Source organism: Nicotiana tabacum, chromosome 15, assembly GCF_000715075.1.
Source record: "Nicotiana tabacum cultivar K326 chromosome 15, ASM71507v2, whole genome shotgun sequence".
Taxonomy (NCBI): domain Eukaryota; kingdom Viridiplantae; phylum Streptophyta; class Magnoliopsida; order Solanales; family Solanaceae; genus Nicotiana; species Nicotiana tabacum.
The window spans coordinates 125,123,939-125,192,208 of NC_134094.1; the positions used below are offsets into that span (position 1 = coordinate 125,123,939).

At 38.3% G+C, this 68,270-nt stretch overlaps 1 protein-coding gene across 3 annotated transcripts; it reads right to left on the minus strand.

Annotated features, from left to right (window-relative positions):
• Positions 1-38,339: 38,339 nt before the first annotated feature.
• LOC107765441 (uncharacterized) lies at positions 38,340-51,599 on the minus strand. Of its 3 annotated transcripts, none has more exons than XM_075231244.1 (6): positions 50,953-51,599; positions 48,891-48,961; positions 48,208-48,305; positions 40,587-40,792; positions 39,390-39,437; positions 38,340-38,798 (listed from the first exon to the last, which is right to left on the minus strand). In XM_075231244.1, the coding sequence occupies exons 1-5, from the start codon at positions 51,452-51,454 to the stop codon at positions 39,394-39,396; spliced, it is 921 nt and encodes a 306-aa protein (XP_075087345.1). In that variant the 5' UTR covers positions 51,455-51,599; the 3' UTR covers positions 38,340-38,798; positions 39,390-39,393. The 3 variants fall into 3 exon arrangements, with proteins under 3 accessions (XP_075087345.1, XP_075087343.1, XP_075087344.1); XM_075231242.1 differs by having other exon boundaries at positions 48,891-48,991; XM_075231243.1 differs by having other exon boundaries at positions 38,340-38,806; positions 48,891-48,991.
• Between the last annotated feature and the right edge of the window lie 16,671 nt (positions 51,600-68,270).

Below are 68,270 nucleotides of genomic sequence, written 5' to 3' on the forward strand. Positions count from 1 at the left end.
GGTTGAAATAGTGACCGGATGTCGACTTATATGTAAATGACTCCGGAATAGACTTTTGATAATTTCAATAGCTCCGTATGATGATTCTGGACTTAGGAACATGTCCGAATTTTTTTTTGAAAGTCCGTAGTGGAATTTGGCTTGAAATAGCCAAAAGTTGAATTTTTGGAAAGTTTGACCGGGGAGTTGACTTTTTGATATCGGGGTCGGAATCCAGTTCTGAAAATTTTTATAGCTCCGTTATGTTATTTATGACTTGTGTGCAAAATTTGAGGTCAATCAGACTTGATTTGATAGATTTCGGCATCGAATATAGAAGTTGGAAATTCTTAAGTTCCTTAAGCTTGAATTGGGGTATGATTCGTGGTTTTAGCATTGTTTTATGTGATTTGAGGTTTCAACTAAGTTCGTATGATGTTTAGGACTTGTTGGTATATTTGGTTGATGTCCCAAGGGCCTCGGGTGAGTTTCGGATGGTTAACAGATCAAAATTTGGACTTAAGCAACTGCTGGAATTTGTTTTGCTGGAAAATCGAGGCTGGAAAAAAATCGAGGCTAGAAAAATCGAAGCTGGAAAATCGAGGCTGGAAAAAACGAGGCTAGAAAATCGAAGGCTAGAAATCGAGGTCAGGAAATGGATAGAAACTTTAAGTTATAAAACGGGGGCTTCATCCCATTTTCCATTTTTGACAAATTGGAGCTTGGAGAGAGGCAATTTTTGAGAGATTTTCAAGGAAAAATATTGGGATAAGTGATTCTAACTCGGATTTGGTCAATATACACGAATATATCATTATTTTCATCATTTAATCAGTGTTTTGAGATGAAAACTTGGGGAAGATTGTAGAAATTTCATAAAACAAATTTTTGAGATTTCGATGTCGATTCGGAGTCGGATTTGAGTGAAACTAGTATTGTTAGACTCGTAATTAAATGCGTTATCAGATTTTGTGAGTTTTGTCAGATTTCGAGACGTGGGCCCCACAAGCGATTTTGGGTTAATTTTCGAATTTTTGTTAAAAATTTATATTTTCTTATGGAATTTATTCCTATAATTTGTATTGATTGAATCGAATTAATTATGATTAGATTCGAGCCGATCGAAGTCGGAAAATCGAGAAAAAGGCATACTACTTGACTGATTGAGCGTGGTTTGAGGTAAGTGACTTGTCTAACCTTGTGTGGGGGAAATTTCCCTTAGGATTGGTATCGATATAAAAATGTTGAGGTATTGAAAGTCATGTACACGAGGTGACGAGTATATACACTGGCTAAATGTGAAAGATTATGTCTTTAAATTGTGTAGAGCACTGTTGCATATTAATTAAATTATTTTATTATGTTATATTCATCATCATTAATATATTTTTGTATTTTAAATTTGTCTGACCTGTTCCTGCTAATTGTTTTACCTGTTTAGTTGAAACTCTATTTCTTTGTTCCGTGTATTACTTAAAGGTTGGATTTCTTAATTTAAATATTATTAAAAATAAAGTATTTTACATTTAAAAATTTTGATGTTAAGTCAAGATATTAAATTGTGAAATATTATTTTTGCTGAATATTTTGTGAAGATTTTTGTATTCATTGTGATTGAGCCGTGAGCTTCGTATTGTAGAAATAATGGATATTATTTTGCTGAATATTTTGTGAGACTTTGCATTCATTGTGATTGAGCCGTGAGCTTCTTATTGTAGAAATTATTCTTGTTGTTGATTTATTTTAGCAAGTTGATATATTTGGGCACTTGATGTGCAAATTATGATATATTGTGATATTGATACGCATGCGGTGGTATAAGGTCTGGGTGTTGAAACGCATGCGGTGAGATAATGGTGGTTTGACACGCGTGGCTAGTAGGGGAACTACTAGAAACCATGCGGTGTGATAAGGGTGGCTAAAACGCGAGATGCTATTTCAGAAAAAATATTTTCTTTAAATTTTAATGTGAAGGCTCCCGCGGTGATATAAGAAAATGAGATATTGTGAATTTATTTATGATTTGGGACTACGAGGCGGTATCTCGAGAGTGTCCTTGTTGATAATTCTTTATGGCTGCATTGCCTTTGGTTATTTTGGTGAATTTTCTTAAAGTTGTAAATTTCTATTTTCCTTCCGCAAGGTATTGTTTGCCCTTATTCTGTGTAGTTAAATTGTGACATACTACTTACTTGATTCATCTCCATTGTCATTATTATTATTATATTGTTAAACTGTTCGCCCTGTCTTTTATTATTTCCAGTAGGGCCCTGATCTGACCTCGTCACTACTCTAAAGAGGTTAGGCTTGGCACTTACTGGGTACCGCTGTGGTGTACTCATACTATACTTCTGTATATCTTTTTGTGCAGATCCAGGTACTTTTTATCAGACCAGGCATCAGTGAATTAGAATGTACACGAAGACTTCAAGGTACATCTGCCAGCGTCCGCAGACCCCGGAGTCCCCTTCTATCCTTACTATGTCATTTTTCTTATTTTCTTTAGACTCTGATGTATCAAGACACAGAGGATAAATTCTTAGAAGCTTGTTACTTATTCCTACCGGGTTTTGGAATTTGAAATTGTTAAATTGCAGTTCTTATTTATTCGACTGTTAAGGATTAAATTTCAGTTTTTATTCAGTTATATTCCGCATTAATATGCTTACCTAGTCTTAGATACTAGGTGCCATCACGGCATCTTACAGATAGAATTTGGGGTCGTGACAAGTGGGTATCAGAGCTCTACGTTCATAGGCGTCTCAGTTGGAGAGTAGGCACCTGAGATGCCTGTTACTACTCCTGCACTTCAGGAGACTCTTGCCCAGTTTCTGAGCATGTTTGGCACTCTAGTTCAGGCAGGGTTAATTCCACTAGCTCCTGCCACATCTCAGGCTGGGGGAGGAGCACAGACTCCTGCTGCCCGTACCCCAGAGCCGCGATCCCAAGTTGACCATGCCCCAGAGGTTATACCAGTGCATCTAGTTGTCCCAGTTCAGACCGAGCCTAGGACATCAGTTTCGGAGGAGGAGCAACTCAGGATCGAGAGGTACAAGAGGTACCACCCTCCCACTTTTAGCGGTGTGGTATCAGAGGATACTCAAGGTTTTATTGAGGAATGTCACCGTATCCTCAATACTATGGGTATTGTGGATTCTAGTGGGGTTTCTTTCACGGCATTCCAACTTAAAGGAGCGGCCTATCAGTGGTGGCTGGCATACGAGTTGGATAGTCCGGCTCAGGCAGCTTCACTCACTTGGACTCAATTTGCAGATATGTTCTTGAGGGAGTATGTTCCTCAAAGTCTTAGGAATGCATGGCGCACAGAGTTTGAGCAGCTGCGCCAGGGTTCTATGACCGTGTCAGAGTATGCAGTCTGATTCAGTGATTTGGCTAGGCATGCACCAGCCTTAGTTGCTACTGTTCGAGAGCGGGTTCGCCGATTTATTGAGGGGCTCCACCCTAGTATCAAATTCAGTATAGCCCGAGAGCTAGAGATGGACCTTGCATACCAACAAGTGGTGTCAATTGCTAGGAGATTGGAGGGTATGCAGATCCGGGAGAGAGAAGAGAGGGAAACTAAGAGACCCCGAGATTCTGGCACATATAATAGTTCTCATGCCCCAGCTGTAGCCCATCATGGTAGTGGCTATGTGAGTCGTCTTATTCATTCAGTACTTCCAGCTTACAACGATATTCCGGCTACTCCCAGACCTCAGGTTCCATATTATGCACATCCAGTGTCTACTGTACCTCCTGTACGGGGTGCTTTTAGCGGGCAGTCCAGTCGATTAGGTCCGAGCCAGTCCCAGCAGTCACGTCCTCCGAGGGCTTATTTTGAGTGTGGTGACACTCGTCATATCATGAGGGATTGCCCCAAATTTAGGAGGGGTGCACCTCCACAGATTTCTCAGGCCCCACCTAATTCCACAGGGCCCTCAGGCTTCTCAGGCCATGATTACTGCACCAGTTGCTACTCCACTGGCACAACCAGCTAGAGTGGAGATCGAACAGGTAGAGGTCGCCCTAGAGGGGGAGGCCAGGCCAGATATTATGCCCTTCCTATTAGGATGGAGGCAGTTGCATCTGATTCTGTTATCACAGGCATTGTTCCGGTCTGTCATAGAGATACATCAGTCTTATTTGATCCCTCCACTTATTCTTATGTGTCATCTTATTTTGCCCCGTATTTGGGCGTATCCCGTAATTCTTTGAGTTCTTCTGTTTATGTATCTACATCCGTGGGTGATTCTATTATTGTTGACCACGTGTATCGGTCGTGTTTGATTATTATCAGTGGTTTTAAGACCAGAGCTGATTTATTATTGCTCAGTATGGTAGATTTTGATGTTATTTTGGGCATGGACTGGTTGTCGCACTATCACGCTAGCCTTAATTGTCACGCCAAGAAAGTGATGTTGGCTATGCCAGGTCTACCGCGTCTAGAGTGGAGAGGTACCTTGGATCATATTCCTAATAGGGTTATTTCATTTCTTAAGGCTTAACGAATGGTTGAGAATAGGTGTGATGCGTAACTGGCCTATGTAAGAGATGTTAGTGTTAATACTCCTACCGTGGAGTCAGTCCCTGTAGTAAGGGATTTTCCTAGATGTATTTCCAGCGGATCTTTCGGGTATGCCACCCGACAAAGATATTGACTTTGGCATTAATTTGTTACCGGGCACCCAACCCATTTCTATTCTACCATATCGTATGGCCCCAGCATAATTGAAGGAATTAAAAGAGCAGTTATAGGAGCTGCTTGATAAGGGTTTTGTTCGGCCCAGTGTATCGCCTTGGGGTGCTCCTGTCGTTTTTGTGAAGAAGAAAGATGGTTCTATGCGGATGTGTATTGATTATCGCCAGTTGAACAAGGTTACAACAAAGAACAGGTATTAATTGCCACGTATTGATGACATATTTGTTCAACTTCAGGGTGCCAAAGTATTCTCTAAAATTTACTTGCATTCAGGCTATCACTAGCTGAAGATTCGGGAGCCAGATATCCCGAAGACTACTTTCAGGATTCGGTATGGTCATTACGAGTTCCTTGTGATATCTTTTGGGCTGACCAACGCCCCAACAATATTTATACATTTGATGAATAGTGTATTTTAGCCCTATCTTGACTCATTCATCATTGTGTTTATTTACGACATTCTGGTGTACTCCTGGAGCCGGGAGGATCATGAGCAGCACCTGAGGATTGTGCTTCAGATTTTGAGAGAAAAGAAGTTATATGCAAAAATTTTAAAGTGTGAATTCTGGCTTGATTCAGTGGGATTTTTAGGTCATGTAATTTCGTGCGAGGGGATCCAGGTAGATTTGAAGAAAGTTGAAGCAATGCAAAGTTGGCCCAGACCGTCATCAACTACTGAGATTCGAAGTTTTCTTGGCCTGGCGGGGTATTATCGCCGATTTGTAGAGGGTTTCTCTTCTATTGCTGCACCTATGACCAAATTGACCCAAAATGGTGCTTCGTTCAGGTGGACTGAGGAATGTGAGGAGAGCTTTCAAAAGCTCAAGACAGCTTTGTCTATAACCCAGTATTGGTATTACCTACAGGTTCAGGGTCTTATACTGTGTATTGTGATGCGTCACGTATTGGTCTTGGTGTAGTATTGATACACGACGGTAGGGTGATTGCCTATGCGTCCAGACAGTTAAAGTACATGAGAAGAATTATCCGATCCACGACCTTGAGTTAGCAGCTATTGTTCATGCCTTAAAGATTTGGCTGCATTATTTGTACGGTGTCCATTGTGAGGTTATACCAATCACCGGAGTCTACAACATCTGTTTAAATAGAAGGATCTTAATTTGCGACAGCGGAGGTGGTTGGAGTTGCTTAAGGATTATGACATCACCATTCTTTATCATTCCGGGAAGGCCAATGTAGTGGTCGATGCCTTGAGTCGTAAGGCAGAGAGTTTGGGTGGCTTAGCATATTTACCGGTAGCAGAAAGGCCATTAACCTTGGATGTTCAGGCCTTGGCCAACCAGTTTGTTAGGTTTGTTATTTCCGAGCCGAGCTGAGTTTAGGCTTGTGTGGTTTCTCAGTCTTCTCTTTATGATCGTATCAGAGAGCGTCAGTATGATGACCCCCATCTGCTTGTCCTTAAAGACACAGTTCAGCATGGTGATACCAAAAAAGTCATTATTGGAGATGACGGTGTATTACGGATGCATGGCAAGCTATGTGTGCCTAATGTAGATGGTTTGTGTGAGTTGATTCTCAAGGAGGCTCACAGCTCGATGTACTCCATTCATCCAGGCGCCGCGAAGATGTATCAGGATTTAAGGCAACACTATTGGTGGAGGCGGATGAAGAAAGACATAGTAGAATATGTAGCTCAGTGCCTAAATTATCAGCAGGTGAAGTATGAGCATCAACGACCGGGTGGATTGCTTCAAAAGTTAGAGATTCCAAAATGGAAATGGGAGCGGATCACTATGGATTTTGTTGTTGGAATATCACGGACTTAGAGGAAGTTCGATGCAGTTTGGGTGATTGTGGATAGATTGACCTATTCAGCTCATTTCATTCATGTGGTTACTACTTACTCTTCGGAGCAGCTGGCTCAGGTTTACACTCGCGAGATTGTTTGGCTTCATGGCGTACCGGTATCTATCATCTCTGACCGGGGTACGCAGTTTACATCACGGTTCTGTAGAGCCGTACAACGAGAGTTAGGTACTTGGGTAGAGTTGAGTACAACATTTCACCCTCAAACGGACGGGCAGTCCGAGCACACTATTCAGATACTAGAGGATATGCTTCGTGCTTGTGTGATAGATTTTGGGGGTGCTTGGGATGAGTTCTTGCCACTTGCTGTCACGACCCCAAATTCCCTCCATAGGATGTCGTGATAGCACCTAGTCTCTAAGACTAGGTAAGCCTATCAATGCGGAATATAACTAAATACAAAACTGAAATTTAATCCTTAACAGTGGAATAAATAAAAACTGCAATTTAACAATTTTAACTCCCCAAACCCGGTAGGAATAAGTCACAAGCTTCTAAGAATTTATTCTCTATGTCTCTATACATCAGAGTCTAAAGCAAATACGGAAGACAACATAATAGGATAGAAGGGGACTCCGGAGTCTGCGGACGCTAGTAGATATACCTCGAAGTCTCCGTACACCGGTGGCTCACTGATATCTGGGCTGGTAAGAAGTATCTGGGTCTGCACAAAAAGATGTACAGAAGCGTAGTATGAGTACACCACAACGATACCCAGTAAGTGCCAAGCCTAACCTCGGTAGAGTAATGACGAGGTCAGGTCAGGTTCTACGGGAATAATAAAAGACATGGTGACATGTTTAACAATATAATAACAATAAATGATAATGAAAATAAATCAAGTAAGTAGTATGTCACAATTTAACTACACAGAATAAGGGCAACTAACACCTCGCGGAAGGAAAACAGAAATTTACAACTTTAAAGAAATTACCAAAATAACCAAAGGCAAATATAGCCATAAAGAAATATCAACAAGGGCACTCCCGAGGTACCACCTCGTAGTCCCAAATCATAAATAAATTCACAATATCTCATTTGTTATATCACCGCGGGAGCCTTCACATTTAATTTTAAAGAAAATATTTTTTCTGAAATAGCATCCCGTGTTTTAGCCACCCTTATCACACCGCATGACTTCTGGTAATTTTTCTACTAGCCACGCGTATCAAGCCACCCTTATCTCACCGCATGCATTTCAACACCCTGACCTTATACCACCGCATGCGTATCAATATCACAATATATCACAATTTGTACCTCAAGTGCCCAAATATTTCAACTTGCCAAAATAAATCAAAATCAGAATATTTTTCCACAATACGGAGCTCACGGCTCAATCACAATAAATACAAAAATCTTCACAAAATATTCAGCAGAAATAATATTTCCACAAATTTAACATATTGACTTAACATCCAATTATTAAATGTAAAATACTTCATATTTAATAATAGTTAATTTAAGAAAATTCAACCTTCAAATAATGCACAGAATAAAAGAAAACAATGTTTCAACTAAATAGGTAAAAACAATTAGTAGGAAAAAATGTCAGGCAAATTTAGGAATATGAAATAGATCTATGGTGAATATAATCGGATAAAATAATTTAATTAATGTGTGACAAAGATATACACAATTTAAAAAATAAATCAGAGTTTTCCACATTTAGCCCGTGTACACACTCGTCACCTTGTATACACGACTTTTAACATATTACAATTATCATATCAATACCAATCCTAGGAAAATTTTTCCTATACAAAATTAGACAAGTCACTTACCTCGACTTGCTCCAATTTAATCCACTAGTAGGCCTTTTCCTCGATTATCCAACTCTGAATGGCTCAAATCTAGCCAAAATAATTCGATACAGTCAACAAAAATTATAGGAATCAATTTCATAAGAAAATATTACATTTTTCAATAAAATTCGAAATTAACTCAAAAATCGTCCGTGGGGCCCACGTCTCGGAATCCGGCAAAAGTTACGAAATATGAACGCACATTCAACCACGAGTCTAACCATACCAAAATTACTAAATTCCAATAACAATCCGGCCCTCAAATCCTCAAATTTATCCAAGAGAGTTTTCAAACTTTTCCAATTAATTCACTAATTAAATGATAAAAACAACCATGTATTCGAGTAATCTAACCAAAATTGAGTTAAGAACACTTAGCCCGATATTTTCTCTGAAAATCTCCCAAAAATCGCCTCTCCCCAAGCTCCTATTTGTCAAAAATGGAAAATGGGATGAAGTCCCCTGCTTTATAACTTAAAGTTCTGTCCAGGCTGCCCTCGATCCTGCCTCGATCCTGGCCCTCGATCCTGGCCCTCGACCATGGGCTCGATCATGGCTTCGATTTCTGCCCCCGAATTTCCAGCAGAAAAATTGCAGCAGCTGTTTAAGTCCAACTTTTGATCCGTTAACCATCCGAAACTCATCCGAGCCCCTCGGGACCTCAACCAAATACACCAACAAGTCCTAAAACATCATACGAACTTATTTGAAACCTCAAATCACATAAAACAACGCTAAAACCACAAATCATACCCCAATTCAAGCTTAAGGAACTTAGAAATTTCCAATTTCTACATTCGATGTCGAAACCTATCAAATCAAGTCCGATTGACCTCAAATTTTGCACACAAGTCATAAATAACATAACAGAACTATGAAAAATTTTGGAACTGGATTCCGACCCCGATATCAAAAAGTCAACTCCCCGGTCAAACTTCTAAACTTAAATTCCTATTTTAGCCATTTCAAGCCTAATTTAACTACGGGCTTCCAAATAAAATTCCGAACACGCTCCTAACTCCAAAATCACCATACGGAGCTGTTGAAAACATCAAAATTCTATTCCGCGGTCATTTATACATAAGTCGACATCCAGTCACTATTTTAACTTAAGCTTTAAACCTTGGAACTAAGTGTTCCAATTCATTCCAAAACCTCACCGGACCTGAACCAACTACCCCGACAAGTCACATAACAGTTATAAAGCACAAAATAAGCAGTAAATATTGGAATGGGGCTACAACTTTTAAAACGACTGATCGGGTCGTTACATCCTCCCCCTCTTAAATAATCGTTCGTCCTTGAACGAGCATAGAGACATACCTGAAGTGGTGAAAAGATGAGGATAATAGCTGCGCATATCCTGCTCGGTCTCCCAAGTCACCTCCTCGACCAGATGACCCCTCCACTGAACCTTCATGGAAGCAATGTTCTTTGACCTCAGCTTTCGAACCTGCCTATCCAAATTAGCCACTGGTTCCTCAACATAAGATAGATCCTTGTCCAACTGAACTGAACTAAAGTCTAGCACATGAGACGGATCGACGTGATACTTCCGTAGCATAGAAACACGGAATACCAGATGAACTGCAGAGAGAGTAGGTGGTAGTGCAAGTATGTAAGCCACCTCTCCAACTCTTTCAAGAATCTCAAAAGGCCCAATATACCTAGGGCTCAACATGCCCTTCTTCTCGAACTTCATAACATCCTTCATAGGCGAAACCCGGAGCAAGACCCGCTCACCAACCATGAATGCAACATCACGAACCTTCCGATCCGCATAACTCTTCTGTCTAGATTGGGTTGTACGAAGTCGATCCTGAATCAATTTAACCTTTTCCAAGACATCCTGAACCAAGTCTGTACCCAATAGCCTAGCCTCGCCCGGTTTGAACCAACCCATTGGAGACCGGCACCGCCTACCATACAGGGCCTCATAAAGAGCCATTTGAATGCTCGACTGGTAGTTGTTGTTGTAAGCGAACTCCGCAAGTGGTAAGAACTGATCCCAAGTACCCCTAAAATCTATCACACACGCATGCGCATATCATGCTCGGTCTCCCAAGTCGCCTCCTCGACCGGATGACCCCTCCACTGAACCTTCATGGAAGTAATGTTCTTTGACCTCAACTTTCGAACTTGCCTGTCCAGAATAGCCACTAGTTCCTCCACATAAGATAGATCCTTGTCCAACCGAATCGAACTAAAGTCTAACACATGAGACAGATCGCCGTGATACTTCCGGAGCATAGAAACATGGAATACCGGATGAACTGCATAGAGGCTAGGTGGTAGTGTAAGTCTGTAAGCCACCTCTCCAACTCTTTCAAGAATCTCAAAAGGCCCAATATACATAGGGCTCAACTTGCCCTTCTTCCCAAACCTCATAACACCCTTCATAGGCGAAACCCGGAGCAAGACCCGCTCACCAACCATGAATGCAACATCACGAACCTTCCAATACGCATAACTCTTCTGTCTAGATTGGGCTGTACTAAGTTGATCCTGAATCAATTTAACCTTTTTCAAGGCATCCCGAACCAAGTCTGTACACAATAGCCTAGCCTCGCCTGGTTCGAACCAACCCACTATAGACCGGCACCGCCTACCATACAGGGCCTCATACGGAGCCATCTGAATACTCTACTGGTAGCTGTTGTTGTAAGCAAACTCCGCAAGTGGCAAGAACTAATCCCAAGCACCCCCAAAATCTATCACACACGCACGAAGCATATCCTCCAGTATATGGATAGTGCGCTCGGACTGTCCGTCCGTATGAAGGTAAAATGTTGTACTCAACTCCACATGAGTAACCAACTCTCGCTGTACAGCCCTCCAAAACCGTGATGTAAACTGTGTACCTCGGTCAGAGATGATAGATACTGGTATGCCATGAAGTCTGACAATCTCGCGAATATAGACCTGAGCCAGCTATTCCGAAGAGTAAGTAGTAACTACAAGAATGAAATGGGTTGACTTGGTCAACCTATCCACAATCACCAAACTACATCGAACTTTCTCTGAGTCCGTGGGAGCCCAACAACGAAATCCATAGTGATCCGCTCCCATTTCCATTTTGGAATCTCTAACTTCTGAAGCAATCCACCCGGTCGTTGATGCTCATATTTCACCTACTTGCAATTTAGGCACCGAGCTACATATTCCACTATGTGTTTCTTCATCCACCCAATAGTGTTATCTCAAGTCCTGATACATCTTTGTATCACCCGAATGAATGAAGTACCGCGAACTGTGAGCCTCCTAGAGAATCAACTCATGCAAGCCATCTACATTGGGTATACATATCCTACCCTGCATCCGTAATATACCGTCATCTCCAATAGTGACTTTCTTGGTATCACCGTGCTGAACTGTATCCTTAAGGACAAGCAGATGGGGGTCATCATACTGACACTCCCTGATACAATCATAAAGAGAAGACTGAGAAATCACACAAGCCAAAACTCGGCTCGGCTCGGAAATATCCAATCTAACAAATTGGTTGGCCAAGGCCTGGACATCCAAGGCTAAAGGCCTCTCTGCTACCGGTAAATATGCTAAGATGCCCAAACTCTCTACCTTATGACTCAAGGCATCGACCACTATATTGGCCTTCCCGGGATGATAGAGAATGGTGATATCATAATACTTAAGAAACTCCAACCATATCCGCTGCAGCAAATTAAGATCCTTCTATTTAAACAGATGTTGTAGACTCCGGTGATCGGTGTAGACCTCACAATGGACACCGTACAAATAATGTCACCAAATTTTCAAGGCATGAACAATAACTGCTAACTCAAGGTCGTGGACCGGATAATTCTTCTCATGTACCTTTAACTGTCTAGATGCGTAGGCAATCACCCTACCGTCTTGCATCAACACTGCGCCAAGACCAATACGTGACGCATCGCAATACACAGTATAAGACCCTAAACTTGTAGGTAATACCAATACCGGGGATGTAGTCAAAGCTGTCTTGAGCTTTTGGAAGCTCTTCTCACATTCCTTGGTCCACCTGAATGGAGCACTCTTCTGGGTCAATTTTGTCATAGGTGTAACAATAGAAGAGAAACCGTCTACAAATCGGCAATAATACCCCACCAAACCAAGAAAACTCTGGATCTCAATAGCTGAAAATGGTCTGGACCAACTCTGCACTGCTTCAATCTTCTTTGGATCTACCTTGATTCCTTCGCACGAAACTATATGACCCAAAAATCCCACTGAATCAAGCCAGAATTCACACTTTGAAAATTTTGCATATAACTTCTTTTCTCTCAAAGTCTGAAACACAGTCCTCAGGTGCTGCTCATGATGTTCCTAACTCCGGGAATACACTAGAATGTCGTCAATAAACACAATGACAAAAGAATCAAGATAGGGATGAAATACACTATTCATTAAGTGCATAAATGATGCTGAGGTATTGGTTAGACCAAATGACATTACAAGGAACTCATAATGACCATACCGAGTCCTAAAAGCAGTTTTCAGGATATCGGGTTCCCGAATCTTCAACTGATAATAGCATGAACGCAAGTCAATTTTAGAGAATATCCTGGCACCCTGAAGCTGATCAAATAGGTCGTCAATACATGGCAATGGATACCTTTTCTTTATTGTAACCTTGTTCAACTGGCGGTAATCAATACACATCCGCATAGAACCATCATTCTTCTTCATAAATAAGACAGGAGCACCCCAAGGCGATACACTGGGCCGAATGAAACCCTTATCAAGCAACTGCTGTAACTGTTCTTTTAATTCTTTCAACTCTGCTGGGGCCATACGATATGGTGAAAATGCCAAATCAATATCCATGTCGGGTGGCATACCTGGAGGATCCACTGGAAATACATCAGAAAAATCCCTTACTAGAGGAACTGACTCCACGGTAGGAGTATCAAAACTAATATCTCTCATATAGGCTAGATACGCATCACATCCCTTCTCAACCATTCGTTGAGCTTTAAGAAATGAAATAACTCGGCTAGGAACATGATCCAAGGTACCTCTCCACTATAGCCACGGTAGACCTGGCATAGCCAACATCACCGTCTTGGCGTAATAGTCAAGGATAGCGTGATAGAGCGACAACCAGTCCATGCCCAAAATAATATTGAAATCCACCATACTGAGCAATAATAAATCATCTCTGGTCTCAAAACCACTGATAACAATCATACACGACCGATACGCGTGGTCAACAATAATAGATTCACCCACGGGTGTAGATACATAAACAGAAGAACTCAAAGAATCACGGGATACGCCCAAATACGGGAAAAAATAAGATGACACATAAGAATAAGTGGAGCCTGAATCAAATAAGACTGATGCATCTCTATGACAGACCGAAATAATACTTGTGATAACAGAATCAGATGCAACGGCCTCTGTTATAGTAGGAAGGGAATAATATATGGCCTGGCCTCCCTCTCTAGGGCGATCTCTACCTGTCCGACCTCCACCTCTAGCTCGTTGTGCAGGTGGAGTAGCAACTGGTGCAGTGATCATGGCCTTAGAAGCCTAAGGGCCCTGTGGAATGGGTGGGGCCTGAGAAATCCGTGGAGGTGCACCCCTCATAAGTCTGGGGCAATCCCTCATTACATGATGAGTGTCACCACATTTAAAACAAGCCCTCGGAGGATGTGGCATCTAGGACTGGCTCGGGCCTGATCGACTAGACTGCCCGCTGAAGGTACCCCGTACAGTAGGTATAGAAGACACTGGCGGTGCATAATATGGAACCTGAGGTGTGGGAGTAGCCGAAATACCATTAGAAGCTGGAAGTGCTGAATGAATAGGAAGGCTCACATAACCTCTACCATGACGGGCTGCAACTGGGGCATGAGAATTATTATATGTGCCAGAATCTCGGGGTCTCTTAGCCTCCCTCTCTTCTCTCTCCCGAGTCCGCATACTCTCCAACCTCATGGCAATTGACACCACCTGTTGATATGCGATGTCCATCTCCTTTTCTCGGGCCATACTAAATCTGATACTAGGGTGGAGCCCTTCAATAAATCGGTGAACCCACTCTCAAATAGTAGCAACTAAGGCTGGTGCATGCCTAGCCAAATTACTCAATCGAACCGCATATTCTGACATTGTCATAGAACCCTGGCGCAACTGCTCAAACTCTACATGCCATGCATCTCTAAGGCTATGAGGAACATACTCCCTCAAGAACATATCTGAAAATTGAGTCCAAGTGAGTGAAGCTGCCTCAGCCGGACTATACAACTCATATGCCCGCCACCACTGGTAGGCCACTCCTCTAAGATGAAATGCGGTGAAAGAAACCCCACTGGAATCCACAATACCCACAGTACGGAGGATACAGTGACATTCCTCCAAAAAGTCCTGAGCATCCTCTGAAGCTAAACCGCTGAATGTGGGAGGGTGGTACTTCCTGTACCTCTCGAGCCTGAGATGCTCCCCTCTGAAACTGCTACCCTAACCTCGGACCGAACTAGAACAACTGGTTGCACTAGTATAACCTCTGGGGTATGGTCAACCTGGGCCTGTGGCTATGGGGTACGGGCGGCGGGAGTCTGTTCTCGTCCCCCGGCCTCAGATGTGGCAGGAGCATGTGGAATTAACCCTTCTTGAGCTAGAGTTCCAAACATGCTCAAAAACTGGGCAAAAGTCTCCTAAAGTGCAGGAGTGCTAACAGGCGTTTCAGGTGCATGTTCTCCAACTGGAGCTACTGGTGGTTCCTCTGCAGCACCTCGTGCGGGTGCTCTGGCTGCATCGCGTGATCTTCCTCGGCCTCTGGCTCGACCTCTTCCCCGACCCCGGCCTCTTGCGACTCCAACAGGGGGCACGTGTGTCTCATCATCGGATCCAATTGTGCGTGTCCTCACCATCTGTGTGAGAATAGAAAGGCAATGGTTTAAAATTTTGATGTCAACAAATGCGCACGATAAGGAATCAAAGAAGTGAATATTTTCTAGCAGTTCCATATCCTCCCGAAGATAAGTACAGATGTCTCCGTACCGATCCGCGAGAGTCTACTAAACCTGCTTGTGACTCATAACACCTATGAACCTAGAGCTCTGCTACTAACTTGTCACGACCCTAAACTCCCTCCGTAGGATGTCGTGATGGCACCTAGTCTCTAAGACTAGGTAATCCTATCAATGCGGAATATAATTGAATACAAAACTAAAATTTAATCCTTAAAAGTCGAATAAATAAAAGCTACAATTTAACAATTTCAACTCCTAAAACCCGGTAGGAATAAGTCCCAAGCTTCTAAGAATTTATTCTCTATGTCTTTATACATGAGAGTCTAAAGCAAATAAGGAAGACAACATAATAAGATAGAAGGGGACTCCAGAGTCTACGGACGCTGGCAAAAATATAGCTCGAAGTCTCCGTACACCGGTGGCTAACTGATATCTAGGCTGGTAAGAAGTACCTGTGTCTGCACAAAAAGATGTGCAGAAGCGTAGTATGAGTATACCACAGCGGTACCCAGTAAGTGTCAAGCCTAACCTCGGTAGAGTAGCGACGAGGTCAGGTCAGGCACTACTGGCATAATAAAAGACATGGTGACATCTTTAACAATATAATAACAATAAATAACAATGAAAATGAATCAAGTAAGTAGTATGTCACCATCAAATTTCACTGAATAAGGGCAAGTAATACCTTGCAGCAGGAAAATAGAAACTTACAACTTTAAGAAAATCACGACATTAATCAAAGGCAATGCAGCCATAAAGATATATCAACGAGGGAACTCCTGAGGTACCGCCTCATAGTCCCAAATCATAAATAAATTCACAATATCTCATTTCCTTATATCACCGCGGGAGCCTTCACATTTAATTTTAAAGAAAATATTTTTCCCAAAATAGCATCCCGCGTTTTAGCCACCTTTATCACACTGCATGACTTCTAGTAGTTTCCCTACTAGCCACGCGTATCAAGCCACTCATATCTCACCGCATGCATTTCAACACCCAGACCTTATACCACCGCATGCATATCAATATCACAATATATCTCAATTTACACCTCAAGTGCCCAAATATTTTAACTTGCCAAAGTAAATCAAAATCAGAATATTTTTCCACAATAAGGAGCTCACGGCTCAATCATAGTAAATACTAAAATCTTCACAAAATATTCAGCAGAAATAATATTTTAACAAATTTACCATCTTGACTTAACATCCAATTATTAAATGTAAAATACTTCATTTTGAATAATAGTTAATTTAAGGAAATTCAACCTTCAAATAATGCACAGAATAAAAGAAAACAAAGTTTCAACTAAACAGGTAAAAATAATTAGTAGGAAAAGTGTCAGGAAAATTTAGGAATATAAAGTAGATCAATGATGTTGAATATAATCGGATAAAATAATTTAAGTAATATGCAATAGTGATCTACACAATTTAAAAATATAATCTTCCATATTTAGCTCGTGTAAACACTCGTCACCTCGTGTACAAGACTTTCAACACACTACAATTTTCACATCAATACCAATCCTAGGGGACATTTCCCACACACAAGTTTAGACAAGTCACTTACTGTGATGACCCAAAAGGTCATCTTATGTTTTAAAACTCAAATCTGCACTCTTAAGCCTTAAAAATCTCATTTTTACCCTCTTCGATTTGCGTGCGCAGTCCGGCATGTTTCCGAAAGGCTTTTATGTTGAAAATTGATGAAAATAAGATTTTTTGCCTTAAAAGTTGATTTGAGTTGATTTCGATCAATATTTTTGGTAAACTTGCCCGGATCCGTATTTTGACGATCCTTGTGGGTCCGTACCGAATTATGGAACCTGGGCATATGCCCGGAATCGAATTCAGAGGTCCCTAGCTCAAGTTATGAATTTTTGATGAAAATTAAAAGTCTTAAAATTAATTATTTCTAAGAATTGATTGATGTTTGGCATTGTGAGTACCAGGTCCGTGTTTTGGTTCCGAAACCCGGTACAGGTTTATTATGAAATTTAAGACTTGTCTGTGAAATTTGGTGAGAAACAGATTTGATTTGACGTGATTCGTACGTCCAGTTGAGAAGATATGAATTTTAAAGTGTTCTTGAGAATTTTATTCAATTTGGTGCTAAATTCGTAGTTCTAGGTGTTATTTTGGCGATTTGATCGCGCGAGCAAGTTCGTATGATGTTTTTAGACTTGTGTGCATATTTGGTTTGGAGCCCCGAGGGCTCGGGTGAGTTTCGGATAGGCCACGGGATGTTTTGGACTTAGAAAATCTGGTATTTTGCTGCAGCAGGTGTTCTGGCAAGTCCTTCTTCGCGTTCGCGAAGGTACTCTCGCGAACGCGAAGAGTAAACTGGGCAGCTGGAATTTTCTTTTTCGCGAACGAGAAAGCTTGGTCGCGAACGCGAAGCGATGGGGGCGTTACCCTTCGCGAACGCGACCAGCTCCTTGCGAACGCGTAGTGTTAGGCACACCTGGGGAAGAGTCGATAGTTCCTTCATCGCGAACACGAGCAATGTCTCGCGAACGCGAAGGCCAGGGGGAGTAACCATCGCGAACGCGAGCGGGGTCTCGCGAACACGAAGGCTTGGCAACCAGTACCCTTCGCGAACGCGACAGTGGCCTCGCGAACGCGATGCACACTGTCGCCCAGTGCATAAAACAGAATCAAACACGGGTTTAAGCCATTTCTTCAACATTTTTCAAGAACCAAACGGGTAGAGGATTTTTGTAAGAGTCATTTTCTTCCCCAAAGTGTTGGTAAGTGATTTTAAATCATTTCCTTTCAATTACCCATTACATTTCTTGAATTATCAACCTAAAATCTAGAGTTTTCATGGTAGAATTAAGGGTTAGGGTAGAAAACTAGGGATTTTGGAAATTTGAGAAATTTAATTTATGCAATATAATTAATTTTTTTAGCAATATTTGATATTATTGAGTCATTTTGAATAGATACAGGTGGTTTGGAGGTGAATTCTAAAGAAAAGATTGTGATTGAGAATTGAGTGGCCTTCGGAACAAGGTAAATGTTGTGTCTAACCCTGACTTGAGGGATTTAGGAACCTTAGATTACTTGCTAAGTGAAATTCATGTGAGAGGCGTATATGTGAGGTGACGAGTACTTATGCGCCGCCAATTTACCTGTTTTTCATATTTCTCTGTTTTTCTTATATTGTCTCTTTCCTATGCCTAATTGCTACGTGTTATACTAATGTTGTTCAATTTATCGTTCTTATCATGTTTACGGATTTTCTGGTGATAATTGAGTTTTTATTTCAAAGTTGAGATTGATATTATGGAACCAAATGTTGAAGTAAGGTTTGTACTTGTTATTCTATCTCCCTGTTGTTATTTATGCATTGCATTATGGCAAGGGAAAGTGTTAATGCACAAAGGGTGATGTGAGTGTTAATGCACGAAGGGTGATGCCGTGCCATATTGTGAGTGTTAATGCACGAAGGGTGATGCCGTGCCATATTGTGAGTGTTAATGCACGAAGGGTGATGTCGTGCCATATTGTGAGTGTTAATGCACGAAGGGTGATGCCGTGCCATATTGTGAGTGTTAATGCACGAAGGGTTATGCCGTGCCATGATATGAGAGTTAATGCACGAAGGGTAATGCCGTGCCGTTTCTATTGATTTTATGGTGAGATTGAGAGTAAAAGCACGAAGAGTGATGCCGTGCATTTTTCCTTTACTGTATTCACTATTCCTGTTGATTCATGGTATGTTAATTGCTCCGGTTATCATTCTGTTGTATTTCTTTATCTCGTATTCCCCTCAACATATTCCCCTCCCGACATTTCCTGTTTAGTTCTTCATTTCTGTTATTTGTATATACACTCTTAAATTGTACAGGTTGATTTGTAAGTGCCTTGCCTTAGCCTCGTCACTACTTCATCGAGGTTAGGCTCGACACTTACTAGTACATGGGGTCAGTTGTACTGATAATGCACTATGCACTTTCTATGCAGATTTTGGTACCGACTCGGGTTGATCGAGATTTTTGCTATTGGTCCGCTGTCCGGAGACTCAAGGTAGATTTGTCGGCATTCACAGACCTTGAAGTCCCCGTCTATCTTCTCTGTCCTACTCTTTCTTTCATTCAGACAGTTGTATTTCTTTCAGACTATTACTTGTAGAAAACTCTAGAATGCTCGTGAATTATGACTCCAGATCTGGGTGGTAGTAATTAATATAGTTTTATAATATTCCGCACTTATCATATTTCATCTTAGTTAATTATTGCTATTTACTAAATGAAAATAAGGAATTGGTTTAATGATTTTCTAACGTTGGCTTGCCTAGAAAGTGAAATATTTGGCGCCATCACGGTCCCGTCGATTGAAAATCTGGGTCGTGACAAGTTGGTATCAGAGCACTAGGTTGCCTAGGTCTCACGATTCACGAGCAAGCTTAGTCTAGTCTGGAGGATCAGTACAGAGACGTCTATGCTTATCTTCCAGAGGCTATGAAGTTTGAGAACAAGTTTCACTTCTATTCTTCTCTGTCGTGCGATTTTGCTTTCTCAAATACTGATTGAACTCTTCTACTCTTATTCTATCGCAGATGGTGAGAGCACGTACCGCTTCCTCAGCTGAGCAGCAGCCAGAGCCTCTAGTGGCAGCTCCTACGTGGGGCAGAGGTCGAGGCCGAGGCTAGGGCTGCTTATCGGGCGGTTATTTACTCTTAACGGTTTGGCTTATCGGTTATCGGCTTTTAAATGTATTAATCCGCTAGCCACCCGATAAGATATCGGGCGGATTGGTATCGGTTTAGCTATTATCGGGCGGTTATCAGTTTAGTTTCAGTTGATTGAAACTTAATATACTTCAGCACAGTTAAACAATAGTTAGTTTGAGGAAATTCAATTAAAGATTATGCTAATAAGTAATGGAAAAGCTATCCCTATTTATCAACTCATATAGAAAAACTTCATTCTTTAACTGAATATCAACCAAATATTTATCAACTCAAATATTATCCAGGTTTGTGTTATAACATTCTTTAACTGAATATCAACCTGATTTTCAATTGAAGTGAAGAAAAGTATGATTAGAATTGATTATGAATTTTTAACTTGCAAAGCATGGCCATATTGTTTTTGACTTCCTCTTTCCTTCTTCCTTGCTCTGCTGGCTATGCGTGTGTGCGACTGTGCATGGTTGTTTGAGAATTTCTTGCTAGAGGGAGAGGCGAGAGGGGCTAGAGGGATGGCTGCTGGTTTAGATGCTAGGGTTTCTAAAGGGGACTATTGTAAATGTTAATCAAGTGGGGAAGGGATTAGGATTTAGGAGAACGGGAAATGAGAAAATAAAGATAAAGGGAAAGCTAGGTGTCCCACTGACCCACTCAAACTAAAAAGATAAAAAATAAATATAGTAGTAATATGGATAAAAATAAATTATATATATATATATATATATATATATATATATATATATATATATATATATATATATATATTCTTAACGGGTTAATGGATTATCCGTTAAGAAAATTAAATAATCCACCCCCAAACCGATAAGCCGTTAATAAAAAAATTTTAATTTGTTCCCCGTTCGTTAAACCGTTAACCCAATACCAATAAGCCATTAAGCCACTTTTGCGGTCCGGTTTTCGATTTCGGTTAGGCTTTGAACACCCCTAGCCGAGGTCGTGCCAGAGGCTGAGGCAGGGGAAGGGGCAGGGCTCAGCCTAGAGCCCGAGCAGCAGCCCCAGCAGAAGAGCCTTAGATAGAGCTTGACGAGGAGGTTCCAGCCCAGACTGTTCCTGCCGGACCATCTCAGGTTCCTGAGGGGTTCATTGCTACCCCAGTACTTCATGATGCTTTGGTCCATTTGGTGGGCCTTATGGAGAGTGTGGCCCAGATTGGCGCATTTCCCATGGCACCAGTAGTCTCTTAGGCTAGAGGAGGAGCCCAGACTCTCACAACTCCCACTCCGGAGCAGATATCTCCCCAGTATCAGGCTCCAGCAGCTCAGCCAGTCAGATTAGTTCAGTCGGTTATTGCGACACAGGTCGGAGATGGGCCAGCTATGTCTTCTGAGGCTTTATGGAGATTGGACAGGTTTACCAAGCTCTTTCCTGTTCACTTCAGTGGTGCTCCTTCAGAGGAACCCAAGGAATATCTTGACAGTTGTCACGAGGTCCTACGAAACATGGGTATAGTGGATGCCAATGGGGTCTATTTTGCTGCATTTCAGATGACTGGTTCTGCCAAGAAATGGTGGAGAGATTACTTGTTGACCAGACCAGCTGGCTCGCCTGCTTTTACTTGGGACCAGTTCTCTCAACTCTTCATAAAGAATTTTTTGCCTGTCATATTGAGAGAAGAGCGTCGCCGTCTATTTGAGCGTCTCCAGCAGGGCAGTATGACTGTTACCCAGTATGAGACCCGTTTTGTGGATTTGGCCCGTCATGCTATTCTTCTGCTTCCCACCTAGAGAGAGAGGGTGAGGAGGTTTATTGATGGACTTGCTCAGCCTATCAGATTGCTGATGGCTAAGGAGACTGGGAGTGTGATTTCTTTTTAGGCGGCTACTAATGTCGCCAGACGAGTCGAGATGGTTCTTACTCAGGGAGGTCAGGGGTCTAACAAGAGACCTTTTAATTTCGATGAGTTCAACGGTGCCTCATCTAGAGGCAGGATTACTTTTGGTAGAGGCCATCCTCCCAGGCCGTTTCATTCAGCGCTCCAGGCATCCCACGGTGCCTCAGATGGTCGTGGCCCTGAGATGCATTATTCCGACCAGCTAGCCTACAGTACACCACCAACTCCTATTAGTGCACCTCTACTCCAGAGTTATCAGGGAGGTTATTCAGGTTGACAGGGTCAGTTTCAGGGTCAGCAGCCACAACAGCCGAGGTTATGTTATACTTGTGGTGATCCTAGGCACATTGCTAGATTTTTTCCTCGGGCAACAGGTAGCTCACAACATCAGAGTTCTCGTGCCATGGTTCCGGAACCAGTTGCTGCACCACCTGCTCAGCCAGCTAGAGGCAGGGGTCAGGCAGCCAGAGGTAGAGGCCAGACTGTTAGAGGTGGAGGTCAGGCCGTTAGAGGTGGAGACCAGCTAGTTAGAGGCCGTCCCAGGGACGTAGTTCAGGGTGGTGGTGCCCAGCCTCGATGTTATGCTTTCCCAGCCAGGCCTGAGGCTGAGTCATATGACGATGTTATCACAAGTACTATTTCAGTTTGCAGTAGAGATGCTTCAGTTCTATTTGATCCGAGATATACTTACTCCTGTGTGTCATCCTATTTTGCTTCCTATTTTGTTGTGCCCCATGATTCTTTAAGTGCTCCTGTGTATGTGTCCACACCAGTGGGAGATGCTATTGTTGTAGATCGTGTTTATCGTTCGTGTGTGATCACCATTGGGAGTCTTGAGACTCGTGTAGACCTTCTACTTCTCGATATGGTTGATTTTGATGTCATACTAGGTATGGATTGGCTGTCACCTTATCATGTTATATTAGATTGTCACACCAAGATAGTGACCTTAGCCTTGAAGGGATTGCCTCGATTAGAGTGGGAAGGGACTCTTGGCCATTCTACCAGCAGGGTTATCTCTTATGGGAAGGCTCGGCATATGGTCGAGAAGGGGTGTCTAGCTTATTAGGCTTATGTCCGCGATTCTAGTGCGGAGGCTCCTTCCGTGGATTTAGTGCCGGTTGTTCGCGAGTTTCCAGATGTGTTTCCTGCAGACCTGCCGGGGATGCCACCCGACAGGGATATTGATTTCTACACGAAGGGTGATGCCGAAGGGTGATGCCGTGTATTTTTCCTTTACTGTATTCACTATTCATGTTGATTCATGGTATGTTGACTGCTCTAGTTATCATTCTGTTGTATTTCTTTATCTCGGATTCCCCTCAGCATGTTCCCCTCCCGATATTTCCTGTTTAGTTCTTCATTTCTGTTATTTGTATATACACTGTTAAACTGTACCGGTTGATTTGTAGGTGCCTTGCCTTAGCCTCGTCACTACTTCATCGAGGTTAGGCTCGACACTTACCAGTACATGGGGTCGGTTGTACTGATACTGCACTCTACACTTTCTGTGCAGATTTTGGTTCCGACTCGGGTTGATCGAGATTTTTGCTATTGGTCCGCTGTCCGGAGACTCAAGGTAGATCTGTCGGCGTTCATAGACCTTGAAGTCCCCGTCTATCTTCTCTGTCCTACTGTTTCTTTCATTCAGACAGTTGTATTTCTTTCAGACTATTACTTGTAGAAAACTCTAGAATGCTCGTGAATTATGACTCCAGATCCGGGTGGTAGTAATTAATACAATTTTATAATATTCCGCACTTATCATATTTCATCTTAGTTAATTATTGTTATATACTGAATGGAAATAAGGAATTGGTTTAATGATTTTCTAACATTGGCTTGCCTAGCAAGTGAAATATTAGGCGCCATCACGGTCCCGTCGGTGGGAAATTCCGGTCGTGACACTTACCTCGACTTGCTCCAATTGATCTCAAATTTTGCATACAAGTCATAAATGACATAACAGAGCTATGAAAATTTTCGGAACTAGATTCCAACCCCGATATCAAAAAGTCAACTCCCCGGTCAAACTTTCAAACTTAAATTCTTATTTTAGCCATTTCAAGCCTAATTTAATTACGGGCTTTCAAATAAAATTCCGAACACGCTCCTAAGTCCAAAATCACCATGCGGAGCTGTTGGAAACATCAAAATTCTATTCTGGGGTCGTTTACACATAAGTCGACATCCAGTCACTATTTGACCTTAAGCTTTAAACCTTGGAACTAAGTGTTCCAATTCATTCCAAAACCTCACCGGACCTGAACCGACTACCCCAACAAGTCACATAATAGTTAGAAAGCATAGAATGAGCAGTAAATAGGGGAATATGGCAATAACTTTTAAAACGACTGGCCAGGTCATTACGCCTCTACCATGACGGGCTGCAGCGGGGGCACGAGAATTATTATATGTGCTAGAATCTCGAGGTCTCTTAGCCTTCCTCTTTTCTCTCTCCCTAGTCTGCATACCCTTCAATCTCTTAGAAATTGATACCACCTGTTGGTATGTGATGTCCATCTCTAGTTCTCAGGCCATACTGAATCTGATACTAGGGTGGAGCCCCTCAATAAATCGGCGAACCCGCTCTCAAACAGTAGCAACTATGGCTAGTGCATGCCTAGCCAAATTATTGAATCAAACTACATATTCCGACACGGTCATAGAACCCTGGCGCAGTTGATCAAACTCTGCGCGTCATGCATCTCTAAGACTTTGAGGAACATACTCCCTTAAGAACATATCTGAAAATTGAGTCCAAGTGAGTGAAGCTGCCTCAGCCGGACTATCCAACTCATATGCCCGCCACCACTGGTAGGCTGCTCCTCTAAGCTAAAATGTCGTGAAAGAAACCCAACTAGAATCCACAATACCTATAGTACGAAGGATACAGTGACATTCCTCCAGAACACCTTGAGCATCCTCTGAAGCTAAACCGCTGAATATGGGAGGGTGGTACTTTTTGTACCTCTCGAGCCTGAGCTTCTCCCCCTCTGAAACTGCTGCCCTAACCTCGGGCCGAACTGGGACAACTGGCTACTTTGGTATAACCTTTGGGGCATGGTCAACCTGGGCCCGTGGCTCTGGAGTACAGGCGGCGGGAGTCTGTGCTCCTCCCCCGGCCTAAGATGTGGCAGGAGCAAGTGGAATTAACCCTGCCTGAGCTAGAGTGCCAAACATGCTCAAAAGCTGGGCAAGAGTCTCCTGAAGTGCAGGAGTGGTAACAGGCATCTCAGGTGCATGTTCTCCAACTGGAGCTACTGGTGGTTCCTCTGCAGCAACAGCTCGTACGGGTGCTCTGGCTGCACCACTTGGTCTTCCTCGGCCTCTACCCCGAGCCCAGCCCCTTGCGTCTCCAACAGGGGGCACGGATGTCTGATCATCGGATCGATTTGTGCGTGTCCTCACTATCTGTGGGAGAATAGAAAGACAATGGTTTAAAATTTTGATGTCAACAAATGCGCACGATAAGGAATCAAAGAAGTGAATATTTCCTAACAGTTCCATAGCCTCCCAAAGATAAGTGAATATTTCTCCGTACCGATCCGCGAGACTCTACTAAACCTGCTTGTGACTCATAACACCTATGAACCTAGAGCTATGATACCAACTTGTCACGACCCCAAATTCCCTCCGTAGGATGTTGTGATGGCACCTAGTCTCTAAGACTAGGTAATCCTATCAATGCTGAATATAACTAAATACAAAACTGAAATTTAATCCTTAACAGTCGAATAAATAAAAACTGCAATTTAATAATTTCAACTCCGAAAACCCAGTAGGAATAAGTCACAAACTTCTAAGAATTTATTCTCTATGTCTCTATATATGAGAGTCTAAAGCAAATAAGGAAGATAACATAATAAGATAGAAGGGGACTCCGGAGTCTGCGGACGCTGGCAGATATACCTCGAAGTCTCCGTACACCGACGGCTCACTAATATCTGGGCTGGTAAGAAGTACCTGGGTCTGCACAAAAAGATATGCAGAAGCGTAGTATGAGTACACCACAACGGTACCCAGTAAGTGCCAAGCCTAACCTCGGTAGAGTAGTGACGAGGTCAGGTCAGGCCCTACTGGAATAATAAAAGACATGGTGACATGTTTAACAATATAATAACAATAAAAATGAATCAAGTAAGTAGTATGTCACCATCAAATTTCACAGGGCAAGTAATACCTTGCGACAGGAAAACAGAAATTTATAACTTTAAGAAAATCACGACATTAATCAAAGGCAATGCAGCCATAAAGATATATCAATGAGGGCACTCCCGAGGTACCGCCTCATAGTCCCAAATCATAAATAAATTAACAATATCTCATTTTCTTATATCACCGCGGGAGCCTTCACATTTAATTTTAAAGAAAATATTTTTCCCGAAATAGCATCCCGCGTTTTAGTCACCCTTATCACACTGCATGACTTTTAGTAGTTTCCCTACTAGCCACGCGTCTCAAGCCACCCTTATCTCACCGCATGCGTTTCAACACCCAGACCTTATACCACCGCATGTATATCAATATCACAATATATCATAATTTATACCTCAAGTGCCCAAATATTTCAACTTGCCAAAGTAAATCAGAATAAGAATATTTTTTTATAATAACGAGCTCACGGCTCAATCACAGTAAATACAAAAGTCTTCACAAAATATTCAGCAGAAATAATATTTTCACTAATTTAACATCTTGACGTAACATCCAATTATTAAATGTAAAATACTTCATTTTTAATAATAGTTAATTTAAGGAAATTCAACCTTCAAATAATGCACAGAATAAAAGAAAATAAAGTTTCAACTAAACAGGTAAAAATAATTATTAGGAAAAATGTCAAGCAAATTTAGGAATATAAAATAGATCAATGATGATGGATATAATCAGATAAAATAATTTAATTAATATGCAACAGTGATCTACACAATTTAAAAATATAATCTTCCACATTTAGCCCGTGTACACACTCGTCACCTCGTGTACATGACTTTCAACACATTACAATTTTCACATCAATACCAATCCTAGGGGAAATTCCCCCCACACAAGGTTATACAAGTCACTTACCTCGACTTGCTCCAATTTAATCCACTAGTAGGCCTTTTTCTCGATTATCCAACTCTGAATGGCTTGAATCTAGCCAAAATAATTCGATACAGTCAATAAAAATTATAGGAATCAATTTCATAAGAAAATATTATATTTTTCAATAAAATCCGAAATTAACTCAAAAATCGCCTGTGGGGCCCACGTCTCGGAATCCGGCGAAAGTTACAAAATATGAACACACATTCAACCACGAGTCTAACAATACCAAAATTACTAAATTCCATAACAATTCGCCCCTCAAATCCTCAAATTTATCTAAGAGAGTTTTTAAACTTCTGCAACTTAATTTACCAATTAAATGATAAAAACAACCATGGATTCGAGTAATCTAACCAAAATTGAGTTAAGAACATTTATCCCGATATTTTCTCTGAAAATCTCCCAAATATCGCCTCTCACCAAGCTCCTATTTGTCAAAAATGGAAAATGGGACAAAGTCCCCTGCTTATAACTTAAAGTTCTGTCCAGGCTGCCCTCGATCCTGCCTCGATCCTGGCCCTCGATCATGGCTTCGATCATGTCCCTCGATCCTGGCCCTCGACCATGGGCTCGATCATGGCTTCGATTTCTGCCCCCGAATTTCCAGCAGAAAAATTGCAGCAGTTGTTTAAGTCCAACTTTAACCATCCGAAACTCACCCGAGGCCCCCGGGACCTCAACCAAATAAACTAACAAGTGCTAAAATATTATACAAACTTATTTGAAACCTCAAATCACATAAAACGATGCTAAAACCACGAATCATACCCCAATTCAAGCTTAAGGAACTTAAGAATTTCCAACTTCTACATTCGATGTCGAAACCTATCAAATCAAGTCCGATTGATCTCAAATTTTGCACACAAGTCATAAATGACATAACAGAGCTATGAATATTTTCGGAACATGATTCCGACCATGATATCAAAAAGTCAACTCCCCGATCAAACTTTCAAACTTAAATTCCTATTTTAGCCATTTCAAGCCTAATTTAAACGGGCTTCCAAATAAAATTCCATACACATTCCTAAGTCCAAAATCACCATACGGAGCTGTTGGAAACATCAAAATTTTATTCCGGGGTCGTTTACCCATAAGTCGATATCCGATCATTTTTTGAACTTAAGCTTTAAACCTTGGAACTAAGTGTTCCAATTCATTCCAAAACCTCACCGGACCTGAACCAACTACCCCATCAAGTCACATAATAGTTATAAAGCACAGAATGAGTAGTAAATACGGGAATGGGCCTACAACTTTTAAAACGACTGGTCGGGTCATTACACTTGCGGAGTTTGCCACTTGCATTCATGGTTGGTGAGCGGGTCTTGCTCAGGGTTTCACCCATGAAGGGTGTTATGAGATTTGGGAAGAAGAAAAAGTTGAGCCCTAGGTATATTGGGCCTTTTGAGATTCTTGAAATAATTAGAGAGGTAGCTTACAAACTTGCACTACCACCTAATCTTACTGCAGTTCATCCAGTGTTCCATATTTTCATGCTCCGGAAGTATCACGGCGATCCGCCTCATGTGTTAGACTTCAGCTTAGTCCAGCTGGATAAGGATCTATCTTATGTTGAGGAACTAGTGGCTATTTTGGACAGACATGTTAGAAAGTTGAGATCGAAGAGAATTGCTTCAGTAAAAGTACATTAGAGGGGACATTCGATTGAGGAGGCGACTTGGGAGACCGAGCATGATATGCGTAGCTGCTATCCTCATCTTTTCACCACTCCAGGTATAATTCTATACCCATTCGAGGACGAACGTTTGTTTAAGAGGGGGAGGATGTAACGATCCGGCCAGTCATTTTGAGAGTTGTAGCCCCATTCTCCCATTTACTGCTCAATTTATGCTTCACAGTTGTTATGTGACTTGTCGGGATGATTAGTCTAGGGCCGGTGAGGTTTTAGGAGTGAATTCGAATACTTAGTTCCAAGGTTTAAAGTTGAAGTTGAAATAGTGACAGAATGTCGACTTATATGTAAATAACTCCAGAATAGAGTTTTGATAATTCTAATAGCTCCGTATGGTGATTTTGGACTTAGGATCGTGTCCGAAAAATTTTTTGGAAGTCCGTAGTGGAATTTGGCTTGAAATGGTGAAAGTTGAATTTTTGGAAAGTTTGACCGGGGAGTTGACTTTTTGATATCGGGGTCGGAATCCAGTTCTAAAAATTTTGATAGCTCCTTTATGTCATTTATGACTTGTTGTCAAAATTTGAGGTCAATCAGACTCGATTTGATAGGTATCGACATCGAATGTAGGAGTTGGAAATTCTTAAGTTCCTTAAACTTGAATTGGGGTATGATTCGTGGTTTTAGCGTTGTTTTATATGATTTGAGGTTTTAACTAAGTTCGTATGATGTTTTAGGACTTTTTGGTGTATTTTGTTGAGGTCTCAAGGGCCTCAGGTGAGTTTCGGATGGTTAGCGGATCAAAATTTGGATTTAAACAGCTACTGGAATTTTTCTGCTGGAAAATCGAGGCTGGAAAATCGAGGCTGGAAATCGAAGACTGAAAATCGAGGTTAGGAAATCGAGGACAGGAAATCGAGGTTGGAAATCGAAGGCTGGAAATCGAGGTCAGGAAATTGAGGGCAGCGCTTGGACAGAAACTTTAAGTTATAAAACGGGGGCTTCGTCCCATTTTTCATTTTTGACAAATTGGAACTTGGGGAGAGGCGATTTTTGAGAGATTTTCAAGAAAAAATATTGGGGTAAGTGATTCTAACTCGGATTTGGTCAATATACACGAATATATCATTGTTTTCATCATTTAATTAGTGTTTTGAGATAGAAACTTGGGGAAGATTGTAGAAATTTCATAAAACGAATTTTTGAGATTTCGATGTCGATTCGGAGTCGGACTTGAGTGAAACTAATATGGTTGGACTCATAATTAAATGAGTTGTAGGATTTTGTGAGTTTTGTCGAATTCCGACACGCGGGCCCCACGAACGATTTTTGGGTTAAATTTCAGATTTTTATTAGAAAATTTATATTTTCTTATGGAATTTATTCCTATAATTTGTATTAATTGAATCGAATTAATTATGATTAGATTCGAGCCGATCAGAGTCGGAAAATCGAGAAAAAAATATGCTACTTGACTGATTAAGCGTGGTTTGAGGTAAGTGACTTGTCTAACCTTGTGTGGGAGAAATTTCCCTTAGGATTGGTATCAATATGAAAATGTTGAGGTGTTGAAAGTCATGTACACGAGGTGACGAGTTTGTACACTGGCTAAATGTGAAAGATTATGTCTTTAAATTTTGTAGAGCATTGTTGCATATTAATTAAATTATTTTATTCTATTATATTCATCATCATTAATATATTTTCGTATTTTAAATTTGCCTGACCTATTCCTGCTAATTGTTTTACCTGTTTAGTTGAAACTCTATTTCTTTATTTCGTGCACTACTTGAAGGTTGGATTTCTTAAGTTAAATATTATTAAAAATGAAGTATTTTACATTTAAAAAATTTGATGTTAAGCCAAGATGTTAAATTGTGAAATATTATTTTTGCTGAATATTTTGTGAAGATTTTTGTATTCATTGTGATTGAGCCGTGAGCTCCGTATTATGAAAATAATGGATATTATTTTGTTGAATATTTTGTGAGACTTTGCACTCATTGTGATTAGGCTGTGGGCTCCTTATTGTGGAAATTATTCTTGTTGTTGATAATTCTTGGCAAGTTGAAATATTTGGGCATTTGAGGTGCAAATTGTGATATTGATACGCATACGGTGGTATAAGGTCTGGGTGTTGAAACGCATGAGGTGAGATAAGGGTGGCTTGACACGCGTGGCTAGTAGGGGAACTACTAGAAGCCATGCGGTGTGATAAGGGTGGCTAAAACGCGGGATGCTATTTCGTGAAAAATATTTTGTTTAAAATTTAATGTGAAGGCTCCCGCGGTGATATAAGAAAATGAAATATCGTGAATTTATTTATGATTTGGGACTACGAGGCGGTACCTCGGGAGTGCCCTTGTTGATAATTCTTTATGGCTGCATTGCCTTTGGTTATTTTGGTGAATTTCCTTAAAGTTGTAAATTTCTGTTTTTTCTTCCGCGAGGTATTGTTTCCCTTATTCGTGTAGTTAAATTGTGATATACTACTTACTTGATTCATCCCCATTGTCCTTATTAATATATTGTTAAATTGTTTGCCCTGTCTTTTATTATTTCCAGTAAGGCCCTGACCTGACTTCGTCACTACTCTACAGAGGTTAGGCTTGGCACTTATTGGGTACCGTTGTGGTGTGCTCATACTACACTTCTGTAAATCTTTTTGTGCAGATCCAGGTACTTTCTATCAGACCAGGTATCAATGAATTAGACTGTACACAGAGACTTCAAGGTACATCTACCAGCGTCCGTAGACCCCGAAGTCCCCTTTTATCCTTATTATGTTGTTTCCTTATTTTCTTTAGAATCTGATGTATAGAGACACTGAGGATAAATTCTTAGAAGCTTGTGACTTATTCCTACCGGGTTTTGAGAGTTGAAATTGTTAAATTGCAGTTCTTATTTATTCGACTGTTAAGGATTAAATTTCAGTTTATATTCAGTTATATTCTGCATTGATAGGCTTACCTAGTCTTAGAGACTACGTGCCATCACGACATCATACGGATGGAATTTGGGGTCGTGACATTAGGACTCCAGTATTTGAAGTCTAGTCCAGGGAATTTCGCCCAAATTGGAACTGAAAGGAGTTCTTCTCTGGTAAATTCCATCTCTGGAGACCATTCTTTGACAATAAAAAGCTTATTTATAAAACTGATATATTCCCCCTTGGATCACTTCATTCTTCCCCATTTCATTGTCAAATCGTACCAGAATTATGCCATTCTTTAGCATTAATATCTTATTCAGTCCGTGCTTAGCCCATAATCTTTGTATATAACCTCTAATTACAACAAATGGAGGGTGTGCTCCTAGCATATAGCAGACCACCGCCGACTTTCAGTACTCAATTTCAAATGCAAAATCATCCAATTCAATAGCAGTAATTGAATTCTCAGATTGCTTCGTTGGTGGAACGAATTCCAATTTGAATCTTGCATTTGAAATTTTTGAGATATCAAAGCTATCCCATATGGTAGGTTTTACTTTCGATTTTTCTTCCTCCTTAACTTCATCAGCCCATGACTTTCTCCGACTACTTCCTTCGTCAAATTGAACTGATGTACTCACAACTTCACTCCATTGTTTCTGTGCTAAGAGTTTTTGAGCTCGAGATTTTTTAATTTCATGAGTTACTGTTTCATTGGATCTCGAATTAGGTTGAGCCTCAACTGTCTCAATTTGGGAGCCTAATGTTATTTTCTGACCTCGCGGAGCTTGCGAGGATGTTGCCCGTGCCATTAATGCCTTCTGTGAAGGTACGCGAGCTCTCTTCCCAAGTTCGGCGCACGCTTGCTAACTTGCACCTAGAGCCAGGCGAGTCATCGCACAGAAGACTTCTCCTCTTTTTTTGGTATGCGTGTAACTAAAATAAAAAAGAAGACGATGTTGACATGCAATATTTAGAAAAAACAAAAACTGGAAATGATACCTTTCAATCCCACCGACGTAGAAGCATTATTAGTCATGAGATGATAATAGAAGGTAGATTAACTTTTTGGTATTGAGCTAATCTTTGATTGTTTTCAAGTATTAATCTCGGGAATACGTTTATATTTGCTAATATATGGTGTTATAGTTCAGTAAAATCTTAAATGGGTAATGTATATATAGCTGATCCTTCTCTATCTAATTTCTCTTGAAAGAGAAGAATGTAGATAATTATTTTTTGATTAATCATCTGATATCTGAAATTAACTAATCCGACTAATAAATTTATACTGAGTAGGGCTATTAACGGAATAAAATGATCCCTACCAAAAAGTTCGACATTTTCAAGGCTCGAACTCAAAAACCCTAGTGAATGTTGAAAGTGTTCCACCCTTCCCGTCATATCTCTTGGTGGTAAATCATTCAAGACAAAATGTACTATAACAATTACTTATACAATTGCTCATGCCCTATCATCTGAGTATTTTAGTATAAATTTCCTATTTATTTATTTATTTATGTATTCTTTTAGTTGAAATATATAATAACCTTATAACAAGTAGAGGATGTATATTATTAGTGGCAAATCAACACATTTGATTATTGCTTTCAACTCAAACTATATATTATATAATATATTGAACTTTTTTGAATATATAGCTGTACTAAATTTGTACTCATTGTCACAAAGAAATAGAGTATAGTAATGTTTTCCACCTACTAAATTAAAATCTTGAATCCATCCATACTCAAATATAATAAAGGGAAGCCCGATGCATTAAGCTCCCGCTATGCGCATGGTCCGGGGAAGGACCGGAACACAAGGATCTATTATACGCAGTCTTACCCTACATTTTTGCAAGAGGCTGTTTCCACGGCTTGAACCCGTGACCTCCTGGTCACATGACAGCAACTTTACCAGTTTTTACGGCATCTCGTACTCAAATATAATGAGATGCCAAATTGGTGTAAAGGGTTAGAGTTGGGCTAATATCTATCAAAAGGCTAGTTTAAATGCATGCCCAAGATTGCTCAACCACACCTTTTCTTCATTCTCTTCTTTCACCAACCTTATATGCATTAATAATGAAAAGACAGTTCACAGAATTTCTGTTTCATTGCCTTCCTTCTTAGTGATTGATATTGAAGCAACATTCTTGAATTGTTCATACATTCATTCCCTTTCAAATGGCAATAAGTGAAGAGGCAATTGCTCCTGTTATAGGGAGTCAGTATACACTATTATAATCACTGAACACAAACCCTTTCTCAATGTAAAAACAATGTATGCCAATTCCTAACATAGCATTAGTGATTTTGAACAGTCGCTTATGACCAGTGTCGTACGCAAATTTTTATATAAATGGTGTCATAATTTGAAAAAATGAACAAATGAATTAATCATTATAATAATAAGCGGTGTCATTTTCTATATGTATTTTCAATATTTACATTTTTCTTATAAATATCTAGTGAAAAATTTCGATCAAGCGGTATCCCGTGACACCACATGGTATAAGGTGCATATGCCCCTACTCATGGCACCACCGATAGGTGTGGAGAGATGGTTATAGTTTATTTAATATATTAGTCGAATCATTAAGTTTTGAATACCAAATATTCAAAGAAGAAAGCAAAAAAAAAAAACAATAGTTTTTAACATTTTCAAACCAAAACATAAAATGTTATTTGTTCACATGTTATTGTACTTGCCCTTGGTATATAGTTCACCCAAACATAATGCAAGAATATTTTTATGAATTAATTAAGAAAATAAATATTTAACAAATAGAAGGAAGTGCGTACGTAATGGAAGAATGTACAGATCACCAAATATATATCCTTTCAATAGGAGCTTAAAATCATTGCCTAATTGATTTAATCATTGGATCATCATTCGGGCACATCTGTAATCACATAGATTTTCCAGGGAATATATACTGTAAAGCCTAGAAAACGATTTTATATATATATAATAAGTTTTCATAAAGTTAGATATATATTTCATAACCATTACATCTAAATTGTAAATCTCTACTATGACCACTATATTAATGTACAGTGTCCTATACTGTGACAAATGTCTTTGCTTTTATTTTAATTGCTCCAAAATACCCAAGTAATTTACTGAATTCTATAGTTGTAGGACAGGTACAGGTGAAAAAAGACACCCCACTCCCCAAACATGATGCTTGAATGAATTATATCTATCAGGTTGTTTGGTTCAAAATCAGATTATTTTGAGATTATATTTAAGATTATAATTCTGAAATTATAACTAAAATATTTATTCCACCTTCAATATGATATAGATAATCCCATGATTATAATATTAAAGTTATCTTCATTTTAGCTACCCTTAATCAAATAAAGATAAATTCAATTTCAAATTTTCTATGGGTAATGGGGATAACTCACTTAATCGTATAACTTGTTTTTTTTTTTGCCTCTCAAATCTATATGCACGATTGGCTTGGTAAAAGATGTTGTCAGAAACACTGTATATCCTGATGTCTAGGTCCTATCATATTTGTTTTTTAACCCCAATTTGGGGCGACAATGTATTTCTGTTACCCATTATTGTGCTAATAATTGGTGATCAACAAATGACACAAGTTTCATGCTTTTCAACTTCAACAAATTACTCAAGTATTAAATCTGTCTTTTGGAAAGAAAGAAAAATAAGCAAAACTTCATCGCAGGGGCTGTCAAGGGATTCATACGATGCAAAATCCGATTTGTACATTATATTTTGAATTCTCTTAATATAGCCCAAAAATATAGCTCAATGGTCAAGGGGTTCAAAACTTTTGTAAGGTCACTGGTTTAATTTTCACTGGCCATAGTCTCTTTTAATTTTTTAATTTTTTCTTTTTCTGAATCCCCTTAATAAAATCCGGCCTCCGTCACTTCTTCATCAGCTACCATATCTCTTGTTTGTTCAGAATTAAATATTTTAGGAAATATTCAATCATTAATGATAATTACAGTAGTTGTTGTTGTTGTAGTACTGCCTTTAATATATACAAACTGGACAAAATAAGTGAATATGGTATTCTTTTGGTTGGTTTTGAATAATTTAATTTATAAGATTTTCAGTTCATATGATAAATCGATCGCTTAGATTTCTATTTTTTCGTTAGGATCAAATATGTTTAAAGTACATCCTATCAAAAACAGAGAAAAGGTTGGGAAAAATCCTAAATGAGTTGAGGTTTGCTGTCCGTTCTTACGAGGGCATCTTTGAACTTGAAAGCAGTATACTTCTTCTATGGCCAGTCTACAGCTTCAACCACAAAAGACTGAAAGAGAAAAGAATCCTCTACTCAAAGATAATACAATTGAAAATATTACTTTCTTTTTATGGTGATATTTTTAACAGAAAACATTTTTAAAAAGGTAGAAAGCTTTATGAGTGCACCTTTGCGAGTGCACCCACTATAACTTTTGTGATAGAGTGTACTTGTCAAACATATACTTATGTGATTCTTGAGAAATGCCTGCATAATAAGTAGTTCGGAAGTAAATGCACTAGCCATCAATGTCCGTAGCCGTCAAAATGAACTTGGCCTGACCCTAAACCAACCTATCGGTTCGGGGTGGGATTGGGTTAAAATTGTTCAGCCCAATTTAAACCTGAGGCCATCAAGCTCAGGTCTAGTCAGTCCCCTACCTCATGAGGAAGGGTTGGCGTGGCTAATGAGAGCTAATTTTAGAAAAAATATTTAAAGTGATTTTGAGTAAGCAACAACAACAACCTAATAAAATCTCATAAGTGGGGTCTAGGGAGGGTAGTGTGTACGCAGACCTTATCCTTACCCCGAAGGAGTAGAGAGGCTGTTTCCGAAAGACTCTCGGCTCAAGAAGACGGAAAAGACGAAAAGAGAAGGAAAAGGACAATATATTAGTACTATCAAACAGAAACCAAAGAAATAATATTAGCATCATAAGAACTAGAAAATAATTGAAATGCAATAACAAAACCAGAAAATAAGCTCGATGCTATGAAAACATAAGGATAGGGAGAACACAACATAAACCCCTAGCAGTCTAAGACCACCCCTATCGAACTAGCCTCACCCCTGGACTCGACTACGTCCTAACCTACAACCCTAATACTCGACCTTCACACCTTCCTATCAAGGGGCATGTCCTCGAAAATCTGCAGCAACGTTATGTCCTGTCTAATCACCTCTCCCCAATACTTCTTAGGCCGTCATCTACCTCTTCACGTCCCCGCCAGGGCCAAACTCTCGCACCTCCTCACCGGAGCATCACGGCTCCTCCTCCGCACGTGCCCGAACCATCTGAGCATCGCTTCCGTATCTTGTCATCCATAGGAGTGAGTCACGCCCACCTTCTCCCGAATAACTTCATTCATAATCTGATCCATCCTAGTATGCCCGTACATCCACCTTAACATCTGCATCTCTGTCACTTTCATCTTCTGGATATGAGAGTTCTTAACCTGCCAACACTCTGCCCCATACAACATGGTCGGTCTAACCATAACTCTATAGAACTTACCTTTGATTAACGGTGGCACTCTCTTGTCACACAGGACTCCTGATGCTAACCTCCATTTTATCCACCCCACCCCTATACGGAGTGTGACGTCCTCATCAATCTCTCCGTCCTCTTGGATAATCGACCACAGGTACTTAAAACTACTTCTCTTGGGGATGACCTGTACTCCAAGCCTCACGTCCATGCCCACATCCCACGACTCGACGCTGAACTTGCATTCCAGATATTTTGTCTTAGTCCTGCTCAACTTGAAACCCTTAAACTCAAGGGTGTGCCTCCAAACCTCTAGCCTGTCGTTAACACCGCTTCGTGTCTTATCAATCAAAACTATGTCGCCAGCGAATAAAACACCGGTAAAATAAAAGTTTCTTGAGAAGTGAGTGTATCTAGCCCTATACTTCCACTTTAGAGAGCTATTAATATTGACCCCACAACCCCTCTTCTTATTTTTAATGTTTGAATGCGTGCAATTAATGGAACTCGTTTACATCTTATTTGAAAAAATCGGAGAAATATAGCTGCAAAAACTTCAAATTGTGAGTTGCGCCTCTATGCTTCAGAAAAAACATCAAATTGTGATGGTCAGTCTCGATTTTAAGCTGTCCACTTTGTAAGTAATGTCTCTATTTTCCTACGGCATGTGAGACTATTACGAAAGGTGGATAAGCTCAATTCTTAGTGCAAAGGTTACAGGTTCACATGAACTCATTAACTTTTACCTTGTATTTATACTAAAAGAATTCATTAAATGTATAAAAATTTATATCTGAAACACAATTCATTGGTTTAATTATCATTATACATTAACTTGAGATCGTTATACGAACTCATTAACTTAAAATTCTGGATCCACATCTAGCTTGTAAGGCTTAGGAAAACTATGGTCTAACCTCTTTCGGTAGAACAACTCCATCTCACTTATACTAGCATTGGTTTCTATAATAAATGTTCTGATGAAATCTGCCTAGAAGAAATCCAATCCATGAGCTTGTGTCATGGCTCTCATAAGAACACACAAGGATCTCTTAGCCTCATCACTCCATTTAAAGGAACTACTCTCTAGGAAACTAGTTAATATGCAAAATGTATGATCCTTGAGCCATGTTAACATTCGAGATCCAGCACTATTCCAGTTAGTTCCCCTTTTGACAGCAACAGTATCGTAGGTTGAGCTGTAGTTCTTAATCTGGAGAAATAACAATGACAGAGCAACAGTATCGTAGGTTGAGCTGTAGTTCTTAAACTGGAGAAATAACAATGACAGAGCACAATACAGACCAGGTGCTTGAGATAAGGAAAATAGCCACCATTCGAAAGTAAAGATAGCAGCTCGTATTTACGGTTGTTTCATTATATTGAAGTTGATATATAATGAATAAATAGCTGCTAGTACAGCATAACAAAGATGAAATAAAAATGAATTCAAATTTACAGCTCCAAAACACCATCATATACTATTTGACCTCTATTTCCCGCCTCCTTTTTCTTCTGTCTCCAGCAAAGAATATAACATAAAGTAAAGAACAATAAGACCCAAAAAGTCTACCATAGAAGAATAGAGGAAATGGAAACAATAAGACCCAAAAAGTCTACCATAGAAGGATAGAGGAAATGGAATATGGTGAGTATATATTGACTAATTTTTGTAGCTGGCTTTGTCATTCTATCCCATACGAATACCTCATCGAGAAGGACTTCATCCTGAAGCTTTCCGAACAGCAGGCAGCCAGTGCTATGCGCTTACTTACATTACAATGTTGAGAGCTTCCTGCAGACCTGTCCAAGTTAGTAGAGCTTAACATACACAAGTGTGGCTAAACCCCACTCTAAATAGTAAATACCATGAAACCTTGGCTTGCGGAATTATTTGGAGAAATTTTTCTTCTTTTGATAAAGGAAATTTTTCAGAGAATCTTAACTAAAAGTATACTTTATTCTTAAAATTTTGGGAATGATTTTGAGTGACTAGTAGCACTTTGATCATATCATATGCACTCATACTTCCTGATGATGCCACATAAGAATTGTGCATAGATAAATCCAGTAGAAGGGAAACTCAAAGCTCCCCCCCACCCCAAACAACCGGAACTTTCTCAACAAACATACGAACACACAGAATGATTATCCACTATACAGATTGTCAGCTTTATGATATTAATTTAACATACTGAAAGTTTGCTCCCAGTAGAAAGTGCAGCAATACTTACATCACATAGTTCACACAGCAATTCCTTGTATTAGATTCAAATATGTCAAAGTTAGTGACTTATGGTCTCAACTTAAGTTATGTGAGGGGGAGATACAAATAAGTCACTGGTAAAGTTTGTTTTTTAAAAACAAAAGACAGAACCGGGCTCACCAATCTATATCTTGTCAAAATCATCATCGAAGGCATCATCCCCATCATCTGACAAATGAAACGGATAATCAATGTGCTGCAACTTGATCATTCAGAATGTGTAGTACAGTTACTTAAATTTCCCTAAACACAGAGTCAGATTCTTCAACAGCAACAAGAAATCAAATCTAAAAGGAACGACATATTTCAATCTTGAAAAAACCAAAGGAATGGACATGAAATATAAAACGTAAAATGTTATAATGAAACTCATACAGTTCGAAAAGCCTATCAGCTTGTTAAGCATCTTATAACTAGAACAAAATTGGCTTGCAAAATTGGACAAAAGAATACTTCAACTATCTTATTACTTCTACAACACTGAAACTAAGGCAAGTTTTTGGTGGTTATCAGTGTGGATATTTTAAGCCTCCGCTAATAAAAATGGAGATGTCCCATGTCATTACTGATGCTATGTGGATGTTTGATATAATTTGTAGTGGTCAACAGTATTTTATGAAAAAAAGACATACTTGAAAGGAACGGTGAACACTAACATTTGTGAACAGAAGGAAATGTTTAAGTTTTATTCTTTTGATAGGTTTTTCTAAAATTGTCTTGCAGATCTTTGTGATACATGTATGCATAAAGTACTACTTATCCTAAATGCTATTTGAAGGCCAAAACTGAAAGACTTCAAGCAGAGATAGTAATTGCAGATCTAAGACAACAATAGATAACTGCATCAAAATTATTGTCTTTCTATTATTATCTTATTTATTCTTGATGGCAACAGATTAAGGTCACAATTTTGAGTGGAGTGGACACACTAACTGTGTGCAAACTAAAATTTAAGGAAAGACAGAACATTTATAACAGTTCTTACTTTTTTTGTCAGAATATATCATTATTATTGTAAAGGTAAGGTATACAAATTGCCACTGTTATTATGGAATCAAATTGTGATAACAGTCTATATCAATCCAATAACGACATGTAGTAAAAAGGAAAACGACACCTAGCCGAGATACTGCAAAGAATTGAAGCTGGTATGTTCAGACTAATCTTGCTTCCTAATTGTTTACTTTTGCTTTCCTTGTTTTCAGAAGAGAGGGACATGCAAAGAGCAAAGATATAAAGATTGACTACAGAACTATAAGCAAAGAGCAATCTATTGTTCAACCAGTTGGAAAATATGTTGAAATGTAAATAGAGTACCTGGCCCATCATCGCTGTCTTCTCCAAGGAGAAAAACATCCAAATCCTGGTCTGACGTTGATGAGGCTGCCTTTTTATTTGTCTGGGGTGTTGCCTCAACCACTGGTTTAGAAGTTGTTCCAGCTGATGAAACCTCCTTTTCATTCTCCACTTGTGCCTTTTCAACAAATTTTATTTCGGCCTCTTCCATGTATTTCTTTTCATACCTGTGAGAAGGCACGGGAGAAAATATGTTATTGATATTAGATGAACAATACAATACAAGAGGTCCTTATTTATAGCTATACTATACAAGGACATACTACTCTTCTACCAATGTGGGACAATACTACACTATATACATGCTGTAAACTAACAGATTCCCCTCAAGCAGGTGCATACAAATCATATGTACCGAGCTTGTTACATATATAACCAATACGAGGACCAGTGAGAGACTTGGTGAAAATATCTGCAAGTTGATCATTCGACCTCACAAACTTTGTAGCAATCTCTCCTGAAAGTATCTTTTCTCTGACGAAGTGACAATCAATCTCAATGTGTTTAGTTCTCTCATGGAACACCGGATTTGATGCAATATGAAGGGCAGCTTGATTATCGCACACAAGTTCCATCCGACTGATTTCACCAAATTTCAACTCCTTGAGCAATTGTTTGGTCCAGGCTAGCTCACATGTTGCCATAGCCATTACTCGATATTCTGCTTCTGCACTAGACCGAGCAACTACATTCTGTTTCTTGCTCTTCCAGGACACCAAATTTCCTCCTACTAAAACACAATATCCAGACGTAAAACATCTATCAGAAGGTGATCCTGCCCAATCAGCATCTGAGTATCCAATGATCTGCTCATGACCTCGATCCTCAAAGAGTAACCCTTTGCCTGGAGCCGATTTTATATATCGAATAATGCGGACAACTGCATCCCAATGATTATCACAGGGAGAATTCATAAACTGACTTACAACACTCACAGAATAAGAAATGTCGGGTCTAGTCACTGTGAGATAATTTAATTTTCCAACCAGCCGCCTATAGCTTGCAGGATCGCTAAGCGGCTCCCCCTGTCCTGGCATAAGTTTAGAATTCAAATCCATCGGAGTGTCAACAGGTCTGCAACCTATCATCCCCGTCTCCTCAAGAATGTCTAAAGCATATTTTCTTTGAGAAATAACAATACCTGAGCTAGACTGGGCAACCTCAATACCTAGAAAGTACTTCAATCTGCCTAGATCCTTAGTTTGGAAGTGCTGGAAGAGATGCTGCTTCGGATTGGTAATACCATCCTGATCATTGCCAGTAATAACAATATCATCAACATAGACTACCAGATAAATATAGAGACTTGAAGCAAAGTGCCGAGAAAACACAGAGTGATCAGCTTCACTACGAATCATGCCAAACTCCTGGATAACCGTGCTAAACTTACCAAACCAGGCTCGAGGAGACTGCTTTAGACCATAAAGTGACCGACGCAAGCGACATACAAGGCCACGAGACTCCCCTGAGCAACAAAACCAGGTGGTTGCTCCATATAAACCTCATCCTCAAGATCACCGTGAAGAAAGGCATTTTTAATGTCCAGCTGATAGAGGGGCCAATGACGAACCGCAGCCATGGATAGAAAAAGGCGGACTGAAGCCACTTTAGCCACGGGAGAGAAGGTATCACTGTAATCGAGCCCAAATATCTGAGTATATCCTTTGGCAACAAGACGGGCCTTAAATCGATCAATCTGTCCATTGGGACCAACTTTGACTGCATAAACCCAATGACAACCAACAGTAGATTTACCTGAGGTAAGAGGAACAAGCTCCCAAGTACCATTTGTATGTAAAGCAGACATCTCGTCACTCATAGCCTGTCGCCATCCTGGATGAGACAACGCTTCACCTGTAGACTTAGGGATGGAAACCGAGGACAAAGAAGATATAAAAGCATAATGGGGAGATGACAGACGATGATAGCTCAAACCGACATAATGAGGATTAGGGTTAAGTGTGGTCCGTATACCTTTCCGAAGTGCAATCGGTGTACTAGGAGCAGGGTCCGCAGCAGGGGCAGGGTCAGGGTCAGGTGCAGGACGAGAACCAGTTGGGCCTGATGGAAGACGCAAACGACGATGATAAGTCAAGAGTGGTGTTCCTGTGGCTGGGGAACTAGGGGGAACAACACTAGACTCCTCAACGGTTGGTATGGATGAAACCTCTATGGTCGAAGGTAGAGGAGGAGCTATAGTAAACTCCTCAAAGGTCGGTATAGGTAAGACCTCAGATATATCATGGTGGTCAGCAGAGGTAAAGAAAGGTTTAGACTCAAAAAATGTGACGTCAGCTGACATAAGGTACCTACGAAGATCTGGAGAATAACAACGATATCCCTTCTGAACACGAGAATAACCAAGGAAGACACACTTGAGAGCACGAGGAGCTAACTTATCTTTCCCAAGGGCTAAGTTATGAACAAAACACGTGCTCCCAAAAACACGAGGTGGAAGAGAGTATAAGGGTGACTGGGGAAACAATACTGAATGCGGAATCTGATTTTTGATGGGAGATGAAAGCATCCGATTAATCAAATAACAAGCTGTGAGAACTGCATCGCCCCAAAAACGCAACGGAACACGAGATTCAATTAGAAGTGTGCGAGCAGTCTCAATAAGGTGCCTATTCTTTCTCTCAGCAACCCCATTTTGCTGAGGGGTATAAGGACAAGATGTCTGATGAATAATTCCTTGAGAAGTCATAAACTGCTGAAATTAAGAAGATAAATATTCTAAGGCATTATCACTGCGAAAAATGTGAATAGAAACATCAAATTGGTTTTTGATTTCAGCACAGAAACTCTGGAATATAGAAAATAACTCAGAACGATCTTTCATTAAGAAAAGCCAAGTACATCTTGAATAATCATCAATGAAACTGACAAAATAACGAAATTCCAAGGATGAATTGGCTCTACTAGGGCCCCATATATCAGAATGAACTAAGGAGAAGACAGACTCTGCATGACTCTCAACACTACGCGAAAAGGAGGCTCGGGTATGTTTCCCAAGTTGACACGACTCACAATCTAATGTAGAAAATCTAGGCACCATCTTCTGAAGTTTGGATAAACTCGGATGTCCTAAACGTCTGTGGATTAGATCTGGAGGATCTGTAACTAGACATGTTGTGGAAGGACTGAGTGAGTTAAGGTAGTAAAGGCCTTCTGATTCACGTCCTGTACCAATTGTCTGTCCCGTACTGCGGTCCTGCATAATAAAAGAATCGTCAATAAAATATATACCACAATGGAGGGCACGAGTCAAACGACTAACAGATGCAAGACTAAAAGGACAGCCAGGGACATAAAGAACGGAATCTAGGGTGATAGAAGACAAGGGATTAGCTTGTCTAACTCCTTTTGCCTTAGTTTGACATCCATTGGCTAAAGTAACAGTGGGAAGAGACTGTGAATATAAAATATTTGACAAAAGTGATATATTACCAGAGATGTGATCAGAAGCGCCGGAGTCCATGACCCATGGGCCAAGAGTGCTAGACTAGGAAACACAAGCAAAAGAATTACCAGTAACAAAAGTATCAGTCTGAGCAACTGAGGCTACTTGTGGAGATGTCTGCTTACTTGCTCGATACTGAAGGAGCTCATTATATTCTTCTTTAGATAAAGAAAATCCTTGGTTACCTGGAGTCTCGGTCTGAGCAATGTAAGCATTTTTGGGTGGACGACCATGTAAGGAATAGCACATTTCACGAGTGTGTCCAAGTTTGTGACAATAAGAACACTTGGGTCTAGATCTTCCAAAACGACCTCCTCCTCGTCTATGCTCCATAGTTTGAGATGCCCGAACATCCATTGTCTTGGATGCAAGAACAGAGGAATCAAGTATCTATGATGAGATCACTGGTGGACTTGGTGCTGCAGCAAGGCGGAGTAATCGAGAGAATAATTCATCTAACTGTAGGGACAGACGGACTAGCCAAAATCTGGTCGCGTACTGAATCAAGATCATTAGGAAGTCCAGCGAGGGTAAGAACGAGAAACATCTTCTGTCGCTGCTCTTGTTGTTTTTCCACACTAGCAGAAACTGGCATCAACTTCTCAAATTCCTCCATGACTGCCTGTACTTGACCCAAGTAAGTAGACATATCCAATTCCTGCTTCTTTAAGTTTGTCATCCGTGATATCACATCATAGAAGCGAGATATGTCATTAGTGTATAAGGTCCGTGCCTTTGCCCAAACCAAATAACATGTCTGGAATGGACGAAACAAGGGCATCAACTTGGAATCAATAGATCGCCACAAGATGCTACATAACTGAGCATCGATTTTTGCCCTAAGTGTTATTGCCTTTTCATCTTCATCGCTAGACTGTTTGATTAGATGATCTTGAACACCTTGACCTCTACACCATAACTCGACAAATGAAGCCCAAGCTAAGTAGTTTGAACCTCCCATCAAAGGTTCCGAGGTAATAATAGCACTAGAGCTTCCAGAACTCATGTTTCTAGACCCAAAAGCATCAAATCTCAAAGACATTGTTGCAAATTATTACCAAATAGGAGAAAGAATCAACTGTAATCCACTGAAACAGTGTACGGAAACACAGAAACAGAATACTGAAATACTGTAGCTGCCGGAATCTACTGCAGCTGCCGGAATAGTATTGTAGCTGTCGGAATAGTAATGTAGCTGCCGGAAAAAACTCAAAGTTTTCGGAATGAAATGAAAACAGTAGGGGTAGGATCGGAATTACCAGACGACCCAACTGTTCTGAAGGAAGATTTTCAAAAAATGGCCGGAAGTGGTCGTACGCGCCGGCGCGTGAACTCACGCGCGTGAGCTTCTGGTGGTGCATGGAGAGGCTGCTGCCGGAGCTTTTCACTGGGGTTTGGTCGCCGGACAGTGACGACTCTTGTGGTAGTGTTGGATTTTGCACAACACTGACAGAAATGAAGCAGATAGAAAACAGACTTAAAAAAGTACTAATTTCTCTTTCCCGGAATCGCTGGAATTTATGCACAGCGATTTCTCTTTCCCGGAATCGCTGGAATTTATGCACAGCGATAAGTCTCTCACAATTGCTCTGATACCATGTGAGAAGGCACGGGAGAAAATATGTTATTGATATTAGATGAACAATACAATACAAGAGGTCCTTATTTATAGCTATACTATACAACGACATACTACTCTTCTACCAATGTGGGACAATACTACACTATATATATGTTGTAAACTAACAATACCTAATTCAGATGTAGCCTAAATTAGTAAAGCTCTAACTACTATATATGGGCCAAATCCAAGAAATGCATACTTGCACGGAGAAGAAATTGAATGTTAATCATATTTCGGCACAGTGAACAAATAATCTGCCTATTTTACCATGTACCCTAAACCCTAACCTTCTCCGGGAAAGCAGCTATATGCCTCTATTGGCTTAAAATGCCTTACCTTGTGGCCTTTTTATTTAGGAGGCAAATCTCCCTGTTAGGTTGAAGCCTCTACAAGGTCTTCATTGACACGAAGGGGCACCACCAAATTGTTACAACACATAAAGGAATTATCCCTAAATTCATGAATTAGTATTATTATTTTTTAGTATGTGCTAAATGCCAATATATACTGAGTGAAAAGCCACGTAAAATAGTGTTTAGTGTATACATCTGATCACTAAAACTCAGTTCCTTTCATGATAGGAGACTAAGAAAGTTCATTATGCTTTTTACATCATTGACTTTACTCACTTACAGCAGAAGCCAAAAGGGAAGTAATATGTACTTTAATCTGAGAATATTCTCAGCTTTGCTTTCAGAAACCCTCTGATCCTCTCTTTCGACAGAAAATGTCCCACATCTTGCTTCACTCCTTGCCAGATTCTTTGTTGTACCAGGACAGCATTCAATTCTCTACCGTTATGAGCATATACCACACACTAAATGTACCGACCAAGAACTGAGACAGTTGTGAGGCCATGTGGCAGTGAATGAATTGCTGGTTCACAGATTGTATCGGCCTCAGATAAATGGCATCTATTGCATAATACCATTCTCATATTCTGAAGATTATCTTGTGTGAGAACAACCTCATGCATCAAAGTCCAGCACATTCATTTATCATTTTTAGAAAGAAAACTAGTAAGTCCATTTTAATTGCTCTTGCAGTAGCCCATTCTTTAAGGTTTTTGGTCAAGGTTGTCTTATCTTAAGAGAGATCTACTTTTCATTAACATTGAACGATTATCTCATTTTGGATATTGAAATTAATAAGAGGAAGATCAGTTAAATGTGCTAGATTGAGCTCTAACAAATCTTTACTTGTGGCTTAAGCTCAAGAATGAGTTTTCAAAAAGACATTCCTACATGTCCTGAACAATCAATAGAATGAGTGGGATGTAATAATATCTAGGCTTCTGGTGGTGTAAAGCAGTGAATATCTTTCGGTGAGATACACCTTCAGATTTACCAACGAACTAAGAAGCTTTATTTTCACACTCACATCCTTAGTATTTATTACCACTGGGACAATCACGCCCTCTGTTATTCTACTTTCTTTTTCTTACAAATTTCCTTCTTATCAATGAAGGAAAATGAGAAGAAACGGGTTTAAGAAAGACAACTCAGCTCGTTTCCAACTAGCCAATAGATGCCATGAGCCACACAAGTTCAGAGTCTACCCCCACTTTCATTCATTGCCCGGTAGCAACAGATATCTGGAACATTTTCTTAACCATTTTTGGATTGAAATTGGTCTATGCCTATTCAGTCAGAGAGGTCTATGAAGCATGGGGTCTCAGCAGAGTTGACAAAAAGCCATTAAGCACATCTGGCTTCAGAGGCGTATGTAGTGTTATAGTACCGGGTTCATCTGAACTCAGTATTTTCGATGCGGAGTATAAATTTAGTGTAAAAATTTAAAAAAATTATAGCACATAGTGGGACTGAACCCATAACTTTAAGCATATAATAGGTTAAATACTAAAAACCTTAAAGGTTGAACCCATAGAGTTTAAATCCAGGGTCCGCCTCTGTCTGGCTTATGGTGCCTGCCTGTTTTTTTTGGTGTATCTGGATTGAAAGAAACCCCAGATGTTTTGATGGTATTTCAACTTCTAGAAGCAACCTGAAAGCTAAATGTTTGGTTAGCTTTTTAGTTGGGTGAATGTTTTCCCCGTAAATAACTCTGATATGTTTTTGGATTTTGTCAGCTCCTTAGCCTTATGACAATTTTTTTGTATTAGAGCTTACATTTTCCCTCTTTTGTAATCTCTGCATCTTCTTGATGCCTTTCTAATGACATTTTACTTACCTTCTATGTTGTGCGGACTCTCCAAAACAGCTGCCGCATCCGTGTTGGATCATCCAAAAATACACTACTTTTGGAAGTCTCAGAGAGGCTAAATTCCATTCTTAATAAACTGTCAAAATATTCACCCCTTAATCCTGACTAAATTAATTCAGCTCTTTCATACTGAACCTATACCCAATTATAAAAGCCAGCATGTTTCTGCATAACCTCACGATGTACTCCAAAAGTACAGATAGAATTAGGTCGGTTTGCGTAAGGAGATCACCATATAAAATAAAATGAAAGATCTCCAGTGAAGTACTTACGGGGCCACATGACTGTTAACTAGAATAAAGTAGATTCTCCAAAACTTCCGCTCCCTCATTATGCGTGGGCATAACTCATACCTTAGCTTTGAGATTTCCTGCAAAAACACCACATGTAATGCTCTTACTAACAATGGCAAATTTGCAAAAGGCACAATTTTATCAGACAATAATTGCACCATTCTGAACAGCCTTTTCCCTTTTCATAGACGTCAAAATTAAAAAGATGTGGTTCATTAGCAAAAGGCAGAATAGGAGATTACAAACTATTCAATATTTCAGTGTACACATCTGCTGAAAGACCAGAACTCAACAAAAATTTTGATGTACCATGAACTTACAAGAGAAGCTGACCAGGACAGTCAGTAGACCTTCTAAACTCAGAACACCAAATAAAGCAACAGATATTGAGACAATAGGTTGATGGACAACTTAAAACTAGTGTAATTATCTTTATATCGAATTCACTAATATGTTCCGACCTTTATTTTATGAAATGAGACTGATTAATATAGCTGACTCCAAGCTAGTTTGGAATTGAGACTTAGTCTATTGATCAGCCGACGCTGAGAGGGTGAATAACACCAGAAGTCATGCCCTCTTTAAAAAAGTCTATCAATCACCCGACCCTGAGAGGGTGAATAACACCAGAAGTCATCCCCTCTTTATTTTAAATGTCATACCTTGACAGATTGAAGAACAAGTTTTGCGTGTTTTTCCTGAAATTCTGTAAGATCCTGCCGAACATTTGAGACTGTAGGAATATCAGAAATCACTGAATCATCTGTGCACATCCAAGACATACTTCAGTTAAGCTAGTTTCTTTTGAGAATAGGTGACTCAAAAGAAATAAACAAGGAACATGTGATTAAGCATAGAAAAATCATTAGAAATTGTAAAAGGAGTCACAATTTTATGATAAATAATGAAAATAACACTGCATGTGAGAGCTTGCTAGATAAAGGAGGAGGATTGCGGTAGGTTGACGGTCGCATAAAACAAGTCTATTTATGATAAAGTCCTCATGATAGCTTACTGAATGGGAATTAAACGGGTCCAAATGGAGTGAAATGGATATTGAGGATGATAAATGAGGGAAATCACAATCTTTAACAAGTATGCTGCCAAAAACTAAAAATGACGTGCTCTAGAAATTATTGCAAGAGATGGGGATCTCAAAAAGATATGAATTCTGTTTTTTTTGTTTTTGTTTTGTTTGCACAGATATTGATGTTTGCTGTTAGAATTCCAGAAATGAGACTAGGAAATAGTAGCTTCTAATACACTTTTTCTTTAACTAACACTTCATGATTTAATCTAAATCGACAAGAGGGGGTTGCTCTAGTGGTGAGCACCCTCCACTTCCAACCAAGAGGTTATGAGTTCGAGTCACCCCAAGAGTAAGGTGGGGAGTTCTTGGAGGGAGGAAGCCGAGGGTCTATCGGATACAGCCTCTCTACTCCAGGGTAGGGGTAAGGTCTGCGTACTCACTACCCTCCCCAGACCCCACTAGTGGGATTATACTGGGTTGTTATTATTGATTTAATCTAAATCCTCCCTATACCATTTTAACCTTGAAGCTCATATAAGAGGTGCAACCAACAGTGTCCAACTGCCCATGCCTTGAAATGTTTACACTTTTCAGGCATATATCCTTGTAAGGTGGTGGACAAGGTCTTACCTGATGCATACTGCTAATAGAATTAGACTCTTGCAGAACAGAAATCATCATGTCATGTCATCTGAGACAACAGTTATCCTCTTCAAGTACTCTGGGCTAGAGATAAAGGAGGGAATACTTCTCCGTGGACTTGACATGTTCCACTTGCAATTTTCGCAGGGTGCTTTATCCGGAAACAAACACAATGACATCTATATATCTCATCACCGAGAAGGATGAGTTTGATTAAGTGCACTGCTTTGCTTGACGGAACCATTTGAATGTTAAGAAAATGTAAGAATGGTATGCAATTCGTTGACGAGACTAATAGTTGGACCTGGTGAAGTGAACCTCAGTCATTCATCTATTGTAGATCTAATTTGCACGGTTAGGTTATAGATGAACCAATCTAATGGATTTCAAGGTTAATGCTAAAATGTAATACCACTTTTAAAATTCAAACAAAATGTGCCATCACTCTCAGCATTCTTCAAATGTTAACCCAATGATCTGAATATAAGTTTTTCCTTAACCTAGGAGGGAAATATTAACAAAATCATTCCCTGAACATACTTGGTTTGGCTCTATACACCCTGTCATCATTGCACGTGAAGAATTATAAATGCAGTAATCTCAAATATATAGAATGAAGAGATGACTGACAACAATGAACGTAGAGGTTCAAAAACAATTTGAACATGTTCTCGCCACTTTAATACCCTGAATAACTAAACAACACCTAGTTTCTCTAGAATTCTATCTCTAAAGCTTCTAGTTCCTTCTATTTAATTCTTCTGTCATAAAACATTTTATATGTCTAGAGTTATAATTCCACAAATAGCGAATCTTCTTCGCATTCCCTCCTGTCAGAATTATTAGATTGAAATTGTGACATAGCAAAATGTAATATCTTCAATACTGTGAATTTCTCTTTTACATTTAGCACAGAGAACTCAGTGATCCAATTTTCTATTAATTTTCCTTCTTTCAGCAATCTAATTGAACTCCGAATTGAAAAATATACTTTTTCCAGTACAAGAAATACTACACTTTCACCTCTAATTCAGAAATGTACAACAAATTACCTTCAAGTGGGAAATCCTGAAAGGTATTAATGGTAATCCCCTTAACGAACTCTCTCAAATCATCAGTAACTCCAAATTTCTCGAGATCGGCAAGCGTAGGGGCAGATGACGCCGTTTGAGGAGCAGCCGACGACGAGTCAACAATGTGAGAAAGCGCAACGGAAGGGATTTGAAACTTGATCTGTTCAGCGCGTTTGAGAGCGTCGACTTTGATCTGATCGGCGCGTTTAGAAGCTTCAGATACGATAACATCGGCGCGTTTGGTAGCTTCGACGGCTATTTCCTTGGATCGTTTGGAAGCCTCGACAGCGATTTCTTTGGATCGCTTTGATGCCTCAACAGCAAATTCCTTAGATCGTTTGGAAGCTTCTAGAACGACGTCGGAGAGCTTGGAGGAACCAATGGTTAGCTCCTGAGAACGATTAGCGGCTTCTTTTGTGAATTCTGTGGTTCGCTTTGCTGCTTCTTCAGCAAAACTCCGAGCCTTTTGCCAGAAATCCATTGAACCTTTTTGGACTAACAAGAGAACAGAAGCTAATCAAAGTAATGGATCGGAGAAGTGTAATGGAGATGCTGCAAATGAGCTTCGGGATTCGGAATAGCGAAGTACTGAGTTTTAAAGACGACAAAGAAGAGAAGAAACAAATGAGGACTTTTTATTAGAGTTACGAAGAAGGAAGCGCCTTATACCGAGAAAATGATAAACATGGTCCCTCAAACATACGGGTACATTTGAAATAGTCCTTAAATATACTTTCGAGCAGTTTTGGTCCATTAAATTTGCTACAAACGAGCACTTTTGATCTTTGTAAAAAATATTGAACAAACTCTGACTGTCGCATTTAACGAGAAATGCAAAAAACATTTGGAGATGTAATTTTTTTATAATTTTTGCTATTTTGGTGTGAGTTGTAAGTTTCTACAGAATTTTTAGTTTAGGTCTGATATTTGATGTTATTTTTAATATTACTTGCTATTTGACAAGATTTTTCTAGCATTTTTGGGTTAAATTCTTTTTCTTATAATTTTTCGTTAAATCTAACGGTCAAAGTATGTTCAAATATTTGAGGGAACCAGATAACTCAATTTTAACAAATTTAAAGGATCAAAGTTATCCAAAAGTGCATTTTAGGGACAATTTAAAACTATCCTCAAATTTCTATGCTTACATCAAACAAAGAAAACAATATATGTGTCATAATTTGTAATTACTTAATTAGGGAAATCTCACCTTAATTTATGACTTCTAACGTAAAAATTTTAAATTTGGTACAAACCTATATGCCAGCAAGATTTTTCTTAAGAAAGTTAATTTCATTTATTTTCTAACATTTTAGTTTTTCTTTCCTTTTTTGGCAGGGAGGGAGGGGGAGAAATCTGGAATTTTTGAATTTATATATCAAATCAAACTATATTATAAGTGTGAAGACCTAAAGTGAAAATCAAAATACCATAATACCCCTCAAAAGTTGAATGGTTGTTTTGTCCTTCACATAAAAATTAATCTATTAAATGTATAACTTTTGTACCCTAAAGTTTAGTAACTAAACCAATAGTTACGCCTGCACTCTTTTATCTTCTATTAAATGTATTAACTTTTAACTACACTAAACAATAGTAACTCCCGGACTCTTTCATCATCCATCAATTATAGTACAAATTTAATTTAATACGTATCCGTTTATTTTTTATATTTTTTTAACAGTAATAACATTTGTTTATATATGTCTTTTGACTTCCTCTGTTTCAAATTATAAAAGTCTACAATAATGTGTAACACTTACCCCTTTCTCTTCTTCCCGACAATCTATTATTAGTCGGGAATTCTTTCCTATATTAGAACATTGGTCATTTTATTTGATATATCTCATTCCATCTTGTAGTAATATTGTTCCTTGTCATATATAATTTTCGGGAGTTATTATCATGAAACTGAACATCAAATCGATAAAATTATTTTCCACCTTGAAATTTGAAAGTTGTACTGCCTAACATTATTTATGATTTGTAACTTTTGCAACAATATTATATAAATATTGGATTCCATAATTATTTTTCGATTCTTTTCGTTCTACTGTTGTTGGTATTGATTGAGCTTGGCTTTAATTCGGCATAATAAATTTTAATTATTTATTTTATTTCTTCAAACTATACATACTAGCAACTCTTAAAGTTGACAAACTACTTGGAATAAACAATAAATTGCGAATTTTATTGTCTCTATTATATGATGCCTTAAGAGATAATTTCTTAACCTACACTAATTGTAGTATCAAACTCATTATCAAATTTTAAATATGCAAATCAAATTTAAATCCGAATAATTATATTATTTTTTCCTTACTGTCTGTAGATAATATATTTGTTTTATTTCACAACCTGAATGCAAATTGTTTATTTATGCCTATTATTGAACTTTCACTGCTCATAAATGAAGATATGCTTTTATAAAATTCATTTGAAAGCAATAACAATAAATAAAGCAGAAGGTCAAAATATTTTTTTATTGTTGGCTTGTATTTTTCGCAATATGTTCTTTCACGTGGACAAGTGTGCTTCACTTTCAAGAGCTTTATCAATTGCCTCAACAAAAGTTCTGATTATAAAAAACATCGGAATGGTAATACACCAACAACATCGTTTATAAAACAATATTAGCTAGGTGAAACACGATCATATCACATGTTTGTACCAAATAATATCATAATTAATTTCACTCACGTTGTACCTAAGTAACTAAAATTTTTAACTTCATATGTTCAAACGATGCCTAATCATTTTACATTCAAGAACCAAGTCGGCCGAATTAGTTCACCATTCATCAGTTTGAACTTGCATTTCTCCCCTCAAATTTAGTATAACTTATCGCACATATATTCTAATATTATTTATATTAATTAAATATATCAGTATTAATTAACGTTCTATACACGTGCAACGTACGTATCGAGAAACCAGTTGTTGATATATAGGCAGGTAAATAGCCCACACAATTAGCTCGGGAGGAAGATTGAAACTATATTAGCTTGAGCTGAGCAACTCAAGGAAAAAAGGGAAAGAAATGTCAAAACTACACATCTAATGAAGTCTGGATTCTAGAGTGAGCATCTACCTAAGAAATGTCAAAGCTATATAAGTAGAAAAATCGAACCAAATCAAAAATCAATTCAAATCGACCAAAATAAAATCAATATCTTTTTAGCTCTTTCAACCGCGGCCTAATCCCTCGACATGCTATCGAACCAAGAGCCATCCAATTTGGTCAATCAAATAAAATTTGAAACAAATTTGATTTGATTAAAAATAATCGGAAAAAATTGAATCAAACTGACCAAAAAAATACTTATTTAAAACTTATTATTACACATACGCACACACATAGACACACATGCACGTACACACATGTCTGTATATTATATATATATATATATATAGCTCTCCATTCTTTCAGGATTCTTTCCCCTTAAATCTATGCACGACCTTATAAAAGAATATTTATATAACTAAATTACTTAAAAGAAAATTATAAGTATTACTTATAAAAAGTATAATTAGCAATCTTAAAAATAAGATAAATTAAATGATATTATATGTTAAAATATATAAATAAATATAATATTTTTTTACGTACTATCACTATATATAAATTAAATCATTTTCTTAAACAAACTTAACTTGTAAACTAATTTGACGGTTAACTTTTTTTTATCAATGTAGTTCAGACTTACTATAATTAATTGTCTGTCTTATTGTTCATGAGGTAACTAACTTTACTTATTTTATACACTTGTCTCCCAAGCACCTTGAAAGTACCGCATGTAATGCTAAAACTTTCCCTCCAATCCACTTTAATCGATTTCTTAACCCCACCATATTTAATTTTTTTAAATATCAAAAAATAATTAACTTCTTTTTTTAAAAGTTATTCGTGGAGTAAAGAGTCTATGAGTATTTGTTATTTTTTCAAGGAACAAATAAAAATTAATTTGATCAATTTTATTAATTAATGTTAAAAGTTGAATTCTCTGTAAAAATAGTCAAAAAAAAATTAATTAAAATGGACCGGAGAGAGTAAGATTTTAAACCTTGCCACATGTCTGAAATCTTTCAAAGCAATATCTCTGGTTTAATCACTCACATAAATTATATCAGCTTAAAGATGTGTCATCCACTTGTCTGTTTATCACCTTGTAAAGTATTCATGCAAATCTTTAACTAGGTTTTTCACCTTTCCACGTGTCCAAAATTTGTGCTAACACAATGCCACTTGTGTTCTGATTCAGTAACTCTCATCTCATACATCAGCTTAAACTTTTTACTAAGAATAACTTGATAAGTAAAATTTTGACTAAATTTGTTAGAATGCATGTACTCAGCATGAAGTGTAAGAGGCAAAGGAGACGAAATGTAAGACTGAGTGAAGTTGGAGATATTCCTGCTGCATGTGGCATTTCCAATATAAATAAGAGAATTTTTGGTAATCAGAAATGGAAAACTCAATTCCTACAATGTAAAGATTCAGAGAATAGTCATGTTCTAGCGCTGCCTCAACAAATGTCAAAATCAGTTTCTGATTTGGCTAGTTGTGACAATATTAACAATGCAATATTATGTCTTGGAACCAAATTTAGGGTCATGAAAAGGCAAAAGAAGAGTACATGTAAAACCAAAGTTGGTTCCTTAAACAAGAAGCCAAGAAAAGGGTCAAAAAAAGAAGTGCTCAATGATAAAACAAAAGGTTATAATAGCAATCCAAATAGTGTTAGGAAATGGCTTGAAGAGCTTGGATTTAAGAAGTATGGTTTATTATTTGAAAAACATGAAGTGGATGATGAAACTCTGCCATTGCTTACATTTAATGATCTCAAAGAAATGGGAATTTCTGCGGTTGGAAGTCGGAGGAAGTTGTTCAATGCAATTCAAGAATTAAAGGAAAGGAGATAAGGGTGATTAGAAAACAAATGGCTTTAAGTATCATTTTGGAAAAATTGATCAACCAGCATATTATAGAGTTACAAGTACATTATGTTATGCTCTTTTGCTGGCTTTGCTAGTTTTGTATATGTCTGGTGCTGGTTGTGAAAATGTAAATTTTTCCTTTGCTTCGTAAATCTAAACAATAAGTTAGATTCTTCACTTACTTGCTATTTGACAGCCTATTTCCATGTTGGTTGGCTCTTTATTAAGCTTGTTGGTGATACTCGTTTAATTTATCTTTTGGTATCATCTATATATATATATATATATATATATATATATATATATATATATATATATATATATATAACAATTTGTCTTCTGTTTGATCACACTTCATCAAAGTGAAACAACCTCTTTATTCTCTCAAGAAACGTAAACATTACCTTCGTTAGACACTTATGACTGATGTATTGAACTGCACTTCACTGTTGGGCGAGGACTTACAAAGTGTCTTGGACAAGCAAAAAGAGCGGTGCATACCAACTTAATAAACAGAACTCTGACTACCAGGATTGCAGAAATTGAAACCAATTACATTGTTTTTTGATAAATTATCAAAGACCGGTAATATACTTGCAAATTGGGACTCAAAATAACCAATTGAGAAATATAGGCAGGGGCGGATATACAGTATCGGGTATGGGTCCCGAAAACTCAATAACTTTTATCCAAACGATACACTTATATTAAGAAATATATTAAATGTATAACTATTTTTAGCTTGGAATCTTTAAGCAAAATCAGCTATCGGTCCAGTGGCAATCGGAGGAACCAACTTAAGCGAAGTTCTTGAATATTTGGTGAGGGTTTGAATTCCATTGTAGAGTTTTTAGCTTCACTTTTGTTTTTTTTCACAAAACAAAACTAGTATGAACTTTTTTGTTTCTCTTTTTCTTTTAAAAAACAGACGAGCCAACATAAAAAATAAAAACAAATTTACTTGTGAAAGTATTATTTTTGCCCAAAATGCTAGGAACCCATAAGGTTCAAATCCTGGATGCACCTCTGGAATATAGGGACAATAAGTTCATATAGATGTTGAATAAATCCTACAGAAATAGATAGTGAAAATCTGAATAATGTTATAAATATATTATATTATGGATGTTCATTTAGTATTTCGCCGTAAATAAGCTTCCTGAAGAAGCTTATCCATATGGGACTCCACCTTAAATATGTATATCTATTTAGTACTCTATTGGACATAAGCATTGTGAAGAAGTTTATCATTTCGGTACTCCGTTATGGATTAATATTATCTCTGATAGAAGATTATCTATATCTGGTACAGTAGCAGCTTACACAGCAGCTTGCAGTAACAGCTTACAAGCAGCTTGCAGTAGCAACTTCCTTTCTTCTATAAATAGAGGAGAATTCAGTTCATTATGTACATCAGTTTGAGGTTGAATAAAAATATCAATCTCCCTCTATACTTGTTTCCGATTTATTTACTTTACAATCTTTATTTTATAACACTTTATCAACACGAGACTCTGCCATTTTGAGCACTTACTTCAAATTTAATTTCTATTTCAGTGTTCATCTCCGATGTAAGGCGACACTCTTATGTCCGTGGTTAGATCTTGTTCATTCCGAGCATCATAAGGTAGATTATATCCTTGATGTGGTAAGTTTTTCTTCTTGGCAGTAGTGATGTAGATATCACTTACATCTGGAGTGGCCAAATTTGCGTAAATTAATTTGAGCCTTTTGCTTATATTTTAATATCTTTATCATGGCTTGCTTGGTTATATATTATATATATGGTACCTATTTCGGTATTTGTTTTCATCCTAATTATCCTTATTAGATCCACTTAAACTCCAGTCTCCAGCAGAGTTTGCAAGAAATATACAACCACCAAAAGTGGTTATGTTTCGTATATCTCATTGTAACTATATTTTGTTAACCACTAGAAGTGGTATATGCCTATGACCACCAGAAGTGATGATTTAGACTTTCTATGGATACAATTGAAGATAAGCTAGAGAAATATTCTCTATATTACACGCACGCCTCTATTTACTCCTGAAGTAGTATATATTTTAAAAGAGATTGAAGTATCACAATTTGATGTGATTAATGCGCGTTCAGATAATTATGTTCGATTTCCTGAAGAAAGAGAATTTTTTATAAATATTAATCTATTCCGTGAAGTGAATGTGATAATATTAATAAAGCCATAAATATGAACGCGCTCTTGATATAAATATATTATAATTCACCTCCAGAAGAGTTAATATAATTAAGAGAATATATACTCAATATTTTGTATTTTAAATTTGCTCCTGAAAAAGTAACACAATTGAAATTTCTCCCTGAATGTAACGACCCGACTTGTCGTTTTAAGAATTAACGTCTCGTTCAACGACTTAAGGTCTCGAGCAACTTCGTAATATGTATTATGATACGTGGGTGTGGTCGAGTTTGATTTTAGAAAGATTCAGAATTTAAGTAAAAGAACAATTCTTATTTAGAAGCTTAAATGGAAAGAGTTGACTTTTGAGAAACGATCCCGGAATAGAATTTTGATGATGAAAATAGCTTCGTATGATGATTTCAGACTTAGGTGTATGTTCGGATTTGGATTTGGAAGTCCGTAGGACAATTCGACGCATTTTGACGAATGTTGGAAAATAAAAGATTTTTGGAAAAGTCCGGTCGAAGGTTGAATTTTTGATAACGAGGTCGGATTTCGATTCTGGAAAGGGGAATAGCTCCATTATGTCAATTATGACTTGTGTGCAAAATTTGAAGTTATTCCGGATTGATTTGATACGTTTCAGAGCAAATATAGAAGTTGGAAGATTTGAAAACTCATAATTCGATTCGATGCGCAATTTGTAATTCCGGCGTTGTTTGACGTGGTTTGAAGCCTCGACTAAGTTCGTATTATATTTTGGGACATGCTGGTATAATTGGTTAAGGTCTCGAGGGCCTCGGGTGGATTTTGGAAGGTTAACAGAGCAATTTGGGCTTGAAGGAAGCTGCTGGAAATTCTGCTATTTCTGGGCAGCACCTGTTGGGATCGCACCTGTGGAATTTGGGCGCAGGTGCGACCTCAAAGAAGTGAGGATTTCGTCGCAAAAGTGAGCTGGGCAGAGCTGGAGGAAGGTCGCAGATGCGGACAGCCTTCCGCACCTGCGCAATCGCAGGTGCGATGTTTTCTACGCAGAGGCGACGAGGCAGCGCAAAAGCGGAAATGATGCGTACCTGCGAACATCGTAGAAGCGAAAATGGCTCCGCAAGTGCGAGCTTTGTGGCTGGGCAGTGACCTCGCAGAAGCATGCATTCGCTTGCAAAAGCGAGCATGCATGTGCGAAAAATTAGTCCACAGGTGCGAAATTGGGCAGAATCATAAGGACCAAAAATGGTTATTTCGCCATTTTCGTTTTTGAACTTTTGGAGCTTGGATTTGGGCGATTCTGGAGAGATATTTCACAAGTTTGGTTGGGGTAAGTGTTCTATATCCTAAAGTGATTATATTTCATGAATCTATGATTATATTCATCGTTTAATTCGGATTTAAATAGAAGAAATCAAGATTTTTGCAAAATCTTCCAAAAACGCAAATTTAAGATTTGGAGGTCGAGTTGTTATTGGAATTCGATAAAATCTTATGGTTGAACTCGTATCGGAATGGATTTTCGGATTTCATGAAAATTATGTCGGGTTCCGAGAGGCAAGCCCCGCGTTGACTTTTTAGAATAAATTTTTAAGTCGATATTTTATTATCCGGAATTATTTTCGATAAATTTTAATGAAGTTATACAATTGAATTGGATATATTTGAGTTGTCCGGAGGTCAATTCTAGCAAGAAGGTAATTTTTGGAATATCGGCCTAACTTCAAAAAGGTAAGTATCTTGCCTAACCTCGATTAGGGGAATTTTTTCTTAGGCATCGAGTCTTATGTGCCATTTATAAAATATAAAAAGCCGTGTACGCGAGGTGACGAGTACGTACTCGGGCTTATATGTGCAAAATATATTGAGTTAAAGTCTTAGACATATCGTATATTAAATTGGATATTCGTTGGCATTTATTGAATCATCTGTTGCCATGCCTCAATTCGCATTTATTGAACTTGTTTTTATATGACGATTTGATGTGAATGTTACCTGTAAATTTATGTGAATTCCGTGAGTTTGATGATTTGATATTCTTGGAATTTAATTTCATTATGAATTTTTCCTATGCAAATAATTAATTAAGCAAGCTTAAGAAGATGTGCTAATATAATTATCTAAATTTAGATTTAATGAAGGCTTTGCTTTATGCTGAATAATTTCTATCTCTGTTGATTGTTTTGTGGTGTTATATACATTGCGTGGAGCCTTCGGCTATTTTTTATAAAATTAATTGATTTGATTGTATATTTGGAATTTGGTTGTGGCCATTAGGCAAATTGTGATATGAATTGATTTTGTTATGTTGCCGTGATAATTTTTCATATAAATTATTGTGTTGTGTGAGTTGTTACTTTGAGGATATAAGGGTGGCATTCCACTGTTGATATTATATGGGTATAAGGGTGGCATTCACTATTGTTGTGTTTATTGGAATATTGTCTGGGCAGAGCGATAATGGTGGTTATAGGAGAGATAAGGGTGGCTATTGATATTGTTAGGGCGGAGGGATAAGGGTGGCTTTTATAGGAGTGATAAGATTAGCTATAGGAGAGATAATGGTAGCTATTGTCAGGGATGATATGTGATGTTGTGGAGTGGTTGCATTGGTGATTTTATATGATGTTGTGATTTTGCTTGTGTTTATTTTATACCTTGTGCAATTTGTCTTGTTATTGATAAATTAATAATAGTCTAATTTATGTTGAAATTTGAGAGTCTGTGGCTATTGCCAGGCGGATTATGAAAAGAAATGTGGGCACGAGGTGCCGTGAATAAATAATGATGATATTGGCACGTGAATTGTCCGTGCAGTTGAGATATGAAACGTGGGCATGAAGTACCGGGGAAAATATGATAGTTTTATTATTTGAACGTGAACTGTCCGTACAGATGTGATATGAAAAATGTGAGCGAGGTGCCAGGAAAAATATGAAAAGGGCTGAGACCCATATTTTTGTGATTATAAAATGAGGTGTCATACAACGACTTTTAATTGAAAGAATTATATTTAAAATATTTATTTGGAAGAATTTTTATTTAAAAGTAGTATTTGAAGGAATTATATTTGAAAGTTATTTATTTGAGGAAAATATATTTGAAAAAGATTTATTGAAAGAATTATATTTGAAAGATATTTATTTGAGGAAATTAAATTTGAAAGAGAGTTATTTGGAATAATTATATGTGAAAGATATTTATTTGAAGAATTTGATTTACTTGGGTGTACTTGTATTTATTATTTGTTGAGCAATATTAATAGTGTTCTTGTTGCCATGTCGGGCATATCATTGGTTGATTTGTGTTGCTCTTATTCTTATTTGTTTCCTATTATCTTGATACTATATTGCACATGTTATTAGACTAGTGAGTGTCTTGATTGTACCTCGTCTCTACTCCATTGAAGTTAGTCTTGATACTTACTGGGTACCGACCGTGGTGTACTCATACTACACTTCTGCATATTTTTGTGCAGAGCCAGATATTGGTGGTATCAGACTCGGACAGAGTTAGAGTGAGATCGCAAGGATTCAAGGTAGAGCTTCTTTATCGTCGTAGTCACTTGGAGTCTTTTCATTTTATTGTATTGTTAATTTTTAATCAAACGGTATTGTATATTCAGTCCTCGTGATCATTCTATATATTTAGTTAGAGTTCGTGACTCGGTACTATCAGTCTTTAGGTTGTTATATTCATATTTGTTCCGCCGTTGATTATGATTACCTATTTAGTTCTTATTAAAAAAAAATGGCTTCGAAATATAATTGAAATCGGCTTACCTAGTCTTAGAGATTGGGTGCCATCACGACGCCTGTGGTGGAATTTTGGGTCGTGACACTGAAGTAGAAAAATATTATAAAAAGGTGTTTTCTTATGCTTAAACAATTGTTTTATATTGTTTATTTGATTATGATTTTCTCTCATGATACCAGAAGTGTCTGAGCAACATTTGGTAGTACAAAATTTATCAAAAGCTCCTGAAAAGCTAACTGTTTGTCTGGAAGACACATGACACAAGTAGTGCCTGAATAATATTTGATTGTGGACAATAAATTGAAGGCTCCCAAAGAACTTATACGCAAATTTGTCATTCATATTATTTGACTGTGGTCAAAACATAGGTTGTAATAAATCAGAAGTTTACTAATACGAATGACTATCATATTGAGACTACAAATAATTGAAAGATTAAAAATCTTCATGTTTCCACAATCCTAGGGGATAAAATAATATGTATGTGAGAAGTTACCCACCTTATTCTTCAATTTGTACTACATCATGTATCACAGTAAACCAGAAGTTTACTAATGCAAAAGCAGTCACAGTAAACCAGAAATTTACTGAGGCAAAAGTAGCTACAGTAAATCAAAAATTCGCTGATACAAAAGTAGCTACAGTAGAGCAGAAGTTTACTAATGCAAAAGTTTATGCCATAGTAAACCAAAAGCTTACTAAGATATAGCACATGCCATGATAAACTTGAAGTTTTCGTTTGCCATTTGTAAATAAGCTATTTGAGAATTCAGATAAGCACATACTGAAGAACTAGAAGATTCTTCAAGAATTCTTTTGTGTTGCTTGTTCTCATAATAAATTGATTATACCACCTAAAATTGGGACTAAAACCCATGAATTCTGGAATATATAAAAGGTGAATATGGGCCCATTCACCTATTATGTGAATCACTTATAAATGCATATAGGAGATGGTTACATGTGTCTTTATTGTCAACCTGCAGTTTGGCATGTGAAATTGTCTTTCTCAATTAAGAGCATAATTTTTAGATTATGAAATCAAGATAGTTCATCTTGATGATGTTGTTTTATATCCAAACTAGTTTAGTATTGAATATCTCCTATTAATGGCTAAACTATTGCTTATGAGAACAAATCTTCATGTGTTAGTCTAAGATTTTCTAAATTGCATACAACATCACTTGTATGCATCAGACCAACAAAATATGATAAGTCATCCCCTCACAATTGGTTTAGGATCAGAAACCAAATATTTTTACTATCTAATAACTTTTGATGTGTGGTATATGATTAATTTCTCTACCAATGCACAAAGATAGGCTTCCGAGAGAAGATTAAGGATACGAGTTAGTTTTTCTAACATTTGGGGGATGGAATAAACAACTGAAAAATATGCTATATGAATCGAATTATCATTAATATGATTCTCACTTAGAAGATAATTCAAGTCAAATGTCAGAAGTATTTTCTGATCCAAAATTAAATATCATATTTCAGCTGCAAATGCTCCTATTAAAATTAAATCCATGAAGGATAAAGTTTACTGCACACATGAAACGTAGTAAATCGATCGGTTTCAAAGGTAACAATCCTTGAAAAGGATATGAGCAAATGATCAAAATGATCATAATGAGGAGGAAATGAGCTCTAGAAGAGCCCATGACATAACATTTTATGAAACTGCAGAAGAAATTTAGGTACCTGAAAATAAGGGAAGTGATGAAATCTCAACAAGTTATGTCACTTGCGAACCGATACAAAACGATCGTCGACGATATATTTGATACCATATAGTTCACAATATTGTAAAAGATTATGAGGATCTGACCTGTAGTCCAGACACCTGAAGATGTCGTGCCATCTAAATGCAAGTCATAACCTATATGACTCATTTGATTAAGTCTATATGAAGATCCCTGAAGGATTTAAAATGCCTGAAGCATATAGTTCAAAATATCGTGAAATGTATTCAATCAGATTACAAAGATCTTTGTACGGTTTAAATCAATCTGGGCGCATGTGATATAATCGCCTCACTGAATTGATGAATGAAGGTTATATAAATGATGGCATTTGTCCATGCGTTTTTACGAGGAAAAAAAAATATCATAGTTTGTTATACTTGTTGTTTATGTTAATGGCATAAATCTCATAGGAACTCCAGAAGAGCTCCAAAGGGAAAAACTTTGTCTTAGTCTGCAAATTGAATATTTAGCAGAAGGTATCTTTATCCATCAATCTATCTATACAGAAAAGGTCTTAAAATGCTTTTACATGGACAAAACACACTCATTAAGTACACCAAATGGGTGTTCGATCACATGAATTGAATAAGAATCTGTTCCGACCTCTAGAAGAGGATGAAGAACTCTTTGGTCCTGAAATACTCTATCTCAGTGCAATTAGTGCACTTATGTATCTTGCTAAAGCTAACAAAGGTGGAGGTATGCAGATGCAAGTTACTTATCCGATCCCCATAAAATTCGTTCTCAAATCGGGTATGTGTTTACACGTGGAGGTACTGTCATATCATGGCGCTTCACAAAGTAATCTATTGCTGCTACTTATTCAAATCATGCTGAGATAATAGTTATTCATGAAGCAAGTAGGGAATGCGTATGGTTGATATATGTGATTCATTTTATTCGAGAAAAATATGGGTTGGAATGTGATAAAATCCCCCACAATATTATACGAAGACAATGCTACATGCATAGCCCAATTAAAGGGATGATTTATAAAATGAGATAGAACGAAGCACATTTCACCAAAATTATTCTATACACATCATCTTCTGAAAAATGGTGACATTGATATGCAACAAATCCGTTCAAGTGACAATCCAGCAGATTTGTTCACTTTACCAACTTCAACTTTTGAGAAGATGGTATACAAGATTAGAATACGGAGACTCAAATATTTGGAACAAGGTTTTCATCAGAGGGAGTGAAATACGCGTTGTACTCTTTTTTCCTTACTAAGGGTTTTCCTATGGGTTTTTTCTTGTAAGGTTTTAAATAAGGCAGTTAGAATTGCGTATTACTAAATATGTGTATTCTTTTTACTTAACTGGGATTTTTCCCACTGAGTTTTTCTTAGTAAGGTTTTAACGAGGCACAATATCTTGTAATGAACATCCAAGGGAGAGTGTTATAAATATATTATATTATGGATGTTCATTTACAACAACAACAACAACAACCCAGTATAATCCCACTAGTGGAGTCTGGGGAGGGTAGATTGTATGCAGGCATTACCCCTACCCTAGGGTAGAGAGGCTGTTTTCGATAGACCATCGGCTCCCTCCCTCCAAGAACTCTCCATCTTGCTCTTGGGGTGACTCGAACTCACAACCTTTTGGTTGGAAGTGGAGGATGCTCACCATTAGAGCAACTCACTCTTGTCGAAGTTAGTCCAAAACAAAAGGTTAAAAAAACCGCGGGGGGGGGGGGGGGAAGAGAAACAAAAACCCAACAGCAAGAATAAACCTATATTAATAACTAATTTTAACACATCCTTCCTAATCTTGTGTTGTAGTGATTTCCTAGCCACAACTCAATCTAAAACAAGAGTGTCCAAATTCTAAGTGACCGCTTCCTGCTACACCAAGCTCCTCATGGTTGGAACAACATTGGAATAGTAATTCCCTTCTCCCCCTAGAAAGGTTCAAGCGTTACGTTAACTAATGTTAGAAAGAAAATTTTCCAAAGCCAAGGAGGTTCCTAGTTTTTTACTGCCCATCACACTTCAAAGCTACCCATCCTCACTTCTCTCTAATGGGCTTCAGCTAATCCTCCATGGCACAAAACTTTGTTAAAAGACATCCTAGAAATCTAACTATAAGTTTAAATTAAACTTATCTATGAGGATAAGCAATTTTAGGACAGAAAGCAGTCCAGCGCAGGATACCCAACTTCCAGTACAAGCATCTTTGTTGTTGTTGTTGTTCATTTACCTTACACATCAACTTACACAACAGCTTATAGTAGCAGCTTACACAGCAACTTACAGTAGCAGCTTACAAGCAGCTTGCAGTAGCAGCTTCCTTTTCTCTATAAATAGAGGAGAATTCAGTTCATTATGTACATCAGTTTGAAGTTGAATAAAAATATCAATCTTCCTTTATACTTGTTTTCGATTTATTTACTTTACAGTCTTTATTTTATAACAATTAAGACTAAAATCGAGTACAATATTTACTTAGCAAAAACCAATATTATTAGTGCAAACTAGTATCAACAGATTCAGCATGTCTTACACTTATTTTGTCAATACACATTCCATGTGTCATAGCACTATTTTGTCATACTCGTAGATATCAAGTTAGGTAGTATCAAATTTATTTTAATTTACCAACTACGTCATGCAATAAAAAATGACTATGTAGTATTTGAACATAAATTTCACTTAAAAAAATATCGATATTTTATGGGAGAAAATATTATTTACTTGAAAAAGTAATAAATAAGAAGTGGTTATTCTAATATATAACCAAACAATATTTAAAATATTTCTATGGATAAAAGGACTATAACAATGTTTGGTTATAGATTGGATTGATCTTTTAGTTAGTTTTTGATGATGAGTTTTTAAAGTGAAAATCTTTTCATCTTATAAAACTTTAACTTTTTTTTCAAGTTAAATGTATGTCCAAACATAAACAATACGACGGAAAAGATTGAGGTAAACTAATTGTCACGACCCAAAATCCCAACCTGTCATGATGGCGCATATCTCGATACTAGGCAAGCCGATAATCTCAATAAACCAAAACTTCTCTTTAAGGTTGAAAATATAATATTTAAATACAATATAAACACTCCCTAAAACCTGGTGCCACTGAGTACATGAGCATCTAATATGAATACAAGTCTGGAAAATATAGTCTATAATAGTCTCAGACCAAATACAGTAAACAAAGAGAGAGAGAAAGAGAGACAAGGTCTGCGGAATACGGCAGCAACCTCAAAATCTCCTAAAAAGCAACCGCGCGAAAGGATCAACACCTGCTATGTCCGGGAATACCTGGATCTGCACACGAAGTGCAGGGTGTAGTATGAGTACAACCAACTCAGCAAGTAACAATAATAAATAAGGATTTGAAGATAGTAACGAGCTACATAGTTATGGTTCATTTCCAGTAATTCCAGCAAAGAATAGACATGCTATCAAATCTGGAAGTTTAATGTCAAATCAATTTTTATACTGTTCTTGTTCATGTAATCTGTATATCAACAATCTTTCAGAGATTTCACAACAATGACAAATAGCAACTAAGTGCAACAACAAATGAAAATCAAATACAACCTCTTAGGACAACAATCACTCACTAGGCTCCCAGCCCTCATCACTTACTCTCATTGGGTACCCGCGCTCACTAGGGGTGTACAGACTCCGGGGGGGCTCCTACAGCCTGTCACGCCCCGACCTGGAAGCGAGACTGGCACCCGGTGCCTCAACTAACCTAGTGTACCAAATTGCGACTAAGGGACTCTGAACATATAATATCATAATTTGGCCAAGGGGCCACCTTGCAAGACAATTTGCGAAGCAAAATATAAAACTGAATGGAAACTAGCAATGACTAAACATCAATATAAAGTTAGGCCGACAAGGCCGTCATAACTACTACAACTGACAAACCACCAAAATATACATACCAGGCCTACAAGCCCAACATAATGTACTAACTGACAGGATATGTCTACAAGCCTCTACTGATAGATATATTGTGATCGGAACAGGGCCCCGACCTACCCATAACATATATACATACATACAGAAGATGTACACAAAAACCTAGACCCGATAACTCCGAAGGATGTGGAGCTTACCGATCAGGCTGAACTCTGGAAACACCTACTGAGGAGGTATACCCGTCTGTCTATCTGAACCTGCATGCATGAAATGCAGCGTCCCCAAAAAAGGGACGTCAGTACAAAATAATGTACCGAGTATATAAGGCGATAACATAATTGAAAGTTGAAACTGAACTGATAATATAATAACTAAAAGTAATTGGGAGTCAAAGATGATCTGGAGATATACTTAAACTGTTGATACTGACTCAACTCCTTCAATATAGTAAGTAAAATAATTGTCCGGCCTTATAAGGCTCGGTATATATAACTGCTCTGCCGTAGTAGGCTCGCTCATAGGCGCTCGGCCATACTAGGCTATGTATCTCGACCATGCTGGGCTTGCTCATAGGCGCTCGGCCACAGTAGGCTCGGTATATAACTTTCCATCTGATCAGAGGTTGCCCAATAGGGGCCTGCCCATCGATTATAGCTCGATGGTAATGAAAATACTGTAATATTGTATATATAGGCTTGCTGCTCTCTTGACTGAAAGAAGACAATACTAAATTGAATATAGAGTCTCGATAAGGAATAATATTATAACTTATGAGACTAGAATAATGTGAATAAATTCATGAATACGAACTTCTCTT

Coding starts and splice junctions, on each gene's coding strand:
- LOC107765441 (XM_075231242.1), bottom strand. CDS start 51,454: ATGGATTTCTGGCAAAAGGCTCGGAGTTTTGCTGAAGAAGCAGCAAAG. Junction 48,306..48,890: donor TTGTTCTTCAATCTGTCAAG/GTATGACATTTA, acceptor GTGTTTTTGCAG/GAAATCTCAAAGCTAAGGTA. Junction 39,438..40,586: donor AGACAGCGATGATGGGCCAG/GTACTCTATTTA, acceptor TTCATTTGTCAG/ATGATGGGGATGATGCCTTC.